A 71355-nucleotide genomic window follows, 5' to 3' on the forward strand; every position below is an offset into this window, starting at 1 on the left:
AAAGTGGATTAATTTTATATTACACCCTAATTTATAAATAATAAAAGTAGCTTTTCCACTAATTTACCTCATCTCTCTTCAATAAATCTACACTTTATTAATATTGTTTATTTTTAAGCACGTGAATTCACTAAGAGAGAGAGAGCCCTTGATTCTTTTTAATATTGATGGCGATGAGATTTGATCACAGGACATGTATAATCATCTAATCAAAAAGATTAAGTATTAAAGAGGGAAAAAGGGTTTGAAATATATCCGAACTTTGACCGAAATTGCTGTAACAATATCGAACTTTGGAAAGGACCTTTTACACCTGCACTATTCAATAGTGTATTTTAGAAGTATCTATGTGCTCACGTGGACACGTTACTATTTATAATGATGCAATATTTATGATGTTCATGAGTTGAAAATATACATTTATTAGTTAATTATATTCTCAACAAGTTTGAACGATGAGTTGGAAATGATGGAGATTATTATGGTTTTTTATTGTTCCTCACAAGGTTTACAAAGAAAAGTCCTTAGGTTGCTCCATATATTCTATATAAATGCTAGCCCTAGATGTTCATGAATACACCTCAAACAAGCAAAAAAAATGTCTTCCATTCCACTTCCCACTACCAATACTCTCTCTTCTTCAAGCACCACCACTTTTTCCAACTTGCATTCTTCTCCTTTCTTTGCAAAAACATCAAAAATTTCCTCCATTAGAAAGCATAATGTCCATCGTAATTTCCAAGTCTCATGCAAAACCATAGATGATAATAGTCATGAACACAATAACTCACCCATGGACATTTCTAAAAAGAACGATTCTTTAAACAATATGATCGATAGAAGAAACGTTCTACTTGGTTTAGGAGGTCTTTATGGTGCTTCTACTCTTGTTGGTGGTCTTCCCTTTGCCCTCGCCGCTCCGGTGAACGGACCCGACGTTTCCAAATGTGGGGCCGCAGACTTGCCACCAGGTACGCTATTGTTAGATAGTTTGTAATATAAATACGAACAATATCTCTTTAAGAAAAGTTATTTAATCACTCGATTATTTTAACAGGTGCAACACCGGTCAATTGTTGTCCTCCGATGAGCGGAAATATCATCGACTTCCAGCTTCCATCATCCACCCCACTCCGTACACGGCCAGCAGCTCATTCAGTGGATAGTGCCTACATAGAGAAATTCAACAGAGCTATTCAGCTGATGAAGCAACTTCCTGACGACGATCCACGTAGCTTCAAACAACAAGCAAATGTTCATTGTGCTTATTGTGATGGTGCTTATGATCAACTAGGTTTCCCAAATTCAGAGCTCCAAGTTCATTCTTCTTGGATTTTTCTTCCATTCCATCGTTGTTATCTCTATTTCTTTGAAAGAATCTTAGGAAGTTTAATCAATGATCCTACCTTCGTGATGCCATTTTGGAATTGGGATCATCCTGATGGCATGCGTATGCCAGGATTGTACACAAATCCTACCTCTTCTCTCTATGATCGACTCAGAGATCGGAGGCATCAGCCTCCGACTATGGTCGATCTAGACTTCAATGGTACCGATCCTAACATAAGTAACGCTCAACAAACATCTCAAAATCTCACAAATATGTATAGACAAATGGTATCTCTCGGAAGAACTCCCGAGACTTTCCTTGGGGACCCCTACCGCGCAGGTGGGGTCCCCGGTGGAGCTGGGTCCCTCGAGAACATGGCTCATGGTGCGGTTCATGTTTGGACCGGTGATAGAACCCAAGCCAATTTCGAAAATATGGGAGATTTTTATTCAGCTGCTAGAGACCCTATTTTCTATGCTCATCATTCAAATATCGATAGATTATGGACTGTTTGGAAAACCCTAGGTGGTAGACGTCAAGACTTCACCGATCCTGATTTTCTAAACACTTCATTTTTATTTTACGATGAAAAAAAACAAATGGTACGTATTAGGGTTCGTGATGTTTTGGATTCAAGCAAACTGGGATACGTTTATCAAAACGTAACGAATCCATGGATAAATTCGCGACCAACGCCTAGAGTATCGCGGGCGTTGAGTAGCGTAAGGAGGCTCGTTGAAGCTAAAGCAGCTGATGAAAATAATAACAATGTTATGAATTTTCCTAGACCAAAAGAAATATTCCCAACGAAACTTGACCATGTTATAAAAGTGATGGTGAAAAGGCCAAACAAGAAGAAGAGGAACAAAAAGGAGAAAAATGAAAAAGAAGAGATTTTAATTGTTGAAGGGTTAGAAGTGGAGAGTGATGTTTTTGTTAAGTTTGATGTGTTGATTAATGACGAAGATGAGACACTGATTTCACCAGATAATTCTGAATTTGCTGGAAGTTTTGTGAACGTACCACATCATAGTCATGGTAAAGGTGAGAAAAATTCGAAACGAAAAACGAAGCTGAAATTAGCTATAACTGAGTTGTTGGAGGATTTGGATGCTGAAAATGATGAGAATGTGTTGGTGACTTTTGTACCCAAGAATGGTTCTGGTGCTGTTAAAATTGGTGGTGTTAAGATTGTGCTTGAGGATTAGAAGAAAAAGAAGAAGTTATTTTAATTAAATCAAATAATTAAGCATTTTTTTTTATGTATTTTCCTTAATTAGTATCCTACTGTTTCTTTCTGATTAATGTTGCATTTGGACAGTGTAATTCGTGGAGACACGGTGTTTTCTGATTTATGTCTATTGTAATCAACTGTTTGCATGGAATAAAGGAAGGAAAAGTAGTTGGATATTTTTTATTATTATTTTGTCTGGTTTTGACTGAGGAAAAAAAAGAGAGGAATTATATAAGTATTGTGTAAAATTTCTCGTATAACTTCAAATAAAATGTATTCATAAGTTTCATTTGACTTGGTTTCTATATTCAAAATACATATTTTTCATTTTTACTTGTTTATTTTAGTAAATTAATTAAAATATTTTAGTTAATTAATCATACGCCACTAAAAAAACTAAGAAAATAAATAAATAAAGTGAAGGTAGATCCCTAATTTTTTCAAGATAAATAAATCAAATACCCAATTTATAGTACGATGCCAAAGAATTATATTATATAAATTTAAAATTATATTCATAAAATACCTAATTTTATAAAAAGTACCATAGATTCACATGTTCCCCATTTTTAACGTATAAATTCGGCCCGCAAGTAATATGAAAGGAAATGAGTATAATATAATTTGTTGAAGACTTGTACAACTCAAGCAATCTTAGAAAAATAATCATATATTGTGTACCTTTCTGGGGGCGGACTCGACGCATACACATGTATCCTTGTCATATTTAATGCCATAAAAAGGAAGTGATATTGTAATTGTCCACTAGATTATGTAGAAATTATTTTTTAAGAATCAAAGCACGACTGTTGGACTTTCCATTACCTTTACCAATGTAGTTTTAATATTCAAATTCTATGCTGCAGTTGGATTGTAATTGTAAGTATATACATATTTATTACTCCTCTCTACCTTACCTCTGTCCCTAATTACCTGTCCATTTTTTCTTTTATAGTTGTCCCTAATTATTTATTTATTTTGATAAATCAAGAAAGGACAAATTATTTTTACCTATTATATTCTCAATTAAATGACTAATTATTTAGAAAAATATAAAACTTTTCATCCACTTCATAATTAATAGGGGTAAAATGGTAAACTCACTATGTCATTAATCATTTTCTTAATAGGTGTGCCAATTCAAAAGTGGATAAGTAATTAGGGACAGAGGGAGTAGCTAGTATTTGAGTATTAGTTACTACTTCATCGGTACCTAATTACTTGTCCACTTTTGAATTGACAGACCTATTAAGAAAATAATTATTGACATAGTAAGTTTACCATTTTATCCTTATTATTATGAAATGGATAAATTTTAAAAAAATATTTTTAAGAAATTCTACTTTTTTTAAAAGTAATTAATTGATAGTATAATAAGTAAAAAGAAATTGTACTTTTTTGATTTGTCAAACCGGCTTAGAGAATCACTCTCACTATTTAGCCCTTCGTTCCGCCAACAAAGAAGTCATCCTTGACAATTTTCCGTTCCTTCACTATCGAGCGCATCTTTCATATATCAATCAAGGCTTTCCTTGAGTTTAAAATAAGAGGCAAAAAGCGAGGGTGTAGCAGCTGCGTGAAAGCCGTTGCCCCTTAGCGCATCCCTTAAGTTGTCTTGTCTTTATGTGCATTTCTTTTATTTAAGACAGTGATCTGCCAGTCAGCGGAAGGATCTCAAATCCGAGTGAAAGGCTATCCCACAATCCTTCATGAAAACCCTCTCGACAAGTTAAAAAAAGAAGAATTGAAGAAGGCTTTTTGATCACCTACTTCGATTCATCTTTTTTATCATTTTGAAAAATAAGGCTTTAACTGTTCGTCCTGTCGCATGCCGAGGTGGACTACGGTGGAATGCACGTGCATCTATTAATTTTCGAAAAAAATATATGTATATATATATGTATCTATTTCGAGAAATTAACAGAAACTTAATATAGTAATAAATAGTGTCCCATGGAAAGCATAATATAGCACTTGGCCTCGGTTTGAGCCCAGCCAGAATCACATTTTATTATTTTTATTTTAAATTTTGAATTTAAAGGGGACTTATTTATAACATTAGAATTGCTAGATAAGGGAATGGAACCCATGATCATGTAGTCTTTGAAAGTTTTGCTAATGCCTAAATTATTATAATATTGATGCAACCAAAGTCTTCAAATCCTGAATTTGGCTCGCGTGAGTCTTCCCCGGTGTGGTCCTCTCTGGCCCAATTGTCATCCTTTTGTTTACGTGATTCTTATATTAAAAATAAATGTTCTTTTCTTATGCACGTAAAGAAAGTTTTATTCTTTTCTTTATACTATCCTGGCTTTTAAATAACCACCTTAGTAGTACCAGTAAGAATGTGATTTCTAACGAAGAAACCCACCAGGTGTTTGTCATTATGCTTTAAAGAGCTTTATTTTGATTTTTTCATGAAGTTAGTTACATTCTGATTTCTAATTTGCATTCATGGTAGTAGCTTGTAATTTAATCTCTTATAATTGATGTTACAAAATATTCAACTCTTTTGCTTGTGTACTATATACGGTCACAGAGACGGATTCAAGAGTTAAAGTTAGAAGGTGTAGTTACTGTATTTCTGCTTGTACATGGATGTTAAAAAATAATCAATATTTAAGGATTGAGAAAATTGAAAGAGATCGATAAATTTCCTGCATATTCATTCACTATTAAGTCAGAAAATAATGTGTTAGATGAGAAACATTGTGTGAAACAACGTTCTTATTAACATGCTAATATAACTAATTCTTCCTAGTAATCAGTTTGCAGATCAGATGATTGTAAGTAATAATGATGTATGACATTATTACAAAATGCAGAAACAAGGAAAAACATGGACTATACATACGAAGATAGCCATTCACGCGTATACTTATAATGAAATCTGAGAGTAAAGACAAAAGTTATGTACATTCTACAAAACCAGTCACAAAGGTGTAATATAAATATTGTATGTATTGCAGGTGGTAGAGCAAAGCTAGAGTTTAGCTCACTTCACTCCGTCCCTCAGACAAAAAAGGATATAATGTGCATGAAATCACAGCTCAAGAAACATCTATAGAACACCTGCCAGGGAAAGCATCATTATACTAATTGCTCAAACCTCTTAAAAGCGTCTATGTGCATTAATGCCGTTATATATTGACACCTATAGTGATCTTCTTTTTTTTTTTTTTTTGTTTTTGTTTTTGTGGAGGAAATGACTATAAACTTTATGTCTCTGGATTAGGATCTGTCTCAATTTCTTGAGCCAATTCCCTTGTCAACATGTCAGCACGATCATCTTGCCCACCAGCAAAAGTATAGACTCTGAATGCAAATTGGAAGGCCTTCCATAAAAGTTTAGCTGATCCCTTTTTATTAATATCATTTTTCGGTGTAGCTCCTTCATTTTCCTTTTGCTTTGCTTCTCTCCGCTCCTGATTCAATTCAAGTGTTACTTCAAAAGATGTTCACTAAAATGTGAAGGTTAGTGAATTCGTAAGAAATGCTACATGCTTTACACTGTGCTAACCTTCAAAGTCAGTTCCATACAGTTGGAGGAAACATCCACCATCAATTCTTTGATTCGCACAAGAATGCCAAAATCAAAGTGGATTTTATGGCTTGTAAATTTCTTGGATTCGTCATCTTTTGTCCGCTCCAATGTGTCCATTTCTCCTTTGATCTAGATGATAGAACCTTTTGTTAGAGCTACTAATGGAAATATAAAAAGTTGTGTCATGAGCTGTTTTCAACTACATCATGAGAAGTTTTCAACTGCGAACTTAGTTTCTACCTTGTTGAAGTAATTCTCAGCTTTGTCAAGAAGTTGTCCAACAGGTGGTACTAGTGGCCAATTCTGTAGAGTTTTGGCTATTGTATCTAACTTGGTGTGAAGTGCTGCGGCCATCCTCAATGCTTCCAACTTCTTGGTAGGAAATTCTTCAAACCTAGCTAGCACCTATATCAAAATTACTTTAAGCCAACATCCTGAAGTGGGATTCATGGAGAAATATGTATACGACAGATAATTATGAAACCTGAGATTCATCCGTTAGTTTTTCTAGGTTGGATTCTACAGTTTTGTGGAACTTGATTAGCTCAGACATATCTGATGTTTGGAAAGAAGAAATCGCTGTTTTCATCTCCTTAATTGTTTGTGCATGTACTTTAACATCCTCCTCGATTTGTTGGTGGTATGCTGACCTGAGACACATATGACATAATTTTCAAATATTTGTCTAACACATATGAAAGTTTTACCTCTACTCAATAATCTGTTGGAGGATCTCAATAATATTACCTCTTTGTCATCTCTGCTAATGCATCAGCCATTCCTTGCTTACCTCCTGCTGGTGCACTAGCACTAGCTTTTCCCTTTCTTCCCTTTGATTTACCATCTAAACTAGATCCTTCAACTTTTCCCTTGAGAAGTCGATAAAGATTTCCCATTTGTGATGATCTCTTCAATTTAGTGGCTGCTTTCCTAGGTCCTAGGCTCCTGGCACCTGCAAACCCTGGTGGTGGAGGAGGTGCACCTCCTTTTCCCATTGGCATGGGTGGAGGTGGTGCTGGCATTCTTCCATTTGAAGTCATTGGTGGAGGTGGGGGTGCAGGTGCCATAACCTTTGAGCCCATGGGAGGAGGGGGTGGAGGAGGAGCAGTAACCTTTGATCCCATGGGAGGTGGGGGTGGAGGTGGAACTGATATAACATTTCCCGATGTCATGGGAGGTGGTGGGGGTGGGGGAGGTGCCACTCCTTTTACTGATGTCATGGGAGGTGGTGGGGGCGGGGGTGGTGTCACTCCTTGCCCTGATGTCATGGGAGGTGGTGGAGGTGGACATGCTATTTCTTTTCTTGTCATGGGAGGAGGTGGTGGTGGTGGTGGTGGTGGGAGTGCAGATATTGGTTTCATAGGATGTTGTGGTGTTGCTACATTGGCTGATGTCATGGGAGGTGGTGGAGGAGGCTGTGGAACACCACTTGGTTTTGCTAACAATGGTGCAGGCCTTGGCCCTTCTGCATTCCCTGATGAATTGGGTACTGGGGGAGGTGGAGGTGGAGGTGGTGGTTGTGGTGCTGCTGGTGCAAAAGTCGATGGTTGGTTCGATGATATGTCTCCATCTGGTGTGAGTAAAGATATTTGCAGAGTAGATGTTGGTTTTTGCGAGTCTATGACATTCAACGACAAAGTGAGTGGTGATTGTTGCCCTGCTCCTTGTTCTGGAAGTGATGGAGGTAAAAGCACATCCAAGGTAACATGTCCTGACACTGGTAGATCATTTTCGGCCCCGGTTTTACACGTTCCTTTATTTTCTGATTCAACATCCACACTAGTCAGTAGAATATCTGGTAAGTCTGTCATTTCACAATCTTGCTCAAATTCCTCATCATCTTTGGATTTCACTTGAGAATCTTTCTTTGCCTCTACATCTGACTTTTGATCATTAACTGAGCTTGTTAATTGAACAACAAAATTTGAATCTTGAGCTGCTACATTAGGGAACATATGGAAAGAGAGGCGCTTTACATCAATAGGATTCAGCTTGCCAACTGCTTGAACCCTGAGTGGCAGAAGACGAGGTGGAGAGTATGATGCCTTTGTATTCTTCTTGCTCCTTAACTCAGGGAGAACTGAAGTTGGGGTCACTGGAGTGCTCGAGAGGGAGGACTTGGCACTTGAGTAAGATTCAGAAAGAACCCTCCCAAACATGTTGAATGATGGACGTTCATATCTTATCTGGTCATCCTCATCCTCGTCCTCGTCCTCATCCTCATCCATCATATCGAACATCCTTTCACTAGCAAGATGAATCATGTCATCGAGCAATAACACTCCTAAATTGGTTGTAATTGAAAAGATCATTAGTATTATCTTACTTACGAGTCAAGAGATGGATAATAGATGGAAAACATATCTATTTGATGTTGCAATAAACTGTATGACGTACCATAGTGTTCCAAATTGTCTTGTTTACTGAATGAATCCTCCTTGCATTTGACCATCCACTCATCATTGCCTGTCCACATTTCCCCAATTGATATCAGAGTATCAAAAAAGAATTGCAGTGCCTGAGAAATATAACAATTGGTTAGCATAGTGAACTGTGTATCTGCTATAGCCAAACATTCAATTTGTAATGCTCAATACAGCTGAGTAAATAGTAACCTGCTGCATCGGTGCTTCATCAATTTTTGACAAAGAAATAGATGGATTGATTGTAGGATACAGTTGTTGCAGATCTTTCAGCGTCAAAATCAGCAGCTGTGGAAAAAAAAAAAGAATTCACCACAGAGGTTACCAAATTCTGCTTTGCTCTTTTTATTTCAGAGTTTTAACTTCTACATCGCGTTTAAGTAACCATTTTGAGTATAACAATTCATTTATACTTCATTATATATATAAGTTAAAACCTTTCACAGATTGATATTATTGTGCTTGTGTTCTGAAGACAAATAACAGAATTATGTACCTCATTTACAGACGCGGAACCAATACAAGGGGACAAATCAAGCAAGTCTCTCAAGGTAAGGATCTTGTTCCGAAGCTCAGTCATTATTATGAAGTTCCCTGCTACTCTACATGAATTACGAACCGTGGAACCTTTGGATTTAAAACTTTTTGATACTGCTATGGGAGGTGTTCTCTTCTTTTCAATAACAGGACTTCTCTTTGTCTCTTTCATCTCTTCTTCCTGCAAATGTTCGTCAACTACTATTAGTATTATGCTATAATATCCAAGTTCACAATTTTCTATCTTACTTCGCTCTTAGATTACATGACAAGATACATAGTCAATATGTCCAGATTATTTCTTCTCTAGTTTTTGTCAAATATCATTATATGCATGGGCTGTTTTTTTCTCTAATCAAAACATGTTTTATATCACCTTATTGTTGTATGCAATCTTCTCCTCTTAAATCTTTTTTTTTCCTTCTCTTCTTAATCTGTTTCATCATATGATGCAATTCATTAATCACTAGGTTTTTCCTTTAAAAAAACAAAAAAACAAGGAACATGGAGTCAAAAAGGAAATATTGGGAGAAATCTTCTTCTAAATTCAACATCGCTGGCTACCTTTGAGGTTTTGCATGGAATATGATTGTGATAAATATAATGTAGGATTTAGCCTTTTTGTATATTTAGGATTTTTCATGCACAAATTAACAGAACATTTATATTTTTCAATATGATTATAACATTTTGAGGTTTTCTTAAGGATTTATCATATGTTATCAATTCAAAACCTTTATGAGGAGAAATCCTTTGATTGTATATATTGTTTTATTGCTTTTATGCAAGTTTGAAAATTGATTAAGCTCTTGTGTTTTGCATGGAATTAATTATTACAAATATTGAGAAATGCAGAATTAAGATAAATTTACATTCTTTTTAAGATGATCATAACATGTTCAAACAACAAATAAACAAAAGATTTAAGAGAAAATGAATAAAAAAAATACCTGAAATATTGTACTATGCTTCCTGCGTGAAAAGAAAGGAGGCACACCAAAGCATGCTCCAATGGCCATTTCTAATGAGAAATACCAAGTTTTATACAAGATTGAAAAAAAACACAAAAATGATTTTACCAGGTCAACTTTGACAATAGAAAAACCAGAAATATTATTTGCTGACGCAAAAAAACGGTGAATGAAAACAATATAATAATAGAAATGATTAAAAGAATGTTGGAGGAGGAAGAAGAACAAGAGCATTCAATATTATAAAAAAAAAAAAATTAAAAAATTGTTTGTTGATTTGATTAAAAAATAATGTAGTAATAGTTGTAGGAAAATTGATAAATTAAAGAAGACTCATATAACGTGCAGAGCAAAATTGGAATAATTAATATGATGAACAAGCTCTGGAGTCAACTGGGAAATTGGTTAATCCAACTTATCACATGGACAAACACTTCTTCTCTCTTTTGTTAACAAAATAGAGAGAGAGTGTTAAGACAAAATAAAAAATAAAAAAAAATAATGGAGGTCAATTATTCAAATTATTTTTCTTGGTTTTTTGAGGCCAAACCGTGTATGACCCCTAAATTTTTGGGTTTTTGTTAATATGTGTTGTTTTTATCTTGGTTTTGATGACTTTGAGCTGTATCTGATGGTTACACTTCTAGATAAAAATTTATCTTAAGCTCCTAAAATTCAGGGATCTTTTAGTGATCTAAAACATGTTTGCCACTCAACTAGTTGTCTACGCCCGATAAATAAGGGTGAACGGTATAAAAGATATTTATACAATCAAATTTATTGTGAAAATATTGTGAGAGTTATCAATGAGATGCCTCACTTTCATTGTAATACTAACCTCAGGGTAGGGAGCGAGGGAAACAAGGGGTTTATCTGAATTCTTTTTAATCGAAAAATTATATTGTATAAATAAGGTTAAAATTATCTTTTATGGATGATAATGTCATATTTGGGATAATTTCTTTTTATGACAAGGATAACTCGTAGTCGCTACCCTTTGGGTGCGCATAAGGTAAAATTCTCGCTCCTATGCAATAGCTCGCAAAGGAGAGAGGTAGCCCACACTCGGCAAGTCCGGTGCGATGCGACCCTGAATGGGACTGAAATTAAGAATAGTAAATCAACTGGACAAGTAAGAACTTTGAAAAGTTCAACTGGTACTTTACCTAAATAAACTAACATTATTCAAACAACTGATTCTTTGATCTTGTTTTGAATAGAAATTAAACTGAAAAAAATATTTGAAAAGAGGGAAGTTTTTTTTGTTGTGTCTTAGTGGTGACTTGTGATGCCTGCCCCAAATCAAAATAAAGAGACAGTTCAAGTAATTAGGTACTAATAAATAAATGTACAGATGGATGCTGGAATCTTTGACAATTCCTGTGATTTCAGCTGTCCCTTTCATACATCCTCCTGTCAAAGAATTGGCTTCCACAAACTTTTTCATTTGTGCCTGTGTGCGCACAGGCTAAAATCTCCGCTCCAAGGCTTCCACAAACTTATTATTGACTATATGAAAAATATATATCTAAATCTGTCTATACTTGTTACTACACATATACATAGGGTTAATCGTTCGATTCAAAGCACTGATTCTGCTGAAACCTTGAACTCATGGTTGGATCCGCCACTGATATATATATATAATATATACAAAAAGAAGAAAGTAAAGAACATATAGGAGTAGATAACAACAATAAAAGTGACTGATTTAACAGAGCTGGTAAAATGTGAGGATTATACAAAACTTATGTGAATCAAGAATAAATATGGGAAGACAGATGTTCATAGTACCAAATCCTATCTTCACTTATCCAGCAAAAAGAAACAAGATTTGGTATTAGAAGTTTTAACTCACAGATAGATTTACAAATAACTTTACACAACATATGAACAAATAGCAGTATACAAATAATAAAAATAAAGCCTCAATCAACTATACTGGCAAAACCTTATGATGGGACATGAATGTCTAAATAAATGAGAAGGAATAACTTGCATCAAACCAGTAAGCAGAGTTGTCCTAGTAAAGAAAGAATCTATAATTTTCCTCGAAAATATTTTATTTCTCCAAGATATATTTGTGGATAATCCAATGTGCACAAAGCAGCGAGTTGTGGATGTTCCATTTTCGCGGCAAAACAATCAAATATTTTAAGGTTGGATCATACTTTTCCTTAATGGAGTTCTCCTTAATGCTTGACCTGCACTGGAAATGTGTGAACTTTGGATGAAGGTGATATCTTTGAAGCTGTTCTATTTCCTGCTGGCCCTTTCTTGGAAGCTGCTGGGGATGAACCCTTAGCTGCACTTCTTTCTGCAATCCTTTTTTGCCTCTCGATCACTAATTCTTCCATTCTCTTGCGCATTTCTTCGTCCTATATAAACAATGAGGATGTATGATTTATAAGAAAGACAAAAATAATGGAGGCAAAAACAACGGAAAAAATGAGGTTACTGGTTATTGTCGTACCCGATCTAATTTGCTCTTCTGGGTTGTCAGCTTGTTAGGAGGAGGAGACATCTTCTTGCTCTTTGCTAAGGCATCAATTCTGCTCCTTGACAGAGATCCTGGGGAGACTTTAGACCTTGCATCTTTCCCGGTCTTTGCAAGACTGTCCTTCTTAGTTGTGCTTTTACCTTTCACAGGAACATTTTCTTCAGTAGGAGGAGGTTTTGCCTCAACTGCAGAAGATTTTTTATCAACTTGAATGAAAGAAGCCTCAATCTGAAAATCCAATTCTGGTTGCCAAGATGCCTCAAGAGGATCCAAACTAGGTTCTCTTGCAAGCACCACACAGAGGTCATCAGGTTGACTGGCCTCAGATGTACTAAGCTTGGTTTTTGATGCAACTGGATCACTATTTTCAGCATTTGCTGCAGCAACCAAGTCTGCATCCATGCCAATGTCTGTTTTCCACTGAGAGCCATAATGATCATCGAAAGATGGTCGAGACTGTACCATGAAAGAATCATCAATAGGAGCAGCTCTTTCACTTTCGACTTGAGAGGAACTTTTCTGAGTTGACATGCTACTGTCATTGTCAAATATTATTCGCCTAGCCTCTTGAGTTTCTGAACTGCCGGAGTGGTTGACAACAAACCAATCTTCCCCATTACTATTTCTAATAGCAGAGGATTCAGAACCAAAATCAGATGGAGTTCCCAATGTATTGCCTCCTGATGGTTCTTTGTGCGAAAATAGAAGATGCACATCTTCAGAAACTCCTTTCTTCAAACTTGGCCTCATATCCAAACCATTGGCAAAATCTACCATGTTAACCTTTGTGCCATTTTCTTCATGATTTTTGCTCATGAGAAGAGAATCATCAGGTGTCAGATGGTCTCTTCTGACCTTCTCACCAGAATTCTTGATCCCATAGCCTTCATCCTGGAAGTCCAAAGGGAGCTGGTCACTTGCTCCATTCATACTTGACTCCTCACGACTCATCAGAATATTCTGGAATGCATCCCAAGCCTTATTTCCTTTTGCTTTCTCAGATAACTTTGGTGACATGCCCTCATTTAGGTCTCTGTTGCTATAACCATTTGATTCATTCTCTATATCAAGATTCTGATGTCCTCTATTCTTGTTCCTATGTCCTTTTGAGTTGCGACGTTTCTCCAGTATTGCAACAGCATCATCTACCTGCTCTTTGATAGAATCTTCATCGAGTATATGAGATTCAGCTGAAGATGAATCATAAGAAGATCCATCATTTTCCTCATTCTTTCTATTGGAAGTGATATAATTGATGTTGCGGATTACAACTGTTTTTGAGGGTTTCTTCTTGTGCTTTTTAGCATGTGAGTTCTCCCTTGAAGAATGCTTTTTCTCATGCTTCCTAACTTCATCTGAATCAGTTCCAGAATCAGAGGCACTCGACTCAGTCTGTTCATCATCATCTGAACTGTCATGTTCTTTGGATTTCTCCTTCTTCTTTGACCGTTTGTGAGAGTCCCTAACAGAACCATTTGTGGAGCCATTTACATTTTGTGGCCACTGCATATGTGCTGGATAATATTGTAAAGGATGCATGCCAGCAAAAGGCATCTGTTGAGCTGGGCCATGAAAGTTGTACATATATGGAGGAATTTGGTTCTGCCATGGCATTTGCATCTGAACTTTTGCTGATGGATCTGATGCAGGAAGATTCTCATCTGCGCATATAGCAGTTGACGTTACAAAATGAAAAAGGTGAGTCTATGCTGTAGACATACATTTATATGCACATACACTGGTACATAATTTTTTCTTGATCATTAGTCATCGGTATGTATTACACTACCTAATATAGTTCATATGATTCTTCTACTATGAAGTCAATCTACGGACACAGATGGGAACTAATCAGTTAAAATTACAATAATTAAGGAAAAAGTTTCACTTTTATATTTTGTCTGAGATAAACATATGGTACCACCTAAACTTAAATCTAGTAGAATAAATTAATGTTAGGAAAGAACAAATAGGATACCTTTGACACCATTTGAATTTGTTGATTCCTTCGAGTCAGAACTATCCAAAGAGCCATTATTGTCATATGCAAGAATAACACCTTGATTTCCCAAGTACGATAGATCCATTGGTGTACATGCCTTCATTGCAGCTACCTCATCCATCCATTGTCCATCTGTGTGCTTTTGTTTGTAAAGTTCCTTGAAATCTACACATGCATCCCTACAAGAAAGATAAGATCACATAAATTGAAGTTACAAAAAAAAATGGAGCTGTAACAGTTGACTCAATCTTGACATCCTCCCATATAGTATTACGTATACAGTGAAAGACGTAGAAGCTTGTTATTATATCATCGTCAAAAGCTACACCTAGGAGTTCTCTAGTTCCATATGTAGTAAAGGCTTCCTTTGAAAATCACTATAAAATGGACAATTTTACATTTTACCTTACAGCATATAGAAGAGTAACACGCATATTAAAACAAGGATAAACATAACAATGTGTGATGATTTCTTTGGTTGTTAGACAGCAGATGTCCTCCAGACTCGGTTTTCTGTTATGCTCCAGAATGGAAACAAAGGTTCACAATGATAATTGGAACCTGCCATAAATGTTTCTTCCAACTAAAGTAGTCAAAAGACAAACATTGGTGATCCAATTTACACCAGTTGTTTTTCCTTCTCTATATACCTAAGCTACAAAATGTAGGTTATGATGAAGACACTATACTGTATCATACCTAAGACGTAAGGCACCAAAAGAATTAGCAAACTGTATGAGATCATCCAATTGGTCTATCTCAAAGCCTGCAACTGTTGCACGCGCATAAGCCATGGCCTGTTCTTTCCGAAGTAATGCCTTTCGGGTATCCAGGTGGCGCTGGAGGTGAATCCTGAAATGATAAAAAACAAATAAGTCAGTAAGACTCTCTGGTGGAGATGCATTGACAGTTCACTGTTGCTTCCATGGGAAGATAACTTACTTAGAGTTTTCTTTAGGTGCAGCATTATTAGCTTCTTCAACTTCAGATTTTGCCTAGAAAAAACAATCAAAGTGAAATTTTATAATGAGCTACTAGACTAAATGGAAATCACTAGCCAAAAATATAACTGTGATCAAGTTAAATTACCTTGAACGAATCGTTTGATTTCCTGGTGCTCTCACTATTAGCTGGTGAGCTACCTGCAAGTCAAGCAACAAATGTACATTAGCCCCAAATCTGAGTATAGTATAAACTCTACCGAGAAAGGTACAAAACTACAAATGTTATTTATCATAAAAAGAAGAAATCTAGAATTGACAATCATGGACAATGCATATTTAATTTGATGTCTTGAACATACCTTCCTCTGAATTGCCATTGGAGCATTCATTGGATTGAATGGAACTCTCGATCTGTGAGATCTCTCGTTCCAATCGCATAAACCTCTCAAGAATTTCAGGTGTACTAACAAAGCGTACAAATCTGCCACAAACACAAAGAAAGCACAAGTAAATAAAATTGAGTCTTCCATCGCATCAGCTTCACATTTATGCTAGATCCAACAAGAATTCATTCTTTAGCATTCCGTTACTAACAGTTTGCAACTATAGTATAGCTTCCAAAATGCAAAAGAACACTAATTATGCTAAAACAACACTACCCTGTTTCCAGTAAGTCCAATGAGCAATTACATCTAGTTAGAAGTTATTAGCAAAAAGTCTATAAAGATTTAGTCTACTTTTTTAACCCATAATCACAATCTAGTGATGCTTTATGACCAATTATCCAAAGGTATACCAACAAGATCATCTGCAAGAAACTTTCAGCAATTCAAGAAGCTCCACATGATTCACATAACATGTGGGTACTAATGAACAATGACAAAATTACTAAAAGCTTGAAACTTTTCAAAGATGAAGTAAAAATTATACCTTAGGAATGTGGCTTTGGTGAACCAGTAGGCATGAGTTGAAGGTGGCCTCATAGTTATTGAATACCCACCTTTTGGAATCTGATCTTTAGCAAATTTCAAGTGAGAAATGAATGGTTCCACCAACCCAGATGCCAATTTCTCATTTTTACCCCCAGAAAACACCACAAGATCACATCTTTTTCCATACCCACAAACCAAAAACACAAAAAAATCAAATCTTTATCAGTTTCCATAACAGTACAAAGCTAAAAAACAGTTAACACAAACTCACTAGTCCTGGGGGGTGGGGGTGGGGGGGGGGGGTAAAACCAACCTTGTTCTAGTTGGGGTGAGCTGAAACAGTGCATAATCAAGAAGGGTCTTGGAATCCATGTTCAACTAAAGCAAGCTTAGTGGAGAAAGGGGGAAAAATGGGTGAAAAAATGAAACTCAAATAGCAAAAGAAATGGTTGTAAAGAACAAAGACATGTTCAAGAACGTGACATTTGAGAAATCTTTTTGTTGAACTGTAAATGGAAGAAAAATTGCCAGCAAGAAATGATGAAGCAATGGCAAGAATTGCACATGGAGAGATTTATTTTTTTTGAGCTTGTGAACTATAGGTTATAAGCATTTTATTTTTTTTTGACAATATGGGAGTGGGCCCCATATTTTCCCCTTCAATTATTTCATTTTTATTCCAAGTACCCATTATCTCTTTGTCTTCACTCTTTCTTTTATGAAATTTTATTTTTTAAGAAAAATCTATAAAACCTCTTGAAAAAAGATGTAAATTTTAAGATTTTTTTTTTAGGTGAACCGACAGTTTTTCATTTTGTCTTTTTAAAATTTAATATTTATGATGAGTATATATACTTTATGTCAAAGATAGTATTATGAGCAACATTTTGTATTTAAAGTTGGTAATAAAACAGTGTATTAATACTTTCTAATTGTCCATCAATTTATGTGACAATATTTGACCGAATATAAAGTATAATAATTGTGAGTATAAGTAATTTTATTCACGATAAGATGATAAATTATTTATAAATATGAAAAATATATAATAGATTAAAAGTGAAAGAGTGTAATATAAAATGTTATATAAATATTAAAAAGTGTTATTTTTTTCAGGAGTGAATAATCTTGTTTTCTTTGTTAATTATTTCATTAACTTTTCTCATGTTAATTATGATCATATATATATTTTTCATGCATGAAAATAAGTTGTCTGTGGTTGCTTTAAAGGATCTTGAAAAGAATGGTTTTCCTTGTAATGGGTCCAGAATTTAGATCTTTGACTTTATAATCATCAAATTATCATATTTTCTAATCTTACTTTTTAGAAATAATTAATAGTAGGTAGTATATACATGTAGATCATGAGTTGGAAAAGATATAATTAATTTTGGATTAGTTGGGAGGTCTACGTCTTATTTAACCACACTTAATTGATGAGAAAATGGACTGATGGTGTCGGAGTGCGATTATTTTATTTTAATTACATGCTAATTAGTGGGTGGATTATACTCGATCACTCATTAATTCACTTTTGTTATTTATATTCTTGTGAAGGGCAAATATTTAACTTTAAAGTTTAACTTCTCCCAATGGACGCTCATATAAATTTTTTTTCTTTTACCACCTTGGTAGTAGTGAAATGATAAATACTAACTTATATGTTTCGAGTTTAAGCACTGAGTATGTAAATTTGTTTGATAAAAAAAAATTTATCCCGATAATAAAAAAATTCGATATGAATTTAGATTAGTCAAATTTAAAAATTGATTCGGACACCGTGTGTAAAATAAGAAAAGAATCATATAATAATCCTTTGTTAGTTATTAGTAGCATAAAGTTCACAAGTATCTTCCCCGTATCAAAATTAATGTCATTTTTTTCCTTTTTCAAGTCAATTTAGTTAATCTTTAAAATTGAATTGAGTTAAATTAAACTCAATATTTAAAAATTGTATAAGAAAATAACTATAAGTTGTTGTTCTTCACATATCAATAAGATTAAAAAACATATTTAAAAATATTTATCAATTTTTACAATTTTGAAAAGCAAAATTCGATAAATAATTGAGGACAAATGGACTAAATATTAGGGTTCATTATTAGAAAATTAACAAAAATAGCAAGCAAATATATTATATATATGTTGATTAGGTGGGGTTGTAAATATTTTTTCAGTGCACCAAATATGTAAATTTCCCTTAATTATATGTTGTAATCCCTTCAATTCCTTATATCAAGAAAGAAAATTAATAGATGAATCAAGTTAAACTAATGACAAAGTGATCTATGTCTCTCTTAATAAAATGAAACTACTGAGTTGAATAATACACGAGTCAACTTGCCATGTGCAATAACAATAACATATTGATCATTGTGATTTGTGATTTTATCACACATGAGGACTGAGAAAAATAAATTGTACGACATATTTTATTTATTTCACACAAATTTCTAGTTATGGATTTTCCTCTTCTTCTGAGGTTTTATTTAACTAGGCCCATGGAATAGGGAATGGGCAGAGTTGTGACTATTAAGAATGAGCAATAGCCTATGACTAATGAAAGTGTCGATTATCTATGAATGACCAGGATCGAAATGTCAATCGACGAGATGAGCCTACAAAAGATTTAATTTCAAGTTCAGACTATGATTACTGACATTCTTACTTACGCAATGAAATTTTTGGTTAATAGTTGTAAGTTGTGACTTGTGATTATAAAAAGAGGGTGGGCACAGTGGTTTGCTTCTGATCAAAGGTAGGAATAAGCAAAACTATAGTTGATGACAACTCCTGCATGATTCCTCAAACAAACTTTTTTTTTCTTTTTTCTCTGAATGTTTGAGTGACAAAGTGTACTATCCAAGATTGCAGATGGGGATCATTTCATATTAATGTAGAAATAAATATTATATACTATAGTCTAACATCGTGATCTACAAGAGTTGACATTAATCTTAGTAGTATAAAAATATCTACGTCGATCGTCAACTCTTTTGTCTAAATAAAAAATAGTCATGCAAGAGAAACACTTAACTCCCTCTGTCCAACAATAATTGTTCACTATTGAATTGACTTGACACACCCCTTAAAAAATGATAAATAATAGGGTCAAAATTACTATATTTTATCCTTAAACTTTATTAAATTTAATGTTTTGAGAAATGTGTTAGATGATAAATAGTAGTAAATTATCTCTTGATTTTCTAACTGAACAAGTATTGTTGAACAACTATTTTTAGTATAGTAAACAATTATTGTTGGACGGAGGGAGTATCTAGTTTCTTACTTTACTTAATTAGGGTGTGGTTCAAATGAGCGTCCTATTTATTTTCGAATATTTGGATAGCTAATAAAGTTTTAGCTAATGTGTTATACAATTATTGAGTGAATAAGTTGATTACTTTTTAATATGAAAATAAATTTTGGACAAAATATCGCTATTTAAAATACGAAATAACACGTCAAATTTTTTCACCAAAAATTGAACATTTATCAACTTGTGATGTTCGAACATTTTCATAAAAATCTAAAACTTCAGTATTTTTTTACATTTAAACTGTGAAAGTATGAACTTCACGAATCAATTCTGAAATTCCACTAATTATCAAAAGATATTAATGATTATTATACAAAAAGTCGAAATTAAAAATATAACTTCTTTTTTTCAATCATCATAATTAGATAGGACCAAAAAAAGTTTAGACAAGCAAAAGACAATGAGGGTAAAGAGGTTTATTATTTGATTAATTACTAAAAGTAGGATTCTCATCAAAAAACCCAACTATAATATTAATATAGTAAAAGGCAAAATCCATCATTTTCACATTATTTATTACAATACACAAGGCTATAAAAATGAAAGACCTAATCATTTAGCCGTAATTTCAAGACAGCCATGATACAGCTAATATATATATGGAGTATATGCTTTAGCAACTTGCAAGGGTAGTGCCATTTAATTAAATCATTACCAATTAAAGAAAAATAAAAACTAATAAATACAAAAAATAATTTCATTTGGTAGCTAGCTTTTGGCACAAATAGCATAATAGGGTAACCAACATGTACTATATCTTATGATTAGTATTGTGGGGTTCCATTGTTAGGAAAAAATAATTAGCGACCAACAAATTTCTCTCACTAAACACAGTAAAAATTCATGCTAGTTCAATCTAGTTATGCGTTATTTACAAAAAAAGTAAAAATAAAAATTAGCTAGCAACTATTTAGCTACTAAGTAACTGGGAATAATTGATAAATTTCATAATTTCTATTTTCTAGTAGTGTTTGATCTGCTACTTAGCTTGTTGATTGATTATTATAGACACAAACTCTCTCTCTCTATTTAATATAATATACTTTAATTTACGCGATACATTTTTTTATTTTTAATTTATATAAATTAAAAATATATATGTATTTTTTTAATATAATGTATAGTCATAAATGTTTATTTTAATTATAAATTTCCCATTTTGTGAGTGGAGGGGGGTGGGGCAAAGGTTGGTGTAAGTCGAGTTTACAGTTTTGTGTGGTATACTTGTATTGATAATTGAGCTAGCTGGGTTTTTTTTTGTCATTATTATTGAGAATATATATTTATTTATTTTTCATTTTGCTACATTTTAAAAAAGTTGTTAATTTATATGCCCAAACAATATAAAATAAATTTTACACAATAACCTCCATCTAAGTAATAAATAGTTACCGGCAATCATTTCGTAATAAATGAAAATAAAAACTGATAAGGTAATTGTATAACATGTACGATATGTAGTAGAACATTTATTAAAATAATTATAAATATTTAATTGTAAATTTAATTATTATTATATTTTAATTTGAGATAGCTATATAAATTTATAAGATTCAAATTTTGAATCTGCCTCGACACAATAATGACATAATATGTCCATATGGAATACGACGTACATACCGAAGCCACCGGCTATTCTGTCAAAAAAATAATCTAAATAAGATTAAAAGTAGAAATATTTTTAAAAATTAAGTAATTCCTCCGTTTCAATTTGTTTGGCCTACTTTTTTTTATCTATTTAAAAATAATGTTTATTTCCCATTTGAACAAAGCGTACTCTCTAATTTCAATTTTTCAGATGACATGTTTAAGACCACAATATTAAACGACTTTTGATACATTTAACATATCTTTAAATTAAGATCACATATTCAATTTGTATCAAGTCATCGTATGACAAACAAATTGAAATGAGAGAAACATTTTTGAATAATGTTTTGATCTATGGGACTATAAGGTAAAGATATCTTTAATTTTACAAGCCCAAATCCTAGTGCAAGTCCAAGCCCAAGTATGTCTATGACATAGGTAAATAAACTTTCAATTACATAAAATATTTTAATAATTTTTTGAAAAATTGAGTGCCTTTACTATAAGCTGGCTTTCCTGGTCTTCCACTGTTGATAATTAAGAATGAAGACTAAATAACAAAAGAAATACTATACTATTTTGTTAAATATTTGGTGCATATTTAATACTTTTAGTATATGGTTTTTCAGTCATATGCATCATTTTTAGGCTATGTAGAAAGGTCTAAATTTTGAATGGCGCACATAATATAATAAATCTGCCTCATGCATATTTGCCTTCTTTTGACCAAGTCAATTTGGGCTTCCTCAGACAGCCCAAATAAGGACATTTTTTGGGAAAATAATGCGAAATGACAAATAGTTAGAATATATTATGTAATATAGTTGTAGTTTCGATTATTTTTAACTCGTGGTTATCAGTTTTGTAAAAAAAATTTATTCAGTTTTCTAATTGTATAAATCCAAAATTTGTATAATTCGGTCTCTAATTGTATAAATCCAAAATTTGTAGAATTCGGTTCCTGACCGTATAAATAATTTGTAAATGCTTACCCTAACTATTTGTATATCCTTTATGAAAAATTCATAACAAATTACCATGTTTGTATATGGCAAGTAAAATATACAAACGAATTTTGAAAAATTCCTAAATGTATAAATACAAAATTTGTATATACTTACCTTGTTTGTATATTCGCAAGCGAAATATACAACGGGCAAGCAAAATATACAAACCACAACCTCCATAGCAAAAAGGACTATAGCTATGAAGCGCAATTACTAAAACTATAGCTATAGAGCCTTACTATGTCATAGAACACACATTTCTTAAATTTTTTTAATTGTGGATTTAGATATATACAGAAGCTTTAAGATTTTTGAAAATGAATTCTCCGTATATGAAAACTACATTAGAAGTAAACAACTCATGATAATTAATAATTTAAAATACTTTTAAAACATATAAGAAAATTATAGTAAAAGAATAACTCGTTTAAATTTAGAAATTTGAACGGAACCACATAATATGAATTCATGAAGGGAGTAGAACGTGACTGCCAATTAGAGAAGCATTGAAGGGTCACACATTAGTTGTTTGTCCAACAAGCTAAGTTTTTTTTTATTATTTTTTTTTATTTTAAAGCTAAGTTAATTTTGTTGTGAATTATATTATGAATATTATGAATAGAACAGTCAATTTGCCACTATTTTTCATTACTGAATTTAGATCAAAACATAGTACTATTTTCTATTAACATCCATTCGTGTAAGTTCAATTTTGTCTACTTGTACAAGGAGCATGAAAACAACTTCTTGTTCTATATTCACATTCAAAATGGATTAATGGCCATGTTACTTAAAAAAACATTCAATTCCTTCCGGTACATCTGTTTGCAATAAATTTTAAAGTGACAGAAAATAAATTGCAATCACAAAAAAACTTATGAAGAAATAAGAATATTTTATTAATAGTAGTGCAGGTACAATTTCGTTCCTCGGATTTCTCCGTGAGTTGAGGGCCGTAGTGGCGTATTTCTCGAACTAGGATGATTAAGACTTGATCTATATATCTTCTTGAATATTTTGATTATCTAAAGAGTTTAGGAGATATTTGAGATCACTTTATTGATGTTTTCATGGTATCTTTGTGAATATCCAAAAAATTATGAGATATTTTTGGATGCCTTTTCAAGAGAATATAATACCCTTTATATATGGATCAATAAGCTGGAGTGCCTCCGAGAAGCCTAATTGAAATTGAACTCGTCTTATATAGTTCAACTGAAATTAAACACATCTTGTAAAGTTCCATAAAATTTTGATGTCCACAACATTGCCTAGACATTTACCTAAGACATGATCAAACTATTTGAGACGAGTATTATCCTTTAATGACCTTATATAGAGTAAGGTTTTGAAAATTCTTTATAATTAATTATGAAGAAGATTAATTAACGATATTCGAGGTCTAATTGATGAGTTAATTAAATATAACGGGTTATAAGATATGTAGAAGGTATTATATATGGAGTGTTAATTATAAGAAAGATTATTGTAGTAAAATATTGGCTGCTCATATATATAATATATTGAACAGTCTTAGTTATCGGACTTCAACTTAAATTTGGAGATGTTAGAAAATTTGGTAATTTCCCACTTTTGACTAATCTCCTCTCTAAATGGATTCATGAATCCAAAAACAGATAGTATCATGGAAATTAAAGAATGTTGGAATTGGAATAAAAATATTTAAGATGAAATTCACTCATTTTTTCCCAGATCTATCATGTCAAATTACTATTTTTGGCATGTGTTTATATTTTTTGATTATTATTGACCTAATATGATCTTTTAGAAAATTTAAATTAGAGATGTATTTTACTAAATTAATCTTATTAATGATCTTTGGAACTCTAAGTATGATACTACTACTAAGGATAGTATATATGAGAAAGAAGGATAGTAATAATTAAGTTTTCGCTGAAATGGACAAATAAAATGAAAAATCTATTTTTACCATAGAGACCAAGTAAAATAAATGCAATGAAGTGGAACACAAAATTATATGTGGAGTCAATCTAGCTTTTCGGATGATGAGATATTAAAAAAGAAATCTTACCTCTACTACCAAAAAAAAATGAGGGCCAAAATCGATGGACGAACTGGACTATGTCGGAAAATAATGGATTTTTTTAGATTAAAAAAATCAATGGATTACGTCGGTTAAAACTGAGGAATGTTCGTTGGTTTCCTTGAATAATAAACCAATAAACATTATTTTAAAAAATCAACGGACTGTATTTTGTTCATCGTTTTTTCATAAATATATATAATAAAATGTCGCTACTTGGAATCGAACAGAAGTGTTTGCTGTGATATTGAACAATTCTACTACTAATCATACATGCTCTTTAACAAGGTTTTGCACTTAAAAAACTGACGGACTCCTTCGATTTTTGGAGAAGAAAGATAAAAAAAAATTGAGAGGCTCTGTAGTATTTTTTAAAAATGAATTTTTAATTTTTTAAAATAGCTTTCACATATTTTTGACCGAAAATAATCAATGGACGTTCGTCAATTTATATTATTTTTTTCAAAAAGAAAATCAGTAAAAACCTACGCAAACTTTATTTTTTCCATCATCTTTTTTACTTTTTTTTTAGTAGTGCTCTATTATTTGGATCATAACCCTATTTATAATTACACATTCGAATATCTACCCATAATAAATTAATAATCCATACTTCATGAATTGTCTTAGATCCGATCAACTTTAAACGTCAATTAACAGATCATTATAATTTGAGATAAATTATTTTTATGATATATGGTAATCAACATACATCTTTTATTATTAATACATATATATGTGTAACTCTATATACTCTTACAAAGAAAACTCAAGAAAATTCAATAACTCTTTTTATGAAGAAAATTAAAAAATTCATATTATTATCCAAACTCAAAAAAGGTGGTATATATTATATGTATAAAGGGTATTTAAAAATTAAAACACTCGTTAAAAGCGTGTTTGAAGGATTAAACTCTCCATAAACCCTTGAGAGTAAAAATATTCAAACTCTTTTACTCTTTTTCTTCCTTGTTGTCAAGTGTCAAAGCAAATACTCGTATTTTCTTGAGTTCCAATTTCAATAGTAGAAAAGTAGCCAAGACCCTAGGAAATTAATGATCAAACATAAGAATTTAAATAACATATTTTAAAATATCAATTAGTATAAATAGCCTATATGAGAATAGGTCATATATCATATACTCATTCAATACACAAAAATTAAAAACGTCATTTTAGTAACTTCTTGATATGGCCATGCAACGTTCAATATCATCTTCTTCTTCCAAAAATGTGTGTGACCAAATTCTCCGGCTCGGGAAACAACTCGAGCCGGGGCTGAATAAACATCGCACACCGTGCGATATTTTTATAAACCATAGGGGAATCGACACGAAGCGAAATGTCGCGGGGTTGTTATACGAACATATTAAAAATAATCTCGGGCTTCGTCCGTTCTTGGATAGCAAGAACATGAAGCCCGGGGATAAATTGTTCGATAAAATCGACCCTGCCATTCGCCATTGTAAAATTGGGGTGGCTATTTTTTCACCTCAATATTGTGATTCATATTTTTGTTTACATGAGTTGTCTCTAATGATGGAATCGAAAAAGAGGATTATACCTGTTTTTTGTGATGTTAAGCCTTCTGAGCTTGCTGTTAAGGATTTGAATCTTAATTTTCCTAATAAGGATTTGGAGAAATTTAACTTGGCTCTTGAGGAGGCAAAATACACCGTTGGACTCACATTTGATACCTTAAAAGGGTGAGTACATACAATTTTTCGTCTCAATTTACGTGTCATCCTTTTAATTTGTTACAAGAAGAACACTATACGTACTTCCTTATTTAAAACAAATTAACGTTAAATTTTTCATTTTGTTGTTAATGAAATAATTTAAAGCTAACCAAATGTTTTTATGACTTGTTATATAGATCTCAAATTTCAAAGAGTTTTTTGTTCTTCCTTAAATTGTGTGTCCAATCCAACACTATCATATAATTTCAGACAGAACAAGTATTATATTTGCTTAGTGTCACAGTTTCCTTTTGCACAATTTAAATAATGGTGACACACCTAAACTATCAAATTACATGTTATCTTTCACAACTGGTGCTTAAACAAATTTTAAAAAAAAACTAAATTACCAATTTTATTTTATTTTTTTCGTAAAATAATAATCTTCCGTTGAGATTTGAACTTTGATCTTTCATGATTTTCTTTCTGCTTTATTGACCAAATAGGCTACACTCTCAATTGCAACTGACTTGACACCATTTAAAAAAAAAATTGAAATACGTGTGACATAGCTTATTATGACTTTGTTATTATAGAAAATTAGGATATATGGATAACCAAATTATACGGAACATTAAAACTTTATTATACTTCAATGTTATAATTATTATAATCTAACATGGTTATATAATGTTGTTTTTTGAAGGGATTGGTCAGAATTTTTGGTAAAAGCTTCAGATGCAATAATGAAGAACTTGTACGAGGTAGAAAGAGAGAAGTTCATCAACAGAAAAAAATATATTCGTCGACAACACCTTTTGCACAACTATTGATAAAGTAAAAAATGATATATAATACAATAAATTCGATTGTTCAGGTGGTAAGCACCTTCGAGCCATTTAAGGAGCAAAAAAAGTGGAAGCTCCGAGGGATGAAATAAAATAAAATATAATAAATTCACATTCATTTGTTTATTAATTAGTTCAAATTCTTTTCTTAACAGAAGTCCTTTAATTAGGAAGACTCAAAGGACTTGTTCCTAGCTAACACATTCAATATTCATTCTTCTTTCTTCTTCTTCAATAATTTGTCATGTAATATGAAAGTTTTTATTAGACTTTTTTTGTAGTCTATGTAATCAGTCAAATCAATGTAATATAAAGCATAGATGATTCTTGAATATTTCATGTACTTTCCTCTTTACTAAATTTTGGTTTTACTATAAGTTAGGTATGCTATGTTTTTGTACTTTGAGGTTTGACTTATTTGATATTGTTGTGGTAATATTATTTTTTTCTTTGAATTGGACAAAATAGAACAAGTCATTTATTGGACACGTATGATAAGACTTTTCAAACTTTCTTTGTGCTCATTTTTAATCATCATAAATATTTAACGAATTTTGTATAAACTAAGAAATTTTACTCAATATTGATAAGAGAGAAACTCACTTTTGTACGAGAAGAATTGTAACTTATTATAGTTTTTATATAATGAGTATTAAGTATGGTATGTGGAGTACAATTAGATGCTTTTATTTTTTATTTATAATTTTATGTCATACTTTAACAATCGATTGAATTCTGTGAGGAGTAATGTCACAATGAGCATATACTCTTAAAAAATCTGCACAAATAGTAACTCACATTGTTAAATACTCTTAAAATGTATCAAAAATATAAAGCTTAGACCTATTGTCACAATTGAAAATATGGTTTAGATTATTTTAAATTTACGTGCACACTTTTTTAATATAAATTTTACCTAATGAATGACTATTGCATTGAAAGGCATACTATAAAATATTCTTTTCATAGATATTTTTTGAAAATGTTCGAAAAGATTATAGTTATAAAAAGAATACAATTTAACTCTTCCAATGAAAATATTATATTTGTAAAGAATTCTTTAGACGAATTAACCAGACAAAACTACTATTTTACTAACCAAAATATATAAACTACCCACAATTATACATATATTACATGTACTATATAATATCAATAATCTTTTATTTAATTTGATTAAATAAACTACTATTTAAGTTAATTTTCCTTTTTAATTAAAAAAAGACCGAAAGTCGACAAGACATAATCATTATTAATCTTACGAAGAAACATTAGCCGGCATTAATTCTTTATTTGGACCATAATCACCATTTCACCGCCGGACTTAAATAGTCTTAATTTTATTTTGTCCTTTTTTGGATGAGAAAAATCATAATATTCTCTTTTAATTTTTTAAAATTTAAAATTTGTGTCATTTCGTCTTATGTTGTTCTTCAATTCTTGGTACTTTACTTTCCTCTTTTGGAAAAAAAAAAAAGAGAAGAAGAAGAGGTCAATCAGCCTGGTGTGCTGAGGCCAAAAAATTTGTGACTTGGTCTATTTGAAGTTTCTATATATCCCTCTCTAGCCTTAGAAACTGACATATTGTTGTCATGTGATCACGAGATTACGGATTCGAGTCTTGAAAATAATTTTTGACATAAATACAAGATAAAGTTATGTATAATAGGCTTTTATGATTGGACTCTTCGTTGAATCTTATGCATAGCAGAAGCTTTAATGCACCGAACTGAATTTTTATATATATTGGGACAAATTATATATAGTTTTTGAGACCAAACATATTTTTTTTCTTTTCAAAATATACGAGTATTCCATTCGGTTCATTTTATTTAATCTTGTTTAATCAATTTTTCTACGGATATAGTACAAATTTTGAGACCAAACATTTTCTTTTTTGTTTCAAAATATACAGATATTCTCCATTTGTGTCATTTTAAGTTACGTTGTTTGATTAAACATAAGATTTATAAGGAAAGAAATGAAATGTTTGAAAACTTGTGATTTTAAATTATAAGCATGTATTAACTTTTGTTTGAGTATAAGGCTTTTGAAAATAGTGTTATAAACTGTTATAACATTTATAAAGCTATAAAATCTTGCATTAAGAGTAAAATGAAAAATGTTAAAATTAAATAATATTTTAGTTTTGGTAGCAATGATTACTCTTAATATACCAACTAAAATGGAAACAAGTCATAACAGAAGGGGACCATTCTTGATTTGTGTTTGTCATTCTTATGTAAAAGTCATGCTAATTGGTTATGAATATGACTAAGATAGAGAATTAATCCACATGAGAATATGTCAAATTCAATTTAAAACTTTGAAAGTATGTTTTTGTATATAAAAGAGAAAAATAATCTATTATGGCTTGTATTATATATAAAAAAAAAAAACTTATCTTTTTTCTTCTTCTTTTGTTTAGTTTGATATAGCTCTATAAACATCTTCCCCTTCTTACTTTTTATTTCTTTTTGTATTTGATTACTAATTTGGAGTGAACTCTTATTCTGTGAGTGTAATTATCCTTTTAGTAATTTTTAATCGAATAAGATTTGTTTACACGGTAAAAATGACTATTTAAATCGAAGACATGAGTTCCTCGTTGGAATAACTTTATTTTTTATTTAAATCCACAAAAAATTGACCGATAGGAAATCGATCTTTTTTCACCAGAAATCGTCATCTTTAAATCTGTGCACATACAAATTGAAAACACATATATAAGATGAGGTGGGAACCTAAATAAGCCACAAAAACATAAAAGTGACCAAAATAAGCCACAATTTTAGGAAGTAACTAAAATAGGCTTAGTGGAAGAAAAATTTCCACTTTATCTAATATTCTAAACGTTTTCCGTTAGTCCCATAACGTATATATTTTAATATATAACGGAACTATTTCCTACACTTTATAAAATTGAACTATTTCTTACACTTTATAAAGTGTAAGTTTTTCTTACACTTTGTAAAGTGGAACTTTTTCTTACACTTTATAAAGTGGAAGAAAAAATTCCACTTTACAAAGAGGAATATTTTTCCCATCTCTTTATCTTTTTTTTTGCAGTGTTTGTGTCATACAATCAATTATATTGATTTGACATATCATAAAAACGGAAAAAATTATTCCACTATGTATTTTTATTTTTTTATTCTGAAAAATCCTCCAATCTCTATTTAAGGAGGATGTTCAAACATAGTTGATAGCACCTACAACATAAAGTCTTCTATATTTGTTCATTTCAATCTCAAAAAAAAAAATGTCTTCTAAACCAAAAGTTAGAGTTTCAATTTATTGGGATGGCAAAATTATACATGACGGAAATACCGTTTATTATAATTGTCCTCCCAAACACAATGCTAAATATTCAATTAATGTCCGCTATCATAAATTTGTTTCATCAATTTATAAAAGAATGGGTATAAATAGCACTGATTATAATTTGATTATAGTCGGAAAATACCCTACTTCATTTTTATCACAAGGACAAGTAAATTTTGGAGAGTGGATTATCTATAATGACGAATCGTTGACAGACTTTTTGAGGGTTCCAAATGACTTCATAGATCAAATCAAGTTAACAATACTTGAAATCTATGTTACGAAGGAGCCTAAGACTAGTCAACAACATTCTCCTTTATCGGTCGATGTCCATCCCCGATTAGAAAATCGTAATAGCGTTGATGGATTTCCGATAACTCAATCTACTGATTTTTCTAACATGACTCATTATCAAAATATTCTTACCGGTCGATATGATGTTGATTTGAACGAAACTATCAATGAAAGTGACTGGTAATGCTCAATAATTATATTTCGATTATTATTTGTTGATTTTGTCAATTATTTATTAATTTATATGATTTATTATTCTTATTATTATTATTATTATTATTATATATTTTGTAGCGGTTTACCTCAGCAAGATAGGAATATTGCTTCAAGTTATGGACTAGATAATTATTTTGGTCAGTCCTCACACTTTCAAATGACGGAAAATGTCGGGACATCCTCAAATTTTCATGTCTCGCCTACTTTTGATGCAGATGATTGTCGGTATGTCCAACACTTGATTTTTTATTTAAGTAAGTTAATTGCATGAGACAAATATTTATACTTTTTTACATATATAGGGAAAATATCACACAAGATGAGCCCATTGATCCTGTAAATATCGATGATCGTGACCTTCCAAATTACGGCTCACCTTCAGCTAGTGATAGTGATGATTTGCCTAATGCCGAGGAATTAGGAGATAATGTTCCATTTGAGGTATCATCTAGTGATGATGATTTTTTAATGCCCAATCGGTCGCCAAGACCAATGTCCATGAGTCCTTTTTGTAATCATGAAATTCCTTATCTGGATCATCTCCAAGATGGTCCAGATATCTTTGGCGATACACATGATGAATATACATCACAACGTACTGGGGTGAACCGGAAGATTTCATGAATGGTGCTATTTATATTGAAAAGGGCATGTTGTTCAATTCAAAGAAGCAGTTGCAAAGAGCAGTTAAGCTTCTACATTTAAAGATAGCGAGGGAGTACTTTGTTATTAAATCGACAAAGAAATCATGGCGACTTGTTTGCAGGCGTGTAGAACAAGGATGTCGATTTAGGCTAACTTCTTTTAATGATAAACATACTAACATGTGGAAAGTTGGAAGATACATTAAAGAACATACATGTGATATGGGTACGTGCCGCGATGGACATTTCAACTTGGATGTTGAGATGATTGCTAACGTCCTTCGTGTTGATATAGAAAAAACACCAAGGTACTATTTTATCCTTAGATGATTTTTCTTTAATAAGAAAATATTCATTTTTTATTTGATAATTAATATTATTTTTACTTTTCAGGTTTCCCATCAAAGACTGTCAAACAACGGTTCTTAAAGCATATGGCATTTCGATAAGCAGAAGAAAAGCATATCTTGGTCGCAAGCGTGCTTTTGAAAAAGTCTATGGTACTTGGGAGGGTTCTTTTTCCGAGTTGCCGAGGTTCATGGAAGCTTTGAAACACTTCAATCCCGGAACAATAGTTGAATGGAAAACAGAGCGGCGTGTCGATGTCATTGAAGATGTATTCAACTATGTGTTATGGACTTTTAAACCATACATTGATGGGTTTGTGTTTTGTCGTCCTGTTATATCGATCGACGGAACACATGTCTATGGAAAATATGATATTAAGTTGTTGATTGCGATTGCAACAGATGGTAACGGCTCAATATTACCTTTGGCATTTGCAATAGTTGCGAACGAGAGCATGGAGACATGGAGTTTATTTTTGGATCATTTGCACTTGCACGTTGTCAAGGGTCGTAGAGGTGTGATATTGATTTCAGATAGGCATCACGGAATACTCTCATCCGTGTATAATTCTCCCAATTGGGAGGCCCCATTTGGGTTCCATCGTTTTTGTTTAAGACATTTGAAGGCCAATTTTCAAAAAAAATTCAAAAATGTCATTTTAAACAACCTTTTATGGGCAGCTGCAAATCACTGTCAGGAGAAAAAGTTTTTGGAAAAAATGGAGATGATCAAGGAGATTAACCCGGAAGCGTATGTGTGGTTAATGAAGAACGATCTTGACAAATGGACATTGCACAGGGATGGAGGTAGGAGATGGGGCATGTTGACAACAAACAGTTCCGAGTCATTCAATGGTCTTCTTAAGTCAGCCAGGGGCCTGCCAGTTACTGCAATGGTAAGACTCACTTACAATCAGATTGTGAACCGATTTGTTACAAGATCAAAATTTGTCAATCAGCTAGTACAACAAAAGCAACAATGGATGCCTAAACCATTCAAGATTTTTGAGGATAATCGAAAAAAGTCACAACGTCACACACTTATCAACTATCACCAACAAAGGGAAAACATATTTGAGGTACAGACACATATGCATAATGGTTGTGGTGGCAATAAGCACATTATAAATGCATCACAAGGAAAATGTCAATGTGGTAAATGGCAATCATACCACATTCTGTGTTCTCATGCAATAAAGGGATTTGACCAAATTGGGTATCAAGCATGGGAGCATATGGCACCAGAATTTAGCGTGCGTAGCTACAAAAAAGCCTACTCTGGACAATTCAATCCACTCGACGGTGAAAAATATTGGTCTGATAGTCCTTTTCTTATGATAGCAAATAAAAAATATTTACGAAAAGTGGGCGTAAATAAAATCACCCGTATACATAATGAAATGGATGTTCCCGCAAGTACACTTACTCGCAAATGTTCAACGTGCAAACAAATAGGCCATGATAGGCGTAACTGTCCTTCACAAGCTCGAAACGCCTCATATGGTGGTAGTAGCTAAAGAAAGATGTTTAATTGTGTTAATTTATTCTTGTATCAATTTCTATGCAACTTTTTATTTGTATTTTTGATCATCCTCGAGTGTTTATATTTTCTAATTTTTTCATTCACTTTTTTAAAAAAAAAATACATACACAAAATAATAACTATATATAATTAAAATAATAATACTATTCACCCTCAAAAAAAGATACATACACAAAAATAATAACTATATATAATTAAAATAATAATACTATTCACCCTCAAAAAAAGATACATACACAAAAATAATAACTATATATAATTAAAATAATAATATTATACACCCTCAAAAAAGATACATACACAAAAATAATAACTATATATAATTAGAATAATAATAGTATACACCCTCAAAAAAGATACATACACAAAAATAATAACTATATATAATTAGAATAATAATACTATACACCCTCAAAAAAGATACATACACAAAAATAATAATATTATGTTCCACAACCCTTTCTTGAAATCCGTAGAACATCTCGCGGTCTAAGTCCCGTATATCCATCCTCATCTTCATTGTCCCTCTTCCTCTTTTTGGCCGGAAGATCCTTTATGTTCACATTCTTTACAATTCTTTTAACAACTTTTTTTCTTCCGGGTGTTTGAGGCATATCATCCACTGGCATAATGAAAGTAACATCTGGAGACAAGAGTGGTGACAAAGTGGTCTGCAAATAGAAAGTTAGATAGTAGAAATTGAAAATGAATTGACAAAAATAAAGAGATCCATCTTTAAAGAGATCTAGCAATACAACAATAAATCCAAGCACACCAACACTATATATTCGTATGCTCCATTCTTTATTTTGGATCATAGAATCAGAACCAAGACTTCATTATTAAGACAAAAATCCAAATTAACCTAAGTTCCATTAATAAAATTTTGAACAGATGCAAACATCATGACAACCAAAAGAACTAAGAAATGCAAAATTAAACCCAACTGATAGAAATATTATCTCTAACTGCTCCAAGCATTGATACATTTATCCTAAAGCTGACAATGTCAAAGTATGTCTTTACTACTACATTTCTTATATAAAATCAAAACATTAATAACTAATGTAAATATTTTAAAAGAAATAAATAACATAAACCTGTATCACATTGGGATCCTCATTAACTGTCGGAACGACATTCTCTATAATCGCCGTGGGGCTCTCCTCCACGGTGGATGAAGGCCCCGTAGTATGAATCTAATAATTAAAAGTTAACTTAATATAAAATCAAATGGAGAAAAATACAAATTTGGATTCAAAACATCAAAGATACAAACTTTTAGAAACCAAATGGAGAAAATACATAACAAGATAACCCCACTTCCTGTAACTAAAGGAAAAAACTGTATAAAGCAGTAAAGCAAATCAAGCATAGATGCAAATTTGGATCAAGATACAAACTTTAACAACCCAATTCAAAAAAATAGAAATATAAAAGAACCCCACTTTCTGTAATTAAAGGAAAAAAACTGTATTAAATACATAAATAATACAAACCTGCGACTCAATCGGATCATCAAGCAGTCCTTCAATAAAATCTTGAGTGTTATAAAGTGCAGTATCTTCGGTGTCACAATGGGCAGTACCAGATGTGCCCTACAAAAATATATAAATAGTTATTTTGAAATATTTATATTAGTTATTAATGTTTTAAGTTTATATTAAATTGTTAATGCTTACCGCCATATCAGGTATATAATCTCCAAATGACATATCTAATAAATTCATGATGTCTGATGTGCCAAATTGATGGATATGCAAATCATCGGCCTCTACTCCCGCCTCTGCCTCTATGTCTGGAGGAATAGGTATACCACCGGCGCCACGTCCTAGAGCACGTCTTCGTGCTCTACCTCTATGCCCCCCACGTTCTCGTCCTCGTCCTCGTCCATCTACACGTCCACGTCTAGGTCCTCTGGCACGTATATGTTCAAACAAAGGATCTCCCTCAAAAAATGGCTCTCTAAATTGTATTGCGGCCTCAAGCAATGTATCCCTAACAATCTGAGATACCTCTTCACCATGTGAAGCTAAGGCTGTGTCTCTCTGCCACTGTAATGCAAGATTGTGCAACTTAAATAATCCTATAGACATCGCAATGCTAGTACCAGCAGAATGAACAAAGCCTGACGGTACATCAACCTCTAATGCAGGCTTACCTATAAGCAACCTTCCATACCGCATGTACCATGATTTATACCCTACCCCTCTAGTACCATCATCTACCTCAACCGCTAAACTCTGATGTCGATTACCCCAATCACGAAAATATTTATCCAACATTTCAAGAACCTCCGAACCAAGCCTCCTACGCTGATCATGCACGTAGTGGTTGGTTCCCCAACTAGAAATCGCATGTATATGTTGGGGACGACCAAACTGATGCATCACTCTATCAGGTGCGTGCACCTCAACAATCTCTAGGCAAAGCATAGGCACGCATGCCATCCATAAAGGCTCATCGATCGTACAACAATGAGGTAGTGTATGTAAAATCTCATTTTACGGTGTCCATCGAAACTATTTTTAAAATATAACAATTAGATAAAATCAACGTTAACCGCTTAGTATATAAATAAAATTATTATTGATTTACTTTTAAATAATTTACTTTTATATGTAGATTATATATATATTTTTAAAAAAACTAGTAAAGAGTTACAAATATTATTTGATGTACCTGATCCTTCGTCATGCGGTCTAGCTGATCTCTAATCGGGATAATAACATGATGTGACTCAGTATCCCTATCAATTCCACGCGTCCATCGCCTAGCATATGGAAGTAATACATCACCATCATGCGGCGGAGGAGCTGATGGTTGTACAGGCAAGATCCTCTCCCAACACCAAACCTTAATGTGACAAACAAAATAATTAAACTATCATCATTAACAAAAAAAAAATTAACAATTACATATATCTATTTTTAATAATTTTTAGAAATTATTTGTATCTAATTTAAATATTTTAAAAAATTGAATATAGAAAAAATATTCTTGTACAGTATAATGTTAAAAGATTCTTTGTATTTGAATGTATTTTAAAACTTTAGTAAAGTTACCTGAAGGAGAGGAATAAATCCGCAAATGTCAACCACATTACCGATAGATGCCCGACAAAGTGCACGGTACAAGTAGGCCAACACTGCACTGCCCCAACTATACTTACCTACGTCGTGGATAGGATCTAGGAACGCCAAGTATTGTAAGCTAATAAGGTTCCCCGACGTGATCGGAAATAAGATGCCCCCTAATATAACAAGCATGTAAAGTCTAGAAATTTTGTCAACCCGCTCCACTGGAGTTGCATCTCCTATCGGATCTACTTGTAACTGATCTCGCAAGTAGCCGGTAATGCTATGTATCCTCACCCGGCTCGCACCATCCATATCAGTAGGTGCTATGGCGCATCCTGTGAGTGTCTCTAATAAAGTACGCCATGGACGAATCCTCCGTGTAGCATCCTGCATGTACACAACATCACCATCGATGCGCAAACCAAACAAGACCTGCACATCCTGTAATGTAATCGTGACCTCACCAAAAGGTAAGTGGAAGCAATGAGTCTCTGGCCTCCAACGCTCAACCATAGCTGTAACAAGGGCACGGTCATACTGCATCCTGCCCACACAAACTACATCATACAGTCCTGACCTACGTAAGATCTCCTCAACACGTCCATGAGGTCGATGCAAAGGAAATAAATTCCAGGCATCATTCATGCGCACCGTCCTCATAAGGCTAGTAAATGATATCTCACCTTTTCATAACAATTCTGATTTATGCTCATGCTGAGAGAGAAGAAGTGTACGATCAATCGGTCCAGGATTCACAACACGCTCCATTATATTCTGTAAGAAAAATTCTATTATTTTTGCAATTAAGGATTGTATATGGTCAAATAGATTTAAATGGTGCGTACTGGAGAACTAGAGCAAAGCAGACCTTGACATTCTGCTAGTCAATGAGTATCAGTAACGTTTTATCTCAAGGAATTTGGTGTACCAATTTCTAAATCATTCCAACTCATTAATCTTTTCTATTCATAACTCTCTGTTTAAACCTAATCATATGTTGTAATTAATTATGAAATGAAAAAGTTTTGTATTTGCTATGGGATATGCTGCTGCTTATATGAAGAAGTTATGCTATTGAATTGTGTTAAAACAATTTTTCTTTCCTTTAACGTACTGAAGAATATTTTTTTATCTTGTGTTTGCAGATGATTTGTAAATTGGTTATGGTGATTTGTATATTAGGTTGAATTTTAGATGGTTTGTTCTCTACAAAACTTTTGATTGTTAAATTATAAAAATGTGCATTGACAAATTATTGGTGGATTTATTTATCTTAAGCTAATTAAAGGAACTGTCTCCAAGGAATCCCCATCTAGTGGCACTTTTCTTCAATTTCTCTATTATGTGTTTGATTCTATCTTATATAGTTCTTTTATGTGCTATACTACGATGTAGCCAAGTCTTTTAGTGATGTTCAATATTTCTTGAATCTCCCTAGCCTCATGTCAGGCTTGCAAATTGGACTTCTTGAACAGAAACGAATAGTAGAGTATTTTTGGAGAATCTGATATGGGTGCAACATCAAAAGTGAAGAGTCCGTGCAGCTAAGGATTTAGGACAAAAGGTTTTCCTCAATCCAAACATAAACAAGAATGGGAGCATATGTCAAGGAGCATTGGAGCCGTGGCCTAACAATATTTAAGGTTTGTTTCTTAGTGTATTTAAATTATTTATTGTTGAATTACTGCTTCATTATAAAATGTTTGATTAAATATCATAGAATTTTTTCTTTTCTTGTGCTCATAGTATCCTTGTACTTCTTTAACTGGTTTCTTTGTTGTATAGATTTTATGTAGTAATTATGTTATTTAACTTGTTTCTTTGTTGTATAGATTTTATGTAGTAATTATGTTATTTAACTTGTTTCTTTGTTATATAGATTTTATGTAGTAATTATGTTAGTTAATGTAGGGCTTGGTAAGCATTTAGTGTTGCTAATAAGGATGTAGAAAAGTAAACTAAATTAAAATTAATATGAGTTGCAGAATGAATGGTGTTGACTTTTGTTTTTAGATTTGGATTGACTGTCACTTGTGTTTCTCATTTCAAGGACTTAGGTTATGGTTCAATTTATTTAGGAGTTATTATTTATTGCCACTGCATAAATTTTTTGATTTGCATCTCTGCTAAGCTTTATTTTGATGTGCTTTGGTTTTGGTGATATACTGATAATACTATGTTTTTACTTAATGGAAGTACTTGTTATTCTAGTCCTTATTCGGTAATTAGTAGGAACTAGAAGTGACAATAGTTATTTTCTTTATGGAAAAATACATAAGCCTTTAACTTGGCTTCATTTTGCGTCTACACCCTTCAACTTTGGTTGTGCACAAACAAACACTTCAACTTATATAGAGCTGAACAAGTAAACACATGCGTCTTACTTGGCATCCTACATAGCAATTCGCATCCTACACATCATCATACGTAGTGTCCTATGTGTATTGTATCACGCAAGACGCGTTTACAAGTTTATTCAACTTTATACAAGTTTAAGTGTTTACTTGTGCAAACAAAATATTAAAGGGTGTAGATGCCACCTCAAGCTAAGTTAAAGGGCATATTATATATTGTGTCTTTCTTTAATATGTTTGAGAATATGCTATCTGACTAATTATATACTTCTGTCCAAAATTAAAGAAGTTTCTCTATATGATGGGGTATGGAATGGTGCTGACTTTTTATTCTGGAAAGTTGTTTAAAATGGAATGTTTGGCCAATAACATTCCCAAGGTATACCCACGAATTGAAGTACATCCTTAAGATATCCATGTGAACCAAAAACATGGTTATTGTTTTTCTAAATAAACAATTTTCATCCTTTCATTATCCAAAGTCAAAAGGTTTACAAAAACATAGAACTCGTGTGAGTTTACATGGTATGAAAGCCTCCCAAAATATCTTCTTTGTTCATACATTATAGCCTAAATGTTCAATAAAAATTTAGTAGTATACTCGTTGGTGTCTTTAATCTTTTGGTGTTTGATTCCTTTTACTAAAAATGTGTCATTCTTCTTCTGTTAAAACCTATAAAATAATCTAATGTATACGTCATTAGACCAATTTGCTTAGTTCAAATTATTTATGTCTCTTTACTTGTTATTTGATTTATTTTATTATTCAAAATGACTAATTTTTTTTTTCTTTTCAGAACACATTTATAAAAAACTTATTAAGGAGAAGGTTGATGGGATTTCTACACCAAGGGATGAATTGGTATTGAAGTACTATAAGGAGACAATAAATTTGAAGAAACATGCCAACAAATGGAGCTGGAGACGTTAAGTTGGAGGACAATGCCAACAAGGAGCTTATGTTGATGTTTTTGAGCTTAAGTTGACATGGAGCTAATTTTTATGTTTTTAAACTTCAGATATGTTCGATTTTATTTATATACATGTTATTCATTTCTGAAGGACATACCATTTTGAAATGGTTGTGCAAATAAATGCACAAGTATAGTTAATGAATTAGTGTAATTTGAATGGATTCAATTATTTATTTCATGATATGTGAAATTTAAGTAATTTTGGTTTCTTCTAAAAGTAAGCTAGGGATCATGAAAACATAACAAATCAAGCCAAGAAAAAGCTAGGATGTTTACATATTAGCTTAAAAAATATCCAAGCAAAAGAGAGTTGTTTGCTATGAAGTTACCTAGGGAATAATCCTAGCTATTATTTGCTTGGATATGTTTCTTAGAAAAAATATTCTAGCTAAATTAGCTAGGCTAACAACGTTTTTCCTAGCAAAATTTTAGCTAAGAGTGTATTAGCTACAAAAGGTTGCTACGGTCATTTTCCTAGCAAAAATGATGTTAGCTAATTTTGTAAGTTAGCTAGGGATTTAGTCTCTTGCTAATGACATGTTCTCTTGTTTGCAATACCAATCCAACAATGTAATTCATTTTGTCTATTTCGAATTAAAGACTTTTTTCTAACTCAATAATTAGAAATTGAATGCATACTGTATAAGGCATCGTTTTAAAGTAATGAAATTATGAGATGGAAAAAAATTACCTAATTTGTATAATTTGTAGGATCGGATTGTTATGTTGTCGGATTGTGCTACTCCAATCTTTCAAGATTTTGATTTTTTAGTGTAGGGTTGCTTCAATTGTCGGATTGGGACCATCAACTGTTATGTTAATCTTCAAAGTGAAGTTTGGAAGCCATGAAAGTGAAAGGGGAGAAGAAGAAAGTGAAAAGGTAAAGTAACTTTTTATAAAGTGGAAGATTTTCTTCCACTTTATAAAGTGGAAGAAAAAGTTCCACTTTACAAAGTGTAAGAAAAACTTACACTATATAAAGTGTAAGAAATAGTTCCATTTTATAAAGTGTAGGAAATAGTTCCGTTATATATTAAAACATACACGTTATGAGACTAACGGAAAACGTTTAGAATATCAGATAAAGTGGAACTTTTTCTTCCACTAAGCCTATTTTAGTTACTTACAAAAGTAGTGGCTTATTTTGGTTCCGAACTCTATATAAGATCTAGTAGGCCATACATACACCATTAATGATTCACATATATACATCCAACTTCTACTTTGAAAACACATAAATATATGTACAGTTGGTTACACATAAATCGATTTTAGTTAGGATTCGATTTGTATGCACGTGAATAAGTGTATATTGCTATATTTTAATAGAAGAACGATTATACATTTTCAAAAAAAATAAAAATAAAGGACAAATTACTTAACTACACTCCTTTACTTACCTTAATATCCATTTATCCCTACTTATTTCAAAAATTTCAAAAATCCCTTATTTACCTATGTATCCCGTGCACAACGCTATGTGGAATGTATCAAATGCTATGTATCCTGTGCACAACGCTATGTATCCCGCATGTATCCCGTGCACAACGCTATGTATCCCGCTATGTGGAATGTATCAAACCTAATGTATCCCGTGCACAACGCTATGTATCCCGCAAACATCATTTGTAAGGGATTTTTGGTAAATAGAAAACTAGAAGGGATAGGATATTATTTAGTACTTATAATATGTGGTTCCTATAATTTATACATAAATAAAAGTATAAATTATAGGAACCACATATTATAAGTACTAAATAACATCTTATCCCTTCTCGTTTTCTATTTACCAAAAATCCCTTAAAAATGATGTTTGCGGGATACACAGCGTTGTGCACGAGATACATTAGGTTTGATACATTCCACATAACGGGATACATAGCGTTGTGCACGGGATACATGCGGGATACATAGCGTTGTGCACGGGATACATGCGGGATACATAGCGTTGTGCACGGGATACATGCGGGATACATAGCGTTGTGCACGGGATACATAGCGGTTGATACACTCCACATAGCGGGATACATAGCATTGTGCACGGGATACATGCGGGATACATAGGTAAAATAAGGGATTTTTGAAATAAGTAGGGATAAATGGATATTAAGGTAAGTAAAGGAGTGTAGTTAAGTAATTTGTCCTAAATAAAATCTCGCTATATTTTACAAAAACGGAAGTTAATAGCGCTACTTATGAAAAAATTTCCTTTAATTTCTTTATCCTTAGTGGGCCGGAACAGCCCATTAGAAATTCTTAACTGAATCTATTTGAATTTTTTAAAACTAAGGTTAAGTATATCCTAAATCTTTTATCGTTACGTAGGACATAATAAGGCTCTATAGCGATAGTTTTGATAATTATGTTTTATAACTACAGTTTCGTTTGCTATGGAGGCAGCGGTTTGTATATTTCTGTCCGTTTGTATATTTCGATTGCGAATAAACAAATAGGGTAAGTATATACAAATTCTGTATTTATACATTTAAAAAATTTTCAAAACTCCGTTTGTATATCGCTTGTCAATATACAAACAAAGTAACTTATTATATTTTTTTCATAAATCGTATATACAAAATTCTGGATTTATACAATTAGAAATCGAATTACACGAATTATGTATTTATACAATCAGAAATTGAATTATACAAATTATGGATTTATACAAATCAAACAGATTATACAAATCAGGCGAATAGCAAGAATTGGAGAAACTATAGCCATAAATTACAATTTTCTTAAACTATAGTTATAATACCTAATATATGCTAAATATTTGTTATTCTGCATAATTTTCCCTTTATTAGATTCATATAAACCAATGTTTAATATTTCTTTTCTTTAACCTTTCAGCTTGTCAATAAGTCGTCAACATGAAATATTATATTATTTGCCCAATTAGACACACCAACAATTATTGGGTGTGACCAATGATGGGTAGAGTCAAATTTCAAACTTTATGAGTCGTAAATGATTTAGAATATCACCATTAGATTTAAATAATCAAGTTTTGAATATCGCACTTGTTTAGTAGATTTTTGACTGTGTGCACCCATTTTTTAATCCCGTGTGAAACTAAAATTGTTTTATGCACTGAATTATCTCTTATTTTAATTTATTTCCGGTGAAAAAAGTAATCTAATAATAAAAATAAACAGGGAAAGAATTTAATAAGCCACAAAATATCCTCTTATATCCTCGATCGTATTTATGAGAAAAACATTACATTATTCAAAAACCAAATTTTCCTTAAATTGCTTTGGAGAAAGGTGGATTATCAATCCCCTCCTACTATTTGAAGGGTAAAAAAGGGAAATTAATATATATATATATCTAGTGCCTTAATTATAGCAAAAGTCTCATTATATCGTAGATAAAATAAAGTTACAAAAAAAGTCCCCTTAATATTTTTTTTACCACACCATCCCATCAGAAGGATCAACAATGTTTCCACGTATCCTTAATTAGATACGTTGGAAAGGAAGAGATTGTCCATTAAGGAAAGAAGTGAAGAATGCAAGTGATTCACTAGGCTTGAAAGTTGGAACAGCATGTCCTGCTCCTCTAAATGTTGCAAATGTCAATCCCTTGTACTCTTCAACCCATCCTCCTACCTAATTCATAATAATAATAATAACGATAAAAATAATATCCGCGTTAGATAATATTAAGAATAAGAGAGTAACAACGATACCAAATTACAAAATTTTAATTAGGTATGTACCTGTTTTTGATGGTACCATGGTCTCCATTTTGCTGTAATTGGCAAACCAAGGGCACTTAAACTATATCTTGTTGATAAAACAGGAACTCTTCCATCAGTGTCTCCACTAAGCAGACCAAATCAAACAGGATGATGAAGTATAATTAGACCATAATATTATTCTTAATAATAATTAGCCACATTTTACATTTTCTAAAGGAGCACCAATAACTTAGTTTAGGTCCCAAAATTAATAATAATAATGTGTAAAATATGACAAGAGGAAAAGTGGGTTTTTTTTTTTGTGTGTGTGTGGGGGTGTTTGTTTTTTTTTTTTGTTGGGGGGGGGGGGGGGGGTTTAAGAAGAGAAAAAGTGATATAATTGTGTTAAGGAATACAACTCAATTTGTCCCAATTTATATGACTAACTTATCTTTTTAGTTGATCTAAAAAAGATTGTCATATTTTTTTATTTGACAAATATTTAATGATACTATCAACATTTTACTCATGTTGAGTTCCACTTATTTGACAAAAAGTCTATAAAGGTATACTCCTTTTAAGGGTAATTTTGAAACATTACAAAATTTTTCTATATTTAACTCTGTATTCAATTAAAATACGTCACATAAATTGAGACAGTACCTGTAAACCCAAATTTTGAGTCCAGCATTGATGAGTTTGTGATAAATAGGAAGAACTGATTCCTTTGAGTCTGACCAACTACCAAAGATTGTCATACTGAATATTCAAATATTAAAAAAAAAACTGTTAGTTTCTCTGCTTTAGACTCTCACATCATGTGTGGACTAAATAATATTTTTTTTTAAAAATAAAAAATAAAATTCATTAATAATTACTTGCAAATGCTCCAATTTTTGAGGTGTTGACCATCACTTATAACATGGAGAGCCTTTTGAACATCAAGTCTATTGTAATAAGAAGAAGTATAATCATCAAGACATGGGTCATATCCTCCCATGATCCTTGGCATCTAATTAGAAAAAATCAACAATATATCAGATGTGTAACTATATATAAAATGATGTTTATCTGTTATAACAGATAACCTGTATTATTTATCGTTACCATTTTGGACTTGGTGTCAAATAAAACTTGTGTGGTTTGTTGTTGAGTAGTAGCAGTATCTCTTATGCATACTGAAGTGTAAAGGCTATAGATATCAATTTCTTTGTACTGTTTGAGGACTTCATCAACAGCCTCAGAACAAGTTTGATTGCTCCATGTATCATCACTGTGAAAATTACAAGTATCAGAAATAGTTTTATGAGTTTCATCAGAAATGACAGCATGGCTCCAAGCATAATCCACTAGACCCTTCCAATCCTCTGCATCACATGTTTCTGGATTACCTAGCTGCACCACATCATCAACAACATTTTTTTATTTAGAAAGAACCATAGTTCATATACTTTATCTGTTTTAATTTATGTGACACACTTCTTATTTTAGTCTGTTCTAAAAAAAGATAAACTTCTAAATATGGAAATAATTATTTTTGTTATATTTTCACTTTTTACCTTTAATGAGAATATTTTATAAGCACATAGTAGATGTTGTGTCATGTTTGAAACACCCCCCCCCCCCCTTTACCACTATACTTAGTGTTAACATCTCACTTATAATTATATGAGATCATTTTTACTCTATTTGCACAATATATTCACTACCTAGTTCCGCCACGGGCTACGACATGGTTTGGATTGTAAATTTAAATGATATTAATTTTTTTTCTTATACTTTGTGTCACACGATTCAAACTATGTCATATAAAATGGAATGTAATATGTAGAGGGAATATACATACCAGGATTCCTCTGAGATCAATGAAAAGGGAAGGGTCTTTATTCTTGTCAACAATGACTTCAGCCAACTCAGGTACATATTTTCCTATGCCAAAAAAAACAAAAAAGATGTAAGCTGAAACTTTCACAAAGTCATATATATATATATTGTATCTGGTATAATACCTGCATAACTCTCTCCAGCAATATAAAATGGTCGTTTTTTATATGATGGGAACTTGAGAAGCCACTTGTGTAGAAAAGTATATGTGTCATTGGCTGGTAAATCAGTCCAAAAAGGTTAGGGAAAAAGGACAAGTAAAATATATATATCAACATCACATATGTAAGGTATTTCTAGAGGAATATATTACATAAGACATTAGGACAAAATATCAACATCACATAAGATATTTCTGGAGAAACATATAGTACACACATGACTTATTGAAAGATGACCAATTCTTGAAAAGATAAAAGTGAAAAACAAGTTAAGTTTATGAGAGGTAAGTCCGAGTGACAAGTTTGCAGACAACGAGGGTATAAATAGTCGCATAGTATAACAAAGGATAAACAGGATATTTTTGACCTTTTTCCCTAATTAATATAAATCTCACCTGTGAAATCATCTCCAATGATATGATAATCACCACTTGTATTTGAGTATGAAAAGCCAACACCAATTGGAGATTCCAAGAACAACAAGTTTGCCTCTGCATCAATATTATTTCAATTTAGTATTTAAGAACAAACAAACACACATAAAAATGTAAGCATGTAAATTAATTTATATGATAAAGCATATATTAAACCTTTATTCCATGAATAAGGATTAAGTTGTAGGCCAAAACCATCAAAGTCTACAAGAAAAGGCCCAATCTCTTGAGTTGCTCCATATCCCACTGAAGAACATCCTGGACCTGAAATTATCAACCAAATAATTAAAATTTTCTCAGTTTCAATTTGTTTGTCTGATTTTGATTTGACATTTGAGAAAGTTAGAAAGTTGGAATCAAAGAGCTGCAGAGACTAAAAAAGAAAGTGCATAAGACACAAGTGTGAAAATGAAAGCTAAATTGTTTGACTAGCTAGTGGAATTATATATATTAATCTCATTGAAAATGAATTTCTTCAATTGTTTTCCAAGCCTCTTTTTTTAGTCAAAGATAATTTATTAATCTTGTCTACAAACCTTGAATATTGGTCAAAAAGATATATAATAATGCCAAATTCCATTACCATCAAAACATAATATTATCCATTTCTCAATCCAAGAATATTGTCCTTAGGATAAACTTTTGTAGATACCATAATTTAACAACCTTAAACATGTCTAAGAAACCAAAACTCATAATAAATAAATCAACATATAGTTTTCCTACTTACAACGACGATAACAATATGTTATTACACGTATGATTACTGAACTTTATTCATGTAAGGTCTTACGTACCTCCATTGAGCCAAAGCACTAAAGGTTTATCTTGAGGGTCAATTGAGCATTCATAGAACCAATAAAAGAGTGCTCTTCCATTTTTCTCATTTACTGTGACATGTCCAGCATAATGTTTGAAATTTACACTAGGTTGTCCTGGCAAATTAGTGACTAGATCCTCAATATAACTACTGTCCAATGAAGAAGAATCAGGCTTGTTATTATTGGATAATTCATGAGAACGTCGTCCAACGATTTTTATTGGCTCCAACAATAATATTAAGGAAATAATAATAATAAGAAGCAGAGAATATTGGGAAAACATAATGTTTGATATATTATAAAAAAACAACTTGGAGCTAGACAAGCAAGTAGTAGTATTTGTTAAGAGTGAAAATACACGACATCCCACCTATCTATTTATAGTTGTGGCAACAAAGCACTTTATGAACAAATGTAACCACAAAAAAAAAAAAAACTTTTTGAACAAACCCATTATCTATAAGGTGTGAATCATTTTTAGAAATCAGAAAAAAAAAAACTGGAATTAGCTACCATATCGTAGTTAAATTCCATTGCTCGTAGGCAAACGAGCGAGTCGAGTCGAATATGAGTCGATAAAAAAACAAGTTAAATAAAAATGGATAAGTTACTCAACTCGACTCGACTCACATTTTAAATGGGTAAAAATGAGTTATCCAATGGATAATATGAATAATCATATTTACCCATATGATAATAGAAATCTTGTTAAAAACTTTAAAAACAAAAAAAAAAAATTAAGTTTTTTTTTATCACTTCACTCCACCCCCTACCAGTCCCCAAGATTAAAAAAACTACCACCCAAACCCCATTCAAAAAAAAAAATTAACAAAATTTTAATTTTTTTCATTAAGATTTTTTTAATTTTTTTTTTTTAAAAAAATTACCACTCCACCCACCTACCAGCCCCCCTCCCCCCCACACCCCCTACCCCTTACCAGCCCCCCCCCCCCTCCACACCACATCCCAAAAAAAAAAAATTAACAAAATTTTAAATTATTTTTTAAAAAAAAATTACCACCCCACCCTCTACCAGTCCCCCCTACCCCATACCATCCCCCCCCCCCCTCTCCACACCTCATCCAAAAAAAAATTAACAAAATTTAAAAAAAAAATTAAACCCCCCCGCCTACAAACCCCCCCTCCACACCATCCAAAAAAAATTAACAAAATTTTAAATTTTTTCCAATAATTTTTTTTTTAAAAAAAAATTACCAACCCCCCTACGCCCCCCCCCCCCCTATCCCAAAAAAAATGTAAAAAAAAGTTTCATTTTGAAAAAATAAAATAAAGACTTTCTTACTACCCCACCCTTTATCACTTTTTTTTTTTTGTGAATGCATATCTTTTACCCATTTTATCCATTTAACTATCCACTTTTAAATGGATAATATGGGTATTACTCATTTTTACCCATTTTTAAATGAGTTGGATACCCAATCCATTTAAAATGGATAAATATGAGTAAATACCCATATTAATTACCCATTCTGCCATCCCTACTCGTAGTTAACCAAAGTTATGATAATTCATTGCTAAATAAGATAAATGATGGATTTTTCTATATAAGTATGAATATTTGTCTATCGCTATTTTTTTTATTTTTTTTTAGAGACCCTATATGTACCAAACGTATCTTTTAAATTTGAAATAGATCTCTCTTTTATTTTGATTCTCATCCAATGTTTGATATCTACATTGAAGCTCAATTATTTCAAATTCGCACCACGTAGGGCTCATTTAGGGGAAAGTGCTCCTTAACAAGAATTTTTTTTTATGCTTAAGACTCAAACTTGAAACCTCTAATTAAGAGAAAAGCAACCTCGTTCACTCCATCAAATCTTGGGTGGTAAAAAATCTCAAGCCTATGGACTATGGTATCTGACATAGATTTTAGGCATAGGTTTATTCTAGAGCTTAATTTGTTTAATTTGCATGGATATTAAAGGGGTAGTGGAGTCTCCATTTTAATGTGTGTGGGTTGTTGGGTCACTAATCACGTGATAATGTCCAAAAGGGTTACTTTAACATGGCTCTATAATTAACATTTAATTAATTTTATCCAACCACAATGTATAAAATACTACTAATTAATCCAAACTTAAAGCTATACCTTCCTCCACTAAAAAGTTTAGAAATGGCTTATTACAAAAAAGAGCAAAGCCACATTGAATGAAAAGATCTAGTAATATAATTTAATGACAATTAATTGTTAAGTCTCATACAATATAGTGTAAATAATTTTCTACATTTATCATTCAATTGATGTATATTTTGTATTTAAAGATAAGTCTTCTAGATATGTGAAATTTAAAATCTTAAAAATAAAATATGTTGTAAATTATTTACACTAACAATGAAGTATATTATGTTTACTTAAACTAAAGACGAGTCCTTATTTTAATCAAACACAATAAAGGAGACTTATGAGTTCAATATGTATTGTATTTATTCTTAGTTTAATAATCTGATGTCCGATTCCATAAGTCCATTACTTAGAATATGTATTGTAGTATTTAAATCGTAAATATTAGTGCAGGAAACTTACGAGTTAATTTTCTCATAGAGAAACTGAATCTATCGTAATTCTGACTTTTGTCATCAATCATCGATAATTCTCACAAAGTGGATGAACACCCTTTTTTACAACCTAGATATTTTATAGGGATGAATATCATTTTCTCTATTGTAAATTCTAATAATAGTTTAATATAAAGAAAAATAACTTTTTTTTTCTTCATCCAGGCTAATAATTAGCACCCTTTATAAATATATCTGATCTGATTAATATTTCCAACACCTACTTTATAAAAGAGAAAACACTTCCTGTCAAGCATATCAAACTTTTTTGGTTAAAGAAAGAATAATTTTCAATGAACTATAAAACAGGAAAATGGATTAGACTGGTCGAGGCTGATTATATCTGTTTTTATGGATTTAATTCTTAAATATTTTTTGGCATTATAAATTTATTATATTTTTAAAGTTATGAGTTCATATCAATTATTTATTTTAATCTTAATATATTTTTACATATAAATTTGTACTTCCGTAAAAATATTGAGTTCAAATAAATTAGTTGTCGCTACTCTGTCTTCGCCACTATCATCGCAAGAAATTAAGAAATTTGTGACAATAAATATTACTGCTCAAAAAAATAAATTTATTTCCACTAAATATCTCTTTTTTAATCATGTACAATGCCATGTAGGCACAATTCAAACAGATATCATGTGAACCATATATATATACTAGTTACAGTAGCCCGTGCTAGCATGCGCCCAACATATATTTTTATTTTTTATTTTAATTTATGTGACATTAATAAAATTTTAACGGTCAAACAATTTTTTGTATGTTCTTTAAATTTTAAGTTGTTGATTATTGTGGTTAATATTACTTTATATGTAATTTTCAATATTCTCTTTGTCCCAATTTATGTGTCATTGATAGAATTTCGAAAGTCAAGGAAATTTTGTATATGTCTTTTAGATTTTGAAGTTATTTAATTATTATGAGTTATAGTACATTTTACGTATATGTTACTTTTTCTATCCCAAACTATGTGACATTAGTAGAATTTTGAGAGTTGATCAAATTTTTTGTATGTCCTTTAAATTTTGAAGTTGCTAATTATTGTGTGATTTGTAGTACGTTTCATGTTATTTCAAATAATATATGTTATTTCCTCTATCCTAATTTATATGGCACTAATAGCTTTTGAGCTTCAACCAAATTTTATAGATGTCTTTATAATATTTTAGAGTTTAATTACCTCTTTTTGATTTTTAATTCATTAATATGCTTTCTTCACAATTATCAGTAGAGCTACCTTTCAGTGTTGATGGTTTAGCAACATACCCTTAAAAGAATAGACCAACGAAAGCTTCCTCTTATTGCTTATTGTGCGTATTATTAAGTAAAAAGTATTCTAATTAATTCTACTAAAGATTCACTAATTGAATGCTGAGAGAAATTAATTAATATGAGAAAAGTACTGAAAAAAAGACTTAATCCTACTCCATCCGTCCAATAATTATTGTTTATTATACTATTTTGGAATGTCCTACAATACCTAGTTTACCCCTTATCATTAATTATAGTCATTTTTCAATTATATTTTTTAATACATTATATTTATTATATTTAAAAAATGATATAGTAATATTACTCTTTTATTTATAATTTCTTAAAAAATGTATAAAGTCAATACTAGAGAAATATTATTGGAGAGAGAATAGCTGATATCAGTCACCAAAGCAATACAACTAAGTAGTAATAAGTGGGGACCATGTTTTCAGAAAGTTGTGCGAATTATTTGTAGTTTAAAGGGGACAAATTAGTCCAATAGATACAAAAAATGAAATGCAGTTGCACTACTCCTTTAACTAACCAATTGAATTACATTTTTATGTGAAATTACAAAAGTAACATCTGAGGATTTTTTTGTCAATTCCCATAAACGGGAAGCTCCTCACATTCACTCTTATTAATAGTAGTAATATAATAATTTTCAAAGTTAAATTAGATTGTATTAATTTGATATTTTAAACAAAAAATTTAAATATGCAAAATCTATACAAAAAGTACTATAAATTGTAATTTTTTGCATATGAATATGATGAAAAAGCACATTGTAAAATATTAGTTAAAATTCTTATAGTTTGACTCTAAAAAGGAAATCATAACAATTAAAAGTGTATAGAGAGAGTAATAAATAGGTAATTAAATTTCAAGAAGTTTAAAATAAAAGGTTGAAAAAAAGAATAAGATAGACAACATATATTGAAAATTGAAAACATATAAATAATAAATGGGCCCAAATGAGGTAGGTAATTAATGGTGTTAAATTGTCCAATAATATAAATTTTAAAGGTACAACCATAAAAGAAGAATGTACAACACTATCTTAGCACATATCATCCAACACTTGTCATGTGCTAAGTAGTAGATATTCCCACTTATTATATATAGTAATAACACTTGTCCCACTTATTATATATAGTAATAAGTAATAGATATTCCCACTTATTATATATATTATATATAGTAATGTATGCATGAGAGGTCAATCTAGAACAGCTAGCAAGAAGCAATAAGAAGTAGCTAGATTTTATTTAATTAAAATATAGTAGATTAGATTAGGGTGAATATATTAACCAATTATGTGAGGCAGCACCCACAAATAGAGTTGGAAAATCCTAGAATATATTAAGAGTGTCCTAACATTAGAGCACAACGTTAATTAATGTCAATTCCCTTTATCCATATCTATAATAATAATCTAATACTACCAATTTTAACGTCAATGTTAGCTACTGTGGTGATGTCACTAACAAGAATCAAGTATGACAAGAATTGCTCAAACCACATTTACACTATAGTGTGTTTAATATATATGGGATAAGGATCTGAAAAATACTTCAACTTTGATTGGATTTGTTGTTGCAATACTAAACTTTCATGAGGACCTATTACCTTCCTAGACTATTTAATACCGTATTTTAAACATATATATTTGCCCACGTGGACATAAAAAATAATGCAAAATTATAAATATTAATGTATCCACGTGTGCACATATATACCTTTAAAATACACTATTAAATAGTTCAGGGGGTAAAAGAAATACGGTATTAAATAGTCTAGGGAGGTAATAGGTCCTTATGAAAGTTTAGTATCGCAACAGCAAATCCGACCAAAGTTGAAATATTTTTCAGACCCTTATCCCTTAATATATTATACGTATCTCTGTTATGATTTAAGTCCATGATATATTATTTGTTCTAATCCAACAAAACTTTATAGATTTGTTTCTTGAGGTATGTCATCATCGAGTCCAAAAATATGTGTACGAAATTAATTTGTGGTATTTCTTAAAAATAAAATTCTTCACTTTTTCTCTTTTATTTTGATGTGGAATTAGCCTTAAGTCATATCATGTACACCCTTCTTCAGAAGACCTATAAAAGTTATTTTTTTTCTTTTAATAATGTAAAAAAAATTTACAATGTCGGATAACCTAAGCGATAACTATAAGTTATTATGAGATTCGTAACTTGTAAAATAAGACAGATTACATATTACATCGAACATAGATAATACACTAATAAGTGCGTTCATATATAATTTTAGTAATTTTTGGGCATGTTCAATATGTCATGTTTCATACTAAGGGAAAGACAAGTGGAAAGAGAAATTGGCATATATTCTAATAATATAAATTGGTGGTGTTTGGCAATTGGCATACAAAAAAAGGTTGAACAGCTTTTGGGAATCTCATCATCAAAGTGAAGAAAATATAGTAATTTTTGTGGCGAACCTTGTGCGTTATGACTCTTTAATCTGAACATGAGAGAATGAAAATAAAAATAACAATGAGTGCAACAACCAACTAATTAATTGGATGTGAATAATGAGTTGGATTCCAACTTTATTTGGTTGAACAATATTATAACAACTAAAACTTCTACCACTTTATGTTAGAATAGTTTTTGCAACTCCTTTCTCTAGAGGTTTAATAATGACAAACAAATAATATGGATTGTGGTGCCGTGGTGAGATTGTTTTACCCTTAATCAGATTTCTTGAGTTCGAGTCCTGGATATAGAGAAAATCTTGTTGGAAGCGCTACCCCAAATGAACTCCACAATGCGCGATCCGAATTTAATCGAAACTTCAATGAAGATCAAGATAAATAATAATGAAAAAAGTATTTATATATGCCTCTACCATGATCTTTCCAATCTACTAGCTCTAATTTGATTGAACTATTCATTCTTTATCTTATTTAGAGGCGGAACTAGAAGGTTATTATACGAGTTTGACACAAATTTAGTAACTACATACATATATAGTCCAAATACAAAAAAATTGCTATTATATAATTTAAAACTCAAAATTTTCAAATCCTGACTACATGTATCCTTAATTTCTTGTGATGGTTTGGAAATTTTCATTGATGCATGCATCTTTTGCATAACTTACTCAAAAAGGAGGAAATTGCCAGTGTTCAAACATGCAATAAAATTAGGGAAAATATAGAGATGTTTTCTTTCTTCTCAACTTTAATATAATTTGACACACTGAGCCTATATGCTATTGTGGTCCCTTAGGTTTCTTGAATTGATAACTTATTCAAAGGTAATAAAGAGAATAATAGGCTGGACATATTATCTGGCTAGGGAAAAACATTAAATTTGTGGCATTATTTGAAATTGAGTAACTTTATCCTCTATTTAACTTTTGATCTATAATATTATTCTTGGCTCAAAATAAAAAAAAAGTTTAGCTTTTTTCCCTTGACCTAATGAGCTCAAAGGTGTGGATAAAATTGAATCTTAACTAAAAAAAAAGTAGAGGATAAATATATATATATATATATATATTTTTTTTTTTTATTTTTTATTTTTATTTTTTTTTTAAAAAAAAAGTCACACCGTTCACTTATTTCACGTTGAAACTCTATTAGTGGCATGAACAAACAAGACATATAGCTATGGGTATATGAACTAAGTAAATTTGTACGAAGAGCACAATTGAATTATTTTGGAAACTATAAATAGTACAATTTTACGATATATGACTCTTCATATTAAGTCTGATATATGCGATAGCCTATTAAAAAAAATTATACTATGTACCCGTATATATAACTTAAAATCAATTATCTTTTTATTTTGGCAGGAAAAGGGCACATCCTTTAAACTTATAAAGCTATATAATGTTAGCGAGAACCATATTAGAAATTGATTAAATGTCTTCTCATCCTCTCCAATACCATAATTAAGTTTAATTAGCTTTAAAAAATTCTTGAAAAGTGTCAAATGACATAGACAGAACATAAGGATCAATAGTGTTGAATTCATTCTAGATATTATCTCTTACTATAATGCTTCTGATTAGGCTCTTCAAATTAAAAATACTCATCAGAAACAGTAAATATGTCTAATTAATATCCTCTATAGTACTGCTAATACCAACTCATATCTTATTAATTAAAAAAAATGATAACTAACGTGGCAGTTCGTTTGATTCAATGAATTTGATAGGAAGATATATCGTGTAATTTTATCTTATCTTAGTTTAGTGGAAGGTATCAAAAGGAAGAAGTTGTCCCATCTTCAATAGATGAAATTATGGACGATAAAATTTGCTCATCAAAATATAATCAGTTGAATTAGAGATTAGGCTTATAGTGAACTCGTTGTGAACCTTTTCGATTATTAGTAGCGGCTCGTGAAGTAGCCCTCTTTCTTTAAAAAAAAAAGATACATGCCCCTTTCCTTATAGTCAAGTGGCTTTCCGCTCCTCTCTCTTTGTTTCGATGAAAGCCTCAACGCTCGCGTTCTACAGGGAACTTTTTTGACTATTTACCTTCGCTGGAAGCAAAGGGCGAAAACTCCAAAACTAGAAAAGGGTGCGTGTGTTGTGGTTTTGAGTTCCTTGGTTTGTGTTCTAATAGTAACCACAGGAAGAAAGCGGGGAGCATGGTCCCTAGTCTCGTTTTTGCCGAGCCTGATTCTCTATGGCATGGACGTCTTTGATTGGATGGAAAGTGTGCAGTGAGGGTGCTTGTAAATCACTAGATAGCCTAGCTCGACTCAAGCAATGCCCAAAAGTCCCATGCCTTTCTTGGTCGGACCAACCCAACCGGCGATTTCCGACATGTCAGTGAGTTGATTTGAGCGCATGCAACTCAAGTCATCTAAAAGTATTTCAGGCTAAATATATATGTAACAAAATTGACCTTAACAAATAAAAACTTGTCAAAATATTTTTTTAAAACAATCTTTCTTTTGGTAATTTATCAAGTGGGTAAGAGAACAGTCGAAGAACTAATTAAAGTTGATTAAGAGTTGAACAAATTGAATTATGATTTATTGTTTAGCTAATTTTGATTCAACTATTTCAGTCTAAGTAATATAATTTGAATGAGTTATTTGGACATGTTCAATTTCAACTTAATCTCGTCCATTTAACATCCCCACGTGCAATTTCCCGAATAAGATCGAAAAGAGTAGAATAAAGTTTTGAATAGACAAATCTTTTAGCAAAAGAATAGAATTAATTCAGGCATTCCATGCACGGTCAAGAGTGGAGAAATGGCATGTCAAAATGACAAGAAATGGTTCTTTTCAAAAAAAATGACAAGAAATGGTAATTGTCGTCTATATACATCCCTATGACTAGTATTTAAGCATAAATGGATCTTTTTGAATATTGTCCTTAATGTGAACAAAAGATGATTTAACTTAATAGTAATCCATATATATATATATATATAAGACATGAATTCTCAGACATATATAAACAAATGTAAAATAAAATAAAAATCCATTTTAATATTCAAATTGTGAAATTAATCAATCAAATAGATGCTTTATAAATCTTTTAGAATGTATATATATATTGACATAATGAAGTTTGAACTTTATTTATGATTGGTTATATAGCCTGAAAGAATAGTGTTTTGGGTCGATGTTGTAAATTTATTTTTATGTTTTCAAAAGTCATCAACAATAGGTTTTAAGCCTAGAGGTGCGGGATTTGGCTAGACTCCTACCATGTGATATATAGGGTAGAAATATTACTTTAAAAAGATTAGAGGGGGACATGGACCTTGCCTCTAGCGAGCAAAAGAGATTGATCAAACAATTTAAAGGAAGGAAGTAGCCTATACAAGTAAAAAATGTCGATGTTGTAAATAAAATTACAATATCTAACTAACTGTAATGGATATGTCATCTGTATAAATAGACGTTGATTCTCCTTCACCTAGTATTTTGTAAATTATTTCTTACTCACATAGGATGGAATATTCAAATTACTCTCTTCTCAATGTTGAATTCAACATAGAATAATGTACATAGAATTACTTGAGAAAAAGTTCCTTTAGGAAAAGAGAAAAGCATGGTAGCTTTAAGTCGTTGTTGTTTTAAGAATCATATACATATATAATGTGGAAATAAGAAGAAATTAAATAATGGTCCTGCTTTGAATAATCAATGGAAGGAAGTGGGGGTCGTTAGACCTATCAACACTAATGTTATAGGGAACACAAACCATTTAATTTGGTCAAACAAATACTCAATCCGTTTTAAAAAAAAGAATGATCTAATTTAATTTGACACGAAATTTAAGAATATAAAGAAGATTTTTCAATCTTGTGGTTCTAAATTAAAATTACGTTACATGTATCAAAATGTCATTTAAACTCGTGGTCTTAAACACGTCACATGAAAAGTTAAAATTAAAATATTGTCAAATAAAGGAAAGGAAAGTAGGTTATTTTCTTTTAAACAGAAGGAGTATATAACTACTTTAATATCTACTCTAATTGAAAGGAAAAGTTCAACTAAAATTATTTAGCTAGGTGGATTGGTCAGTTCTTTATATTTTATAATCAATTCTTTGACAAGATCAAGTTTGTTGAATATTTCAAAGTTTGGAGAGATATTTCTAGATGTGCATGAGATGATATCTAATTTGTGTTAGGATTATTTGTTTGGATTATGAATTAGGATATGAATTGTGATAAGCATCAGCCTGACTCCCACTTTCTCTTCTTTCATTATGACTTGTATATTAGTTCGAATTCAATTACTGATGTGATCACATTTAAATGCGAGAGGTAGTTGATTTGACGGCTCCTACATGAGTGTAACGATGATCATGATGATTAACTATTTCATGTTCATATGGACTATTATTTACGATGAGAAATAGGTCGATACTCCCCATACATATTGTCACATCTCGCATATTCATGGCCACAATGGTTAAACTTTGTATCGTCAAAAATTGCGATACATATAATGATATCTAAATCATTATTATATTCTTAATAAAAAAAATAAAATTTGAGGTTATTAGTGTGAACTCGTAGTTAATAGGGAGTGTTTAAATTTACTCCTTAAGTGGCACTTTAATAAGGAAAAATTACTTAAATACACAACACTTCTTTACCTTTTCTCAATATTTCCCTACTCTTTTACTAAAATACAAAAATCCCTTATTTTCCCCCAATTCAACTTAACCGGATACTTTATTAGTTTAAGTATCCGCCCGTTATTAATTAAAGTATCCGCGCTGCTATATTATGCATCCGCCCGTTAATTAAGTATTTGTGCTGTTAACAACTTAATAATTTAAGTATCGCCCATTATTAATTAAAATATCTGCGCTACTATATTATGCATCCGCCCGTTAATTAAGTATCCATGCTGCTAACAACTTAATAATTTAAGTATCCGCCCGTTATTAATTAAAGTATCTGTGCTGCTATATTAAGTATCCACACTGCTATATTATGTATCCGAAAAACACTAAAAAAAGGGATTTTTGGTAATTAATAAAAGAGTAGGGAAAGGAAGTAATTTCTTTCTTATACTATGTCATTTGCCTAATTTTTACCTTTAATAAACTAAAATTTTTGTCACAATATTGAAGCCCAAAGTTAAAGAGAAAATAAGATAAAGAGATTATGAATACATTTCATCAAGAAAGCCAAAGTTGTACAAAGAGTAGTCCAACACTATCAAAAGAAAATATGACTTCTAAATTATTTTATTTATATGTAATGATTAAGCACATTCCAAAGACAATTCTATTTGCTTTAATTCCCTTATCCAAGTTTTTATTATATTTTGGAGCATATTGTTGTACACAATAAACATGTGCTACATAGGGGTAGTTAATTATAGTATGATCTTTAGGAAAATGTAATTAGCCATCTTCTTTGACCACTTTTCATTAACAAATTTCAGTTAGAATCATCATCATACTCTCTGAATTGGTTACAAATTCACTAGAAGAAATTACGGACATATTCAAAATTTAAAAATTATTGATTTTTATTATTATCTCAAGCTACTACATAATAATATATGAATTTAAAATATCTCTCTCTCTCTATATATATATAAAAAATTAATTAAAAATTATTAATTTCACGTGAATCTAAATATTCTAAACAAGATCTATTTTTAATCCGTGAAACTCAAATAAAAAATACATATTTTCTACAAATATAATATCTAAATTAATTTACGTGCAACTTAATTATTTCACCAAATATTTGTGTAATCATTTCCCTATAAAATAAGTAAATATAGCATATGGTATGGATTTTTATATATCCTATGAAATTCATAGACCACGTGTCGTCTAAGATAAAAATAGAAGAAAACTTTAAATACAAAGTCTCTTCCTCCCACTAAGTAGGCATTCTTGGTGTCTAGAACATTATTTTGTTTTCTTTGGATTAACGTTATCGTTTTCAATTCTCCACAATCATTTTTAACTACTTTATTATCTTTCTCAGTAAAAGGTCAAACAGAACATAATTAATTAGAACACAATTACAATATAATACTTCCTTCATTCATTTTGATAGGTCACATTTCGCTTATTAAGAGTATAAAAAATGATCTAAAATATCTTTAAACTATTACAACAGATAAAAAAAATATTGACTTATTGACTCCATAATATCTTCAGCATCAATCTTTACGATCCTAAAATGCCGGTATATATTTATTTTTTATCATATTAATATGAGAATGCTTATAATTTATAATATTAAAACCAAAAGTGTCAATCCCTCCATATCAATATGTTTGTCTGGTTTTGACTTGACATGAAATTTATTTATTTTTAAACGGACTTTTTAATCTTTTAGTCTTAAATTAAAGATATGTAGAAATTAGAATGTACCAAAAAATTCTTTAATCTTATGGTCTCAAACATGACGAGCGAAAAATTAAAATTAAAAAGTTATCTGAAAATTAACGAAAAAAGATATTCTTTTTTAAATGAACTAAAATGAAACAAACTGAAACAAAAACAGTACTAATTTCACATGAATAAGTTGAATAAGAAGTTTGTTAAGTCTACATCAGGTCAACAAATTAAAGTGAAAAGGATGTATTTATGTTCCCCTTATAATTAATAGCTAGCTAACACGAAGAAAATTAAGATTCCAAATAAATTTGTTAAACGTAAAGTCTGTCATGTACTCATGTTTATGACTTTGATAAGAAAAGAACCCATAAATTAGAAAAAAGAATTAATGGAACAAACTATTAATTAGACCAGTAAACAGTGCTTCCAATAGGAAAGAAGCAACACATGAGTTGTTCTTCCAAGATTATAATATATGGTCAATGCTTATTTTCTTGTCAATATCAAATGCCAAAGCTTTTTTTTTTTGTCTTCGCTAAAAGCCAAAAATTAAACGATAAACCTTTTGATTGTGAAGTCAAAGAAGTTGGGAACCTAAAAAAGGCAAAATTATCTCTACGAATCTGAACAAATGTTTATGCTATATCACTGCAACAAATTCAATTATCAGGGACAAAAAAAATTCATCATTTATAAATCATATTTTGTCACTAAAAATCTTGTGAGACGAAAAATAATTCGTTAATCAGTTGTCACTAAATGTGTGTCGCTAAAAGTATACAAAAATGATTTAGTGCTTCGTCGCTAAAAGTATTATATTAACTACAAAAAGAAAAATCGTCTCTTAAACATTTGTGACAAATTTATTTGTCGTAATTTTTATTTTTTTTAGTTAATAGTATGCTTTGTCATTAAAAAGGTTATTACTACTGACAAAATTATATCGTCGCTAATTATTTTACTTCAATCAGTGACAACATCAATTGTCTCTAAAGTTATATGTATTTCATAGTTGAACAAAATCTAATTTTGTCACTAATGACTATATTTTATATACAAAAAAATATTTTGTTCTTAAATAAATTAATTAGGGACAAATTTATTATCATAAAAAAGGTTAATTTTCCTATTATCTCTCATCTCAATTTTTTTAAATCCTCCCCAGGAGCTCCCACATTATGCTTCCTTGGGGACTCAAACTCACAACCTTAAGGTTAGAAGTGATGAGTGTTTACCATCCGATCAACTATCTTTTGTCTCTCATTTTTATTTTATTTTTTAACTTCATTCACTTCTTTCATATTTAACTTCTGTAGAAATGATATATTATATCATTATTTATACACATACAAAAATGCATGAAATTTACCACCCACAATTCATTCAAATGTAGATTTATTTTAATTAAACTATATGTTTTTAAAAATATCTTTAAATATATTCAATACGATTCTGTCATTTTATTTATTTATTTTTATAAATTTTAAAAATTATTCAGTACAATTATAAATTTATATAAAATTAAACTTTCAATTTTATTTCAAAAATTGAAAAATCGGTTCAATTCGATCAATAAATCAATTGTTTTGAAAAAAAAAGCATTGATACCCATAACTATAGTACTTCATCGTAGTATATTTGAAATCCTATTTAGTTCATTTCTTTTATTTGTGCTTTCATTTTTTAGTTTATTTCAATTTTCAAACTGATGAAAAAAGTTAATAGAAATTCATGAAATATTTCGCACCTTTGCAAAGTCTAAGTTTGTAAGTCGATGGTAATTATGTATAGTTGCTCTACGCACGTATGTGGAATTACTATTAAATATGTACATATTTTTAGACAGAAGCAACTAGATCGACTTAGTCTATGCAATTTACCAATCACAAATCAATAGACACACACAAAAATTAGCACGAAGACTTGAGAAATTATTTTTTCGATTGTCTTTATCGATGAAAGTGTATCAAATAAAAAATAAAAGTGTTAAACCAACAAATATTAGTGATCTAGTGGTAGAATCGTACCCCCACTCACGGTACTTATAACCTGGATTGTATTTTTCAAATGATGCATTTTATAATTACGTAATTTAAGAAAATTGATGAATTGAACTTTTTTATTTTTACAAAATCGATCGAATTAGTTGGTTTTAATATTTTCCCTCGTCAAATAACGAATGGACTCTGTCTATTTCTTATGAAGCACTTGTATTAATCTTTTTGTAAGTTGTCACTTGTAATTATGAACAATTGTAGCGAAAAAATTTATATTTAGCTATGAATTCTTTTCGTATCAAATAGTTGAATTATTCACTGCAAATTTTATGTCGTCGCTATTTAATACCTTACATATTTTGTGACAATTTTTTTGTTTTCACTAAATCACAGATTGATTAGAGACAATAAAATCTTTGTCGCCAATTATTTATATAATTAGTGACGAAAATAAATATCATAATTAAATCTATTTTTTATAGCTAAAACTTATAATATTTAACTACGAACTCTAATTTGTCGATATTGTAACAACATATTCTTTTAGATGAAATTTTTTGGTGTCTAAAAATTTATAAATTTTAAGACAAAAAATTTTTTTGTCATGAATTAGATACATTATAAGTGACGAAATAATGTGTCACCGATAACTTTAAATTCGTGACTAACACTACTTAAAAAATGGCGCCAATTAATTTTTTGGTGGAAACTTTAGTGGACAAAGCTTTGCTACGGATTGTTATGTTTTGTCACTAAAATTACGTGTCTCATATATTTATGCACAAAAAGTAAATTTTGTCACTAAAAGTGAACAATTAGTGACAAATTTGATGTCGTAGCTAATAATTTTGTAGCTATATGTCATATTTATTGTAGTGGTATATGCTTGAAAAGAAAAAAAGGAAAATTATGTAATGTACAATTTGGACAATTAGTTTATCAATATGGTTGAAATATAAATAACCATATATATTTTGATTATTGTGTTTGTATATGTTGTGTATGGATATGCTTATTATTTGTTTGATATGTATATTTAATATTAAATATACACTATCTATACATTGTATACATATTTTATAAACTGATTGTTAATGGTATTCGGCTATTTATTTATTTATTTTGGCTTTTTGGGAAGTTTCAGTTTTTTTTTAATCAATGTCTCTCATTATTTCATCAAAAACAACATGCCAAAAATATAACGCTCTACTAAGTTAGTTTGGTGTTAGGGCGGGTAAATGAGTTGTTAGAATTGAATTTGGTTGAGTTAAAATAAATTGAATTAATAAATAAATTATTGCCCAATATTGCTTTTATAATATTTTAAATATCAATGGTACTTTATTTGAATGTCGTTTTTTAACTTGTATGTAATTATTTTTAAATAAAGTTACACATTTACTTATTTGGATTAACTACGGATATTTATATTTTGTCAAATCTAATTAACTTCAACATTACATGTTTGAAGTTGTTTTAAAATGAATAATCATATACATTTTTACACACTGCAATCTTGACTTAAATAGTAATTTCAAAATTGATTATATGTGCACTTTAACCTCAAAAATTAGTTAAATTGAGATAAGTCGAATTAAAATGAACTAAACAATGTGTCATGATACGAATCACTCAACTCTTACCACATTTTGTGAAGCATTTAGATAATTTTGTTGGCGAATAAAGATATGATCCTAAAATATCTCATAAATTTTTAAATATATTTTTAGTTTGATAATAAATATTATTTAATTTTAGGAGTATTATACTATTCTTAATAAATTCCATCTAAAGGTGTATATATAATTTCATTACATTAAGTTTGAATTGAATTAGATTTTTGTATGGATGAAAATTACTATTATAGACTTAATAGTTAAGGTGCAAGTGATGTAACGTAATTTTAAATTATAGTGATATTTATGTACCAACATGAGTTGTGGTGTAGTAGTGAGATTGTTTCACCCTTAATCAGAGGTTTCGATTCGAGCCTGGATATGAAAAAATCTTATTGGAAGCGTCACCCCTGAATAAGTACTGCAGTAGCCTATCCAAATTTACCGGATTGGAAACCAAAAAAAAATATTTATGTAACTATAAAAACTTAAATTCAAGATAAATAAAAAATTCCCCCTAATAACTTCATCATGGTTTATTTGTATAATCGAGGGCATTTCTGGTAACTTGAGTAACAATCCATTTTTCTTCTTCTTCAATCTTCACAGTTCTTCCCCAAATTTTAATTTTACAAAACAAACTTGCAGAATCTTCTTCCCCAGATTCATTTTCTTTGAGTGTTTATACGGGTTTCAAGGTGGAGTGTTGAACACTAATGTCATTGTTCTGAATTCTGTATCGCCACTAAGCTGAAATGGAAGCCATGGTAGTTTTTTGAATTTTTTTTTGAATTTCATCAATTTTTTTGCCCCCAATTTGATGTTATCTTGCCATTTTTAACAATCTTGTTGCTTCAAATCAGTTGTTTGGAAGTTGAATGTGTGAATCTTGGTGAAGTAATAATGCGTTTTGAGTTATTTGCTGCTTTAATCGCATATTAATCAGTTAATTGTATTTGATTATGTTGTTGAACTTTATTTATCTTTTTCTTTATTTGTAGTCCACGGAAAAGAAATTAATTACGAGAGATGATTGGGAGAAGAGGCTAAATGATGTAAAGATTAGAAAAGAAGATACAGATAGATTGGTAATGAATTTTCTAGTTACAGAGGGTTATGCAGAAGCTGCAGAGAAGTTCAAAATGGAATCAGGGACGGAACGTATCCTTATGTCGAAAGATGATCATGTTATGTTTTATACAAATGTGTATGTTATTGTTTGCGTATTTTGTTTATCCTTATGTTGTTAATAGCTGAGATTGATCTTGCTACCATCAAGGACCGGATGGCTGTAAATAAGGCTGTGCAGTCTGGTAATGTGGAGGATGCAATCGAGATGGTTAACGATTTGAATCCCGAGGTATGCCTGCTGATTATCATGTACATATGGCTAGAATGATAACTCACAGTATAAACACATCGTCTATCTAGTGGTATAGTTTGAGTTTCTTGTGGTTTGCATGTTTTTGCTTTTTTGATTCTTATTATATTTGATGATATACTCTTTATGTTAAACATGGTAAAGCTTTCATATTCCTTTATGTGTGTGTCTGAGAGATAGATAGGTGATCCGTTAGCTGTATGTGTTAAGAGTGACATTCCAAAAGAAATGATAGCAAACAGGGAAGTCATTAGAACAGAAGATGATGAGGAACTATTTACAGTGCACAGCTGCGGAGAGCACTTCTTTTTTGTGACTCAGTAAAAGAAAACAATTACTGGAACAATTTTCAAGGCACATCAACTTTATGAATCTTGATGCCGCTGAAGACAAATGTTCATTTCTGTTTTCTGTTTCACTCTTTACTGTTTGCTCATCAATGATTAGAAGAGGGAAAAATGTAGGGACTCAGTATTAGTCTTGTTCTAATTTTGTAACCTGACATTCGATTCAGTTAAATGAAGGTGTGGATGTGATCCAACACTTATCATATACAGTTCCTTTTTGTATTTTTTCCCTGGACATGTGTTGTGTCTTCTTGCATGCACCTTGACTGATCCTCCTAGATTCAAATCATGCATCAACGATTTGTTTATCTCCTTGGGGACAACAGTCTTCATAGTTCTTATAATTTATATTTCCCTTTTCCTTTGGGTTTGTCCTTGTTATCTTATGATTCTGTCCAGAAGTTAATTAAATGTCCGTGTTGCTCACTTCCCAGTGGAACTATTAAATCCTAAGAGAAGTATATAGTCTTTACTGCTAGCACATTCCATCAGTTTGTGCAAATGGTAAATGGAATCTATTAGTCATTCTTCTTAACCTGTCTTCTAATCTGTGTTAAGATACCATTGACCCTTGTTCCAGAGGATGTGTTAATCATCTTCTGAACTTTTTTTGTTTGTTTCTAACTGATGGTAACAATAGCTTGGCCCTTGTTATTTTGACTTCAAAGCAAAGCTTTCCTATATGAGCTTGAATTCTGCCTGAAGTCTCCATAAACTCCAAGGTCAAGTATTAGTCGCATAATTTTTTGCTGGGATATGGATCTTAAGAGTTCTGATCAAGAAACTGCTCGAGCAAACTTTTATGAACATATAACTGAGGGGACGATAAATTGCATTTGTTTGAAATGACCATAGAGTATAGAGAAGCTCTTTAATATAAGCAGATAGCATGAAATAGACAGCTCTGTCCCTTGAGGGGGTTGGTATTATGTAAGAGAATTCTTCATCTGGAAGGTTTATGGTTCTAATGCAACTTTTTAAATTTGCAGTTAAAACCTAAAGAATACAAACAAACACATAGGAATTGAACTCACTCAGTTCCTTAGTATGCTAGGTAAAACTTTGAGCAATTAAAGCATTTGAACTCACTCAGTCACTCTTGGAATCTTGTTAGTTTTACTTCAGTAAACATATGTTTGAAGTTTGCTTTATTGTTGTGCTATCCTTTTCTTTTTTCTTTTTGCTTTCTACGTCATCTCTAGCTTGTGCCTCTTCTCGATAAAATATATTTTTTGGATAGAGCTGAAGGAATACAAAATTGACGATAGAAGATCCTGATGCAAACTGTCCAAAATTATTGTCTTACCTTTGAATATTTGAATCCTTCCTATAGAAAGTCTATGCAAACTTCTGGTTTGGTTAATGACATGGAAACCAGTTTATAATTGTTGTCTTAGATTAGAATTAGACCATACGGACCATAATCTAGTTTCTTACTGTTGGGACCGCACGTACCACCACCCTAACTCCACATTAGTATGATATTGTCCGCTTTGGGTCAAGCCCTCACGGATTTGTTTTTGGGCACATCCCAAAAGGCCTCATACTAATGGAGTTGGGTGAGCACTTATATATTGGTACATTTCTTCTTCTCCATCCGATGTGGGATAGATTTGTTACCCAACAATTACTTGGGATGAATCTTCTAACCTGAGCTATTATGCATGGCAATGGGTTCCAGGCCCCTATTATCTTTTCTTTTTTCTATTTGTCCCTAAAAAAATAGGAGATCATCTAATGTTGTTTCTATGTAGCCAATATCAATTTCCCCCGTAGCTGATATCAGATCAGGAACGTGATGTTCCCGAAGAATCCAAACGATGTTGAATTTTCTTTTTTTGGTTCATTGTTCTGTTATTTTGTGGACACATATGACGTATGCCTTGCCTTTTGTCTCTAGTATCTTTTCTCTTGTCATCTCATGAGATTAACACCCTAGAAAATCTTGATACTTGGAAGGTTATCACAAATGAGTGTTGCTTTTTAGGTTGTTTGAGTTGATTGTATTCTAAGTTTACCTTCATGAATGCAGATATTAGATACGAATCCCCAACTCCTTTTCCATCGCCAACAGCAAAGGCTGATAGAATTGATAAGGAATGGAAAGGTTGAAGAAGCTTTGGAGTTTGCTCAAGAGGAACTAGCTCCAATGGGAGAAGAAAATGTAAGTATTCATCTTTAAATACTATGTTTGAGATTTCCGTAAGTTTCTTTTTTCCAATGCAACATATATCTTCACTCAATCTATATTATCGAATGAGAAATGCAAGTCTTTGCTCTAACTCTCAGTCTAATTTCATATATCATCTGCATTTCAAATCTTGTCTGGCTGAACTTCATAGTTTCTGGACATTAAAACCCATTAACTGGGGGAGTTTTTCCATGGTTTTTTCTGTTTGACTAAATTATAATAACTCTATAGCAAAGCTTCTTAGAAGATTTGGAGAAAACTGTTGCATTGCTAGCTTTCGAAGATGTATCTAAATGCCCAGCTGGAGAGCTTCTAGATGTATCCCAGCGCTTAAAGACCGCAAGCGAAGTAAATGCGGCAATTCTCACCAGCCAAAATCATGAAAAGGGTTAGTCCCATTTTCATTAAAAAAATAAATTACTTGATCACTCCTGATATAGGCCTCCACAGAGTTCTGTGGGGAGAGCCTGATGTCTAATTTGGACATTTATTTAAAAATGATCATGGCACTAAATGTTTTCTTTATTTGATTATGCAACAGATCCGAAGCTTCCAAGCCTATTGAAGATGTTGATATGGGTACAGGACCAGCTTGATGAAAAAGTTTATTACCCTCGCATAACCAATCTGTCGACTGCAGCACTTGAAAATCCTGCTGTCTAAAATACGATGCAAGTTCCCTTCCCTGAATATAGATAAGGCAAGAAGACCTATGGTTGATTCATTTTCATTGATCTATGGTTTCTTAGGCATACGTTAGATTTGACAGTAGGATGTGCAGTTAACTACTCGATGTAAACAAACCTAGTTATACCTTCCTATCTTAATCACGGCTACACGAATTACTGAATCTGTTTGTGTTTTTCATAGTGTTGCGTTTGGAAAATTTGTGTGATTTTTTAGCTGTACTTATTCCAGCAAGAACTTGGAATTTGGTGGGTAAATGTACGTTATTTGATACACCACTAACTACTTGCTACTTCTGTTTTTAAGGTGGCATTTGCTTCAAAATACTGGTAATTGGCTTGCTCTTTAAAGGTAATTGATGATTAATGAAAAACTACATAATTCAATGAGGAAAGAGTCTTCCTTTGCTAAATTTGGGCATTTTCCTCAAATGGGCTCACATTGATATTAGGACCTCAAGTCCAATAAAGAGGGGCTCACTGTTGAAATGAAAAGTAAATGGCCCAATTAAATTATTTCAGCCCGCTAACATTATTTTCGGTACTTGTTTGGGGACCTAAGTCCCATTTTTGAAGTTAAGTATTCCTGATCGACTCCATTCTAGCCTCAGCTCGAAAACTCTAGTTAAGGATGAAAGGATACTTACGATCTTTTTTGTCAATAGACTTTCAATTCTGAATTCTTTGTTAATGAGCTGTTCCTCGAAAGCATATAATTGTGTTTATAGTAGGCCTGTGAAGTGCAAGTCATCAACAATAACATTTTTCAATATAATCTCACAAGTAGGGTATGAAGAAAGTACAATGTACACAATCTTATCACCTACCTGATAGAGGTAAATAGATTATTTTCGATAAACCCTCAAAATCTAAAAGTAGTTTGAAAAAAGAGAACACGGAAATGAAACCAGTAATTCGATTGAGTAAATACTACTGAAAAAAAGGTTGTGGTTTCTTGATAATAGCAAAATGTAATTGTATATAATATGTAAAGCACCGAATTTATGCTGGGCTCGACAACTACAATATTGCTAGATTCCCACATGATGTAATTTGCACCCTTTAATAGTGCTACTATATATAATTAGATATTATCTGATTAATTTATTGCTACTTAAAAAGAGTATCTTATTTGGATTTGCTCCCTTTACCTCTTTTGTTTCCTAACTTTTTCAGAGTGGGATGCACACCAAAGTTCATAGTGGGGGAATTCCCAGACCTAAAACTACTTACTATATTTTCTTGTGGGGTTAATTAAGCTATAAAAAAAATCCTGTTAACATAAGTACTCCTATTGGCAACCAAGGGTGAAGAGTGTGAAGGTTGAAGTGGTTGAGAACCCGTGAGGTTCCAGGTTTAAAACTCAATGGAGACAAAAAATATAAGGTGATTTTTTTTATTTGTTTGAGTTTTGGTGGACAAAGTTACATGGTACCTGTTGTTAGTGGGAGGTGGCAAATATTCCATGAAATTAGTTGAGATGCGTGAAAACTGACATGAGCACCACGTTCATTAAAAAAAGTACTCCTATTGAATAATATTACTTGATATGAAAAACTAGCATGCCATGATTATCACTTAGTCATCCGCTCCTACTAGTAATTTAATACAAAATTTTCACCTCCTGACTAATATTTAGTGATGGTAACTAACCTTCTCAGGAAAAAGTTTTGCCATGTGTATTCATATTTTTGTAATGCATAAATGTTTGGAAGAATGATTCGTTGTGATTTATCGGTCACGTGTTTGATGGTGTAATTAGCTACTAATTCTAATATCGGGATAAATATCTTATATCACATAACACTCTCTTTATAAGTGGCGATTCTTTCCCAAACCTGACATGAATACGGAATGTATAATGCATCGGATTGGTTTTTTATAAAAAAATAATAAATTTTTTTTTCCATGACTTTCCTCCCATATAACTGAGAAGTTTATTAGTAAAATATTTGACGGAAGTCAAAAGTGTTTATTTTTTGAAAAATTAAAAGGAGAAAAAATTGCTCAGGAATAATATTAAATGACAACTTTAAATATACCCCATATATAAGAGATATTTTTGTCATTTTCTAGCACTATTTACGCTATCGTCTAGTTGTTATCTTGTTGAAACAAAAATGATAAGATTTTGTTGCCCAGTCTATCAATATATGGCCCAAGAAAGAGTTTTAACGAAAGACAAAATTTAGCAGGCTACATGTGAAAACCATTGGATGATGTTTCTCAACGTTGATGGATGATTACATAATGAATTATTTCATGGGAGATATAAATTATATGTAAAAAAATTGGAAGTTTTCAAATATATGTTTGATTATGTGAATTTTATTTATATTTTTAAATGTTTGAACAAAATACCTCATAGTTTAGTTGAATTTTTTATTTTTTCGCCGAAAGAAATCTCTTGAGAGATGTTTTTTTTCTAGAATTGGGTTGTACATCATATTAAGGTTATATTTGAATTCTGTAATTCGTTAATGCAGTAATACTGTTAAGAAGTTCCACATCGATAGAGGAATGAGAAATTGGTCTCTTTGTGTGGATTTGAACAAATCTTCCTCGTGAACTAGCCTTTGGGGTTGAGTTAGGCTCATGTGTTTCTTTATATAAACTTGGATAAAGCTCTCTGTATGAGCTTGTTTTGGGGTTGAGCTAGGCCCTGCCAATCCCAATTTGTTGTTCACCAATGTTGAACCCTTATTTATAAGTGTTCACGCTCCAGTTGAGGTCCACATGTATCGGTAGAGGGATGGGAAATTGTTCCACATACGTAGAGGAATAAAAAATTGATCACCTTATATGAACTTGGACAAACCTTCCTCAAAAAAATTATATTCGATAAATTAACCTGAAAAATGTTTGATACTATTAAGATCCTTTTACTAATATAAAGTAGCCGTCTTAGGCTTGTGCCAAGTAATAAAAAAGGCAATCAGAAAGAACTAAAATTTTCGATACATTCTAATAAAAACATTAGATTACAAACATTGGAAGTTACCCTTAAAGATACTAACAAACAATTTTTCATAGTGTTCTCCGTCTTATCAATTAAAATCTTACATACATGAAAAACATATATTTCTTCCTAATTTGCACACAAAAATATATACTAAGTTACTAAAATTCTCATCACTTTTCAATTTTAAAAACATCGAGTGTGGGTAAGTATTTTCCAATCAAACTTATGGGTTCTCTTCCCTTTCCATCCCCATCTCGAGCAACACCGCGTTCACCGGAAAATTCCACGTCAAGGTACTCTATTTTTGCCTCATTCTGTTCAACAATTGTGACAAATGATGCCACTACTACAAATTGGATAGCATGTTATGATCCTTCTAACAATACTTGGAATTATGTTACGTCGATCCCTAATTTGCCCGAAAATCACGTACTCAAGGACTTTGCGATGGTATCAGTCTTGAATTCACTATATATTATTGGTGGTCGACTCTGTAAAAAAGAGAAAACTCAAAATGTTCAATATGGAATCGATGAATTTTTCGATAGGGATATTGATGTGATGTCATTGGTGTTACGTTACGATGTTAATTCTAATCAATGGTCAAAATGTGCACCACTTAATGTACCACGTTACAATTTTGCCTATGTTGTTGAGGAAAATAAAATTTATGTAGCTGGTGGGCAATCAATGTTGGGTAGTGCTAGGGGTACTTCATCAACTGAAGTTTATGATACTTTAATTGATGATGGTCGATGGACTTTATTGACAAATATGAATAGGTCAAGGTGCAAATGTGTTGGCG

At 31.4% G+C, this 71355-nt stretch overlaps 10 protein-coding genes across 11 annotated transcripts in view; 5 read left to right on the forward strand and 5 right to left on the reverse strand.

Annotated features, from left to right (window-relative positions):
- The first annotated feature begins 565 nt into the window (after nucleotides 1-565).
- LOC125822661 (polyphenol oxidase, chloroplastic-like) lies at nucleotides 566-2745 on the forward strand. The gene is made up of 2 exons (XM_049502094.1): nucleotides 566-971; nucleotides 1058-2745. Exons 1-2 carry the CDS (start codon nucleotides 599-601, stop codon nucleotides 2536-2538), a joined length of 1854 nt encoding a protein of 617 aa, XP_049358051.1. The 5' UTR covers nucleotides 566-598; the 3' UTR covers nucleotides 2539-2745.
- A 2729-nt stretch (nucleotides 2746-5474) lies between these two features.
- On the reverse strand, nucleotides 5475-10521 carry LOC125822522 (uncharacterized protein At4g04980). Of its 2 annotated transcripts, XM_049501925.1 has the most exons (10): nucleotides 10019-10521; nucleotides 9028-9249; nucleotides 8724-8819; nucleotides 8506-8626; nucleotides 7221-8392; nucleotides 6856-7178; nucleotides 6593-6758; nucleotides 6349-6513; nucleotides 6085-6237; nucleotides 5475-5989 (listed from the first exon to the last, which is right to left on the reverse strand). In XM_049501925.1, the coding sequence occupies exons 1-10, from the start codon at nucleotides 10271-10273 to the stop codon at nucleotides 5783-5785; spliced, it is 2880 nt and encodes a 959-aa protein (XP_049357882.1). In that variant the 5' UTR covers nucleotides 10274-10521; the 3' UTR covers nucleotides 5475-5782. The 2 variants fall into 2 exon arrangements, with proteins under 2 accessions (XP_049357882.1, XP_049357881.1); XM_049501924.1 differs by having other exon boundaries at nucleotides 6856-8392.
- A 1431-nt stretch (nucleotides 10522-11952) lies between these two features.
- On the reverse strand, nucleotides 11953-16996 carry LOC125821833 (COP1-interacting protein 7). The gene is made up of 9 exons (XM_049501195.1): nucleotides 16731-16996; nucleotides 16416-16592; nucleotides 15845-15966; nucleotides 15631-15683; nucleotides 15484-15536; nucleotides 15241-15393; nucleotides 14518-14720; nucleotides 12513-14200; nucleotides 11953-12417 (listed from the first exon to the last, which is right to left on the reverse strand). The coding sequence occupies exons 1-9, from the start codon at nucleotides 16787-16789 to the stop codon at nucleotides 12232-12234; spliced, it is 2694 nt and encodes an 897-aa protein (XP_049357152.1). The 5' UTR covers nucleotides 16790-16996; the 3' UTR covers nucleotides 11953-12231.
- Nucleotides 16997-25595: 8599 nt separating this feature from the next.
- On the forward strand, nucleotides 25596-26910 carry LOC125822528 (TIR-only protein-like). Its single transcript, XM_049501936.1, has 2 exons — nucleotides 25596-26104; nucleotides 26784-26910. Exons 1-2 carry the CDS (start codon nucleotides 25596-25598, stop codon nucleotides 26908-26910), a joined length of 636 nt encoding a protein of 211 aa, XP_049357893.1.
- A 4469-nt stretch (nucleotides 26911-31379) lies between these two features.
- LOC125822967 (uncharacterized) lies at nucleotides 31380-33267 on the forward strand. Its single transcript, XM_049502424.1, has 2 exons — nucleotides 31380-31711; nucleotides 31797-33267. The coding sequence occupies exons 1-2, from the start codon at nucleotides 31380-31382 to the stop codon at nucleotides 33265-33267; spliced, it is 1803 nt and encodes a 600-aa protein (XP_049358381.1).
- Nucleotides 33268-35312: 2045 nt separating this feature from the next.
- Nucleotides 35313-35728, reverse strand: LOC125822782 (uncharacterized). The gene is made up of 2 exons (XM_049502240.1): nucleotides 35455-35728; nucleotides 35313-35347 (listed from the first exon to the last, which is right to left on the reverse strand). The coding sequence occupies exons 1-2, from the start codon at nucleotides 35726-35728 to the stop codon at nucleotides 35313-35315; spliced, it is 309 nt and encodes a 102-aa protein (XP_049358197.1).
- A 69-nt stretch (nucleotides 35729-35797) lies between these two features.
- LOC125822968 (serine/threonine-protein phosphatase 7 long form homolog) lies at nucleotides 35798-37018 on the reverse strand. The gene is made up of 3 exons (XM_049502425.1): nucleotides 36359-37018; nucleotides 35976-36149; nucleotides 35798-35815 (listed from the first exon to the last, which is right to left on the reverse strand). The coding sequence occupies exons 1-3, from the start codon at nucleotides 37016-37018 to the stop codon at nucleotides 35798-35800; spliced, it is 852 nt and encodes a 283-aa protein (XP_049358382.1).
- A 6110-nt stretch (nucleotides 37019-43128) lies between these two features.
- LOC125822211 (serine carboxypeptidase-like 31) lies at nucleotides 43129-47016 on the reverse strand. The gene is made up of 10 exons (XM_049501592.1): nucleotides 46663-47016; nucleotides 46022-46129; nucleotides 45827-45922; nucleotides 45396-45488; nucleotides 45233-45315; nucleotides 44494-44781; nucleotides 44265-44398; nucleotides 44050-44145; nucleotides 43426-43531; nucleotides 43129-43315 (listed from the first exon to the last, which is right to left on the reverse strand). Exons 1-10 carry the CDS (start codon nucleotides 46967-46969, stop codon nucleotides 43166-43168), a joined length of 1461 nt encoding a protein of 486 aa, XP_049357549.1. The 5' UTR covers nucleotides 46970-47016; the 3' UTR covers nucleotides 43129-43165.
- A 16722-nt stretch (nucleotides 47017-63738) lies between these two features.
- LOC125822969 (protein GID8 homolog) lies at nucleotides 63739-67589 on the forward strand. Its single transcript, XM_049502426.1, has 6 exons — nucleotides 63739-63750; nucleotides 63985-64144; nucleotides 64237-64343; nucleotides 66744-66875; nucleotides 67134-67290; nucleotides 67444-67589. Exons 1-6 carry the CDS (start codon nucleotides 63739-63741, stop codon nucleotides 67563-67565), a joined length of 690 nt encoding a protein of 229 aa, XP_049358383.1. The 3' UTR covers nucleotides 67566-67589.
- Nucleotides 67590-70775: 3186 nt separating this feature from the next.
- Nucleotides 70776-71355, forward strand: part of LOC125822970 (uncharacterized) — a 1104-nt gene continuing 524 nt past the window's right edge. The window contains exon 1 of the mRNA XM_049502427.1: nucleotides 70776-71355. This exon is cut by the window's right edge and continues 524 nt beyond it. Coding sequence (XP_049358384.1) covers nucleotides 70776-71355 — 580 coding nt within the window.

Source organism: Solanum verrucosum, unplaced genomic scaffold (assembly GCF_900185275.1).
Source record: "Solanum verrucosum unplaced genomic scaffold, falcon-dt-bn FXZP01000103.1, whole genome shotgun sequence".
In the NCBI taxonomy this organism is placed as follows: Eukaryota; Viridiplantae; Streptophyta; class Magnoliopsida; order Solanales; family Solanaceae; genus Solanum; species Solanum verrucosum.

Coding starts and splice junctions, on each gene's coding strand:
- LOC125822661 (XM_049502094.1), top strand. CDS start 599: ATGTCTTCCATTCCACTTCCCACTACCAATACTCTCTCTTCTTCAAGC. Junction 972..1,057: donor GGCCGCAGACTTGCCACCAG/GTACGCTATTGT, acceptor TTATTTTAACAG/GTGCAACACCGGTCAATTGT.
- LOC125822522 (XM_049501924.1), bottom strand. CDS start 10,273: ATGCTCTTGTTCTTCTTCCTCCTCCAACATTCTTTTAATCATTTCTAT. Junction 8,820..9,027: donor GTTCCGCGTCTGTAAATGAG/GTACATAATTCT, acceptor TTTTTTCCACAG/CTGCTGATTTTGACGCTGAA. Junction 6,759..6,855: donor TTAGCAGAGATGACAAAGAG/GTAATATTATTG, acceptor TATGTGTCTCAG/GTCAGCATACCACCAACAAA.
- LOC125821833 (XM_049501195.1), bottom strand. CDS start 16,789: ATGGATTCCAAGACCCTTCTTGATTATGCACTGTTTCAGCTCACCCCA. Junction 16,593..16,730: donor CTCACCCCAACTAGAACAAG/GTTGGTTTTACC, acceptor GTATGGAAAAAG/ATGTGATCTTGTGGTGTTTT. Junction 15,967..16,415: donor ACCAAAGCCACATTCCTAAG/GTATAATTTTTA, acceptor TGTTTGTGGCAG/ATTTGTACGCTTTGTTAGTA.
- LOC125822528 (XM_049501936.1), top strand. CDS start 25,596: ATGCAACGTTCAATATCATCTTCTTCTTCCAAAAATGTGTGTGACCAA. Junction 26,105..26,783: donor ACATTTGATACCTTAAAAGG/GTGAGTACATAC, acceptor TGTTTTTTGAAG/GGATTGGTCAGAATTTTTGG.
- LOC125822967 (XM_049502424.1), top strand. CDS start 31,380: ATGAATGGTGCTATTTATATTGAAAAGGGCATGTTGTTCAATTCAAAG. Junction 31,712..31,796: donor GATATAGAAAAAACACCAAG/GTACTATTTTAT, acceptor TTTACTTTTCAG/GTTTCCCATCAAAGACTGTC.
- LOC125822782 (XM_049502240.1), bottom strand. CDS start 35,728: ATGCTTTGCCTAGAGATTGTTGAGGTGCACGCACCTGATAGAGTGATG. Junction 35,348..35,454: donor GTATGGAAGGTTGCTTATAG/GTAAGCCTGCAT, acceptor CTTGCATTACAG/TGGCAGAGAGACACAGCCTT.
- LOC125822968 (XM_049502425.1), bottom strand. CDS start 37,018: ATGAATGATGCCTGGAATTTATTTCCTTTGCATCGACCTCATGGACGT. Junction 36,150..36,358: donor GATTTATTCCTCTCCTTCAG/GTAACTTTACTA, acceptor TGTCACATTAAG/GTTTGGTGTTGGGAGAGGAT.
- LOC125822211 (XM_049501592.1), bottom strand. CDS start 46,969: ATGTTTTCCCAATATTCTCTGCTTCTTATTATTATTATTTCCTTAATA. Junction 45,489..45,826: donor CATTGGAGATGATTTCACAG/GTGAGATTTATA, acceptor CTGATTTACCAG/CCAATGACACATATACTTTT. Junction 43,316..43,425: donor CATGGTACCATCAAAAACAG/GTACATACCTAA, acceptor ATTATGAATTAG/GTAGGAGGATGGGTTGAAGA.
- LOC125822969 (XM_049502426.1), top strand. Junction 64,145..64,236: donor AATGGAATCAGGGACGGAAC/GTATCCTTATGT, acceptor TGTTGTTAATAG/CTGAGATTGATCTTGCTACC. Junction 67,291..67,443: donor CAGCCAAAATCATGAAAAGG/GTTAGTCCCATT, acceptor ATTATGCAACAG/ATCCGAAGCTTCCAAGCCTA.